This window comes from Polypterus senegalus, chromosome 8, assembly GCF_016835505.1.
Source record: "Polypterus senegalus isolate Bchr_013 chromosome 8, ASM1683550v1, whole genome shotgun sequence".
In the NCBI taxonomy this organism is placed as follows: Eukaryota; Metazoa; Chordata; class Cladistia; order Polypteriformes; family Polypteridae; genus Polypterus; species Polypterus senegalus.
Window position 1 is genome coordinate 159,561,580 of NC_053161.1, and position 72,089 is coordinate 159,633,668.

Consider the following 72,089-nt stretch of genomic DNA (forward strand, 5'->3'; position numbering starts at 1 on the left):
CATATTTTTTGCTGCCTTTTCAATTGTGTAATTCGGTTTTTGTTCAGCGCTCTTTGGAACTGTTGCTTTTAATCTGTGCACTGCGTCAGTTCACGTGAGCCACTCGGTGTACTTGCATCGAAGTTTCCCAGCTGTGCTGGTGCCATCTCGTGCTATGTCCATAGCTTTATTTAATGTTACCTTAGTCCTGGCACTTAAAACTTTCTCTCGCAGTTTCGCTGAGTTTGTGTCAAACACCACCCTGACCATCTCATCTTCCTCTCCATAAGCACAGTCCTTCACCCGTGAATATTTACCCGTGGCAGTTTGCTATTGGATTGCCGCTGACGGACGGGCTTATATGGGCAGGCACTAAATTACAAACGCCAGCGGCAGCCTGTCTATGAACTTAATTTAAAGTGTAGGTTTACATCGTGCTTTGTTTCCGAAGTAGCAGAACTCATGAATATGGTTGTATATGTCACTCGCTCGCTTCTTATTGTTTCGCTGCCTTCTCAATTATATAATGCATGTTTTCTTGAGCGCTTTTTTGAGGTCTTCCTGGTTTTCTATGTACTGCGTGATTACGTGGGAGGCGTGATGATGTCACACGAAACTCCGCCCTCACAGCGTTGAAGCTCATCTCCATTACAGTAAATGGAGAAAAACTGCTTCCAGTTATGACCATTACGCGTAGAATTTCGATATAAAACCTGCCCAACTTTTGTAAGGAAGCTGTAAGGAATGAACCTGCCAAATTTCAGCCTTCCACCCACACGGTAAGTTGGAGAATTAGTGATGAGTCAGTGAGTGAGTCAGTGAGTGAGTCAGTGAGTGAGTGAGGGCTTTGCCTTTTATTAGTATAGATATATATATATATAAAATTTGTGTGTATACTTTTTTTTACAAAAATTGTTCACAGTTATTTCACTTTTGTTATTTTTAAACAAACCATTTATTTGTTCAATAAAAAATGTATGAAAAAGTGTATTGTATTTACTTTTTTAAAAAAAGTTATAAAAATGAGCTGGCTCTGTATCAATATGGGTGAATAAAACCATTCACATGAGATAAGGAGTCTGCACACAAACAACATCGGTATGTTGTTTTGATTAAACTTGTAAGAAAGAATATCACTGCACTCTGTCCATATGGTGTTTATCATAAACTGAACTACTTCATGCTGTTTAAATTCTGCTCAGTTACTGGAGAATATTTTATTTTACAGCTGTTAAATTCAGTTCAGTTTTATAGTCTTAATAGGTAAGTTAGGGTTTTGGGGGGTTTTACAGAGACACCTTGAAACAACATTTAAAACATCACTAAAAACAAACATATTACAAATATGAACTATAGCAGCAAGCAACTTATTGTAAAAAAAAAATCATATAGATTGTTTCAAGTGATAACAGTTCATTCACTTAATTTAAGTCTGTGAATGTAAAGTTAAACTTTTCTGTAAGATTAATAGGTGTTGGAATAAATGAGGATTTGAACTGGTCACTTTATACTCTTGATTTCTTCAGCATCTGACCTGATTGCACAATTGAGAACAATTCAAGAATTTTAAAAAGTGGATAGTCACAGTTAACACTAAGGGGAACAGTCAGCACAATGCCATGGAACACAGTGTTAATTATTTTCTTTAGCTGAAAAAGGACCATTTATTTCTATAAAACTGGTTGGCTACATTAGGTTTTGAAACCTGATTCCTTAAGACAAGTGGTAATTTTATTAAAAACTAGGGGGCTCCGCCCCCTGCTCGCTTCGCTCGCCCACCCCCGTGTTTGGTTTACTAGATATGCAATACAATACAATTTATTTTTTGTATAGCCCAACATCACACAAGAAGTACCACAATGGGCTTTAACAGACCCTGCCTCCTGACAGCCCCCCAGCCTTGACCCTCCAAGAAACCAGAAAAAAACTCCGAAAAAAAAAACCTTTGTAGGGAAAAAATAGAAGAAATCTTGTGAATGGCAGTTCAAAGAGAGACCCATTTCCAGGCAAGTTGGGCGTGCAGTGGGTGTCACAAAGAAGTGGCTCAAATATAACCAAAACAATTGTTCAGCCTTACCTATGAAATGTAATCCCCTGGGATCTGGTTTGGAGCGTACAGCGGTTTGTACAATCCCAAGCTGAACATGCGTGAGGCACTTTTATCCATTTCTTCACTCCACAGCAGTGCCACTCGCAATATGGCGGCGACGTTGACGCACGATGATGCCGGTCATGCGGCGTCTAGTAATTCTACGTTTATGTCGCACACTATACGGTGCTGCCCAATCTGTTTTACGCATGCGTGAACATTTTACGGCATGTTAGGCTTTCAATACGCCTGCGCGCGCGGATCGGACGTGCATGAATATCGATTAGCGACCCGCATAACCAGACAATGCGACTGGCTGTATATCAGAGATGCGGAGTGTTATCGGCAATCGAGTGACTGACTGACGGACGGTGTCCTGCTTTCCGGAGAAGCAATTCCCCAAAAGACAAACGGTAGGCACTTGTATGCTGTAAGCAATCGAAAAGGGCAAAAGTGGTGCCGGAGATATATTTTGTAGTAATCGAATACCAGGTTAACGAGCCCATAATCTCTGTTGTACGCTTTTGTCTCTACATAGAATGGCGTTTGGATGTCCACGGAGTAGGAGCCCATCTGTAGTCAGAGGGTGCAGAAGAGCGAGAGCACCGAGGCGTGTGCTGTTTTTACTAGTCTGTCTTTTTAACGAGTCTAAAGTTCCTCTTTAAATGTTGCCGTATTTTGCGTATGCAATCCGTAGATGGCGTTGTTTATCTATTGTTTAATTTTATTTGGCTGTCTGAGCAGAACGTGACATGGATTTACTTTCCTGTTTTACACTCTCTAACAATTAGGGCACTTCGATATGACAATAAGTGTGTCTTAATGGATATATTCATATATTCTTAATGGATATATTAAGTCAGAAGTCACCTTACTATGGAATTTTAATTGTGGCACTCAGAACACGGCATGTGTGAATCGATTGTCAACCGACAGCAGGTTCTGCTCCGTTATTATGAACTCTTCTATGTTACAGTTTATCAGAATTTTAATGCAGATAATTATGACATGTTCTCATGATGTTGTAGTGTATGATGGTGGAGTGGTACTATCAACTACAAAGTTTCTGGGTACATACATTTTGAGAAGAATTGAATTATTTAGAAGTTTTGCTAGTGAGTCAGTGTCTTGCATCTTTTCCAATGATGGTTAGTGTTTTAGACTTGACTGTCTCTTTTTTTGTTTGGACATTGTGGCTGTCCTGGCTCAATTGCAAAATCAATCTGGCAATGTGCCATGCCACTTTCTGACATGAGCAGCAAATTGAGAGCGTTGTTCCAAAAGTAATTAGGCAAGATACATACAGCAGCAGAAACACAGAAAACAAAAGATAGAGACTTGCAGGAGAAACAATACAATCAAGCAATCAATAAATAAACAATTATTATATATTGTTCTGAAATTGCAAAATTAAATTGGAGTATCTGCATTTAGTTTGGGATGTTTGGAGAAAGCACTGAATTGTCTGATAGCAGCAAGCAGAAAGAATGCTTATTAGTAGTAGTAGAATGAGCCTGTGCCTAGAATTGCTTTCAGAGAGCACTTCCTACAGCCTCTGGAGATGTTTCATCAGGGCTTGCAGTTTTGCCACGGTAGCTTTCAGTATGTCCAGGGAGCGGGCTTTACTGATACGTTTGTACAGGTATAGTGTATCTTTTGAGCTTAAGCTCCTTCCCCAGGACAACACAACATAGAAGAAGATACTGGCTACTACTGACTTATTGAACATTTTCAGAAGCTTGCTACATACATCAAAAGTCAGAAGTCTTTGTAGAAAGTATTGTTTGCCTTCTTGTAACAAGCCTATGTTTTGTCAGACCAACCCAGTTTACTCTTTAGATGAACCCCCAGGTGCTTGTAGCTGTGCACCTATTCCATGTCCACGTCAGAGGCTCTTTAATGCACTGGAAATCCACCACTAGCTCTTTAGTTTTGCTGATTTGGGGTTGTTGGTGGTTTCCCTGCACCTCAAAATGAAGTTCTCCATGAGCCTCCTGTACTCTGACTCCTCTACTATTATTACTGCAGCCTATGATGGAGGAACAATCTGAAAATATTTGTAGGTTGTAAGTGGGAAGTCATTGAACCTCACAAACTGCTGCTTGGTAAAGAAGTCCATTATCCAGGTGATTGTGGGGGCTTTTTCCCTAGTCTGTGAGGTAGAATGGTGTTAAACGAATTTGACAAGTCAAGGATTATTATCCTGACAATGGTGCTGGCCTTCTGGGAGTAGGCTCTGTAGATCATGTAGATCACAGTGTTCTTCCACACCTGTTTGTGTCTGAGTATTTTTAGGACCAGCTTCGTGATTTGTGAAGTAAGAACAACTGGTCTGAAGTGCTTAGGATCACCAGAATGCCCTTTCTTTGGTGCTGGAACCACACAGTTGTGAAGGTTCCCTAGCTCTGGAGGATTTTCACAGCTAGGGAACCTACTAGAAACTCTTGGAAAGGGAGAACAGGTGCAGAAGGACCCCACATATCTGGCTGGCACAAGTTTTCAGCACTCTGCGGTTGATTCCTTCCAGCCCTGAAGCCTTATTAATGCCGAGTTTTTCCAGCCCTCTCCTTACTTGAGCAGCAGAGACATACATATGTGGAAGTGGGCTGGAGACCACAAGTGTTATGTCATTGTAGGGGAAGATCATGCAGGGTACAGATGGCAGTTGGTAATCCAGAACCTCCTGAGCTTGCTCTCAGAGACTAGCAGTTTTGGGGGAGGGTTGGATTGACAAGGTTGAGTCAAACCTGTTGAAGAACTGGTTCACTTAATTAGCTGCTCTTGTTCTAGAAAGTTGATTCAGTTCATCTGGACATAGTTTTTTTCCAGGGAGATACATTACATCACTCATCCAAGTTTGACTGCAGGTTTCTCTAACCTTCTAAACAGTACCTTTGCATAATGACCAAAACTAGCACCATTGACTAACAATGGGCCATGTGATAGTGATATGAAATTGTCCATTGATCAATGGCCATGAGTACCATTCACGGAGAGTTGGGGAATGGCTGCAATCACAGCATTGCAAGATGGTGAAAGATGTACCCTTAGGCCCACTCCTCGGTTCAGAGATGTTTGTTCCTTTTTCATGTAAATGGCCTGCTTGACTCCTCGCTCAAACCAGTGTTCCTCCCTGTCTAGGATGTGTACATCTTCATCACTGAAAGAGTGACCACTGTCCTGTAGATGTAAATAAATAGACTGCGGAGTCCTGGGGGGCATTTTTCATATGTGGATTACTCGTTTAGCCAGATATAATTGTTGATGATTTGGCATGATCCTGGATCTGTCAGTTTTTCAAAACTCTTGCTGGATGTGTTCTCATAGCAGCACATCCAAATCCTCAAACCTGCTCAGAGCAGGTTTGTTTGATGTAAATAATAATTAGCTCACACACTTTATCAGTTTCTGTGCATTTAATTCATCCAGTCATGACTTTGCCATTCATTAATGAGTGACCAATTTATATCGGTGCACAAATTATAAGAAAAGAATTTCATATAGAGAGGGTTTTGCACGATCGCCAAGATCCTTTATTGCTCCCGGAGGAAATTCTTTTCGAAAGATACCGCTTTAGCCGAGGGGGAATATTGTACCTTAAAGATTTATTAGCACCTTATATTCGAAGTCAAACTAGGTGAAGTCGGGCTCTCACAACCACACAGACAGTATGCAATGCTTTGAGTTTTTTTGCAAGCAGCACTTTTTTTATATACTGTAGGCTATGCGGAAAATCTGTCTAAAAGTGCAGTTTGACAGGCAATTCGTAAAGTCTGTTTGTCTCTGAAATATTTCCTTCGGGTTTTCATAGTGTTTCCTGGACACCTGCATGTGCAGACAATAAAAGAAGCGTTTCATGCCATTGCAGGTACACAGGGAAAAACACCCACAGTTCCATAAAGAATCTCACAATCAGCCTAACATTCTCATTACCTTGGATTTCCAAATGTGATTGGGGCATATTGGACTGATCAGAGTGGACTTTGATCAAACGTTATTTGGAAAATGTACCTCTCCTCCTGATGCTTAATCAGACACTGTGTCTTCATCAAATATTTGACCTTTGTCAATATCTCGTTGGTCAGACACAAGTTCTAGGGATATGACATTCCCTGCAACTTACCCAACAAAAAAAAAAAAATGTCCTCAGAAACAGGGCGATGGGCATTTTGCTGGAGAGCCAACTCTTCTGCAGGGGTTAGGTCTGGACCACGTGGACCTCCACCTGTCTTTTGCTTGTCTGACTTCTTATTAGCTTTAAGATTAATGTTTTTTATATTATATATGATTCTTTATGTCAACAATTCTTTAAATAGTTATATATCAATATTTGCCAGTTTGAAGCATATTCTTGTACTTCACTTTAACCTGTTCCCATGTTCTCCTTGTGCTCACGTTTGATCTGGCATTATAACATATTAATTAATAATTAATTTGACACACAAGAAATGAAACGCTGCATTCAATAAGTACAATGCACACTACTTAGCTCTTAATTTTTCGGCCACTTTTTGCCAGCCGTCTTTTCTGGTTTGGGCTGCTTTTGCAGTGTTACCCCTTGTGCATATTAAATCTTGAAATTCTTCATATCCTTCGAATAAAAGGTCCTGCTCCGCTTGTGTGAAGAAAGAAAAGAAAAAAAAAAATCTGTCAAATCTAAATACATTTGAAGTCAGACATTTACATTGAATTGTTTAAAACTCACTTTCTAACCCCTCCACAGATTTTATACTTTCAAACTATAAATGTGGCATTTTGTTTTTGACATCTACTTTTGTGAAGGGCAAAAGTCATTTTTTCCAACAATGTTCACAGACCTCAGAGTGTTTCACTTTTTATTGACCATATCACTGTTCCAGTAGATCACAACTGTTCTGATATTTGGTAGCATTGCCTTAAAATTGTTTAACATGAGCCAAACATTTTGGGTCGCCATCCACAAGCTTCTTACAATAAGTTGCTGGAACCCTAGCCCATTCCTCCAGACAGAGGTGGTGTAACTGGGGCAGGTTCATAGACCTCCTTGCTTGTACACGCTTTTTCAGTTCTGATCACAAATTTCAGGTCAGAGCTTTGTGATGAGCAATTCAGTATCTTGAACTTGTTGACCTTAAGTCATTTTACCAGAACTTTGGAGGTCTGCTTGGAGTTATTGTCTATTTGGAAGGCCCATTTGTGACTGAGCTTCAACTTCCTTGATGAGCTCTTTGAGATGTTACTGCAGTACATCTCCACCATTTTCCTTCCTCATGATGTCACCTATTTTGTGGAGTGCATCATTCCCTCCTGCAGCATAGCACCCCTACAACATGATGCTCCCACCCCCATGACTGATGGTTGAGATGGTGTTCTTTAGCTTGTAGGCCTCCTCTTTTTTTTCCAAACATGACAATGGTCATTATGGCCAAACAGTTTAATCTTGGGTTTATCAGTTCAGAGGACGTTTCTCCAGAAAGTGAGATCTTTGTCCCCATGTACCATTGTAAACTGCAATTTGTCTTTTATGGTGGCTTTGGTTCAGTGGCTTCTTCCTTGCTGAGCAGCCTTTCGGGTTATGTCGAGATAGGACTGTTTTTTACTGTGGACTTGTCTACCCGTTTCCTCCAGCATCTCCACAAGGTGCTGTGCTGCTGTTCTGAGACTGATTTGGACTTTTCATTCCAAAGTACGTTTTTTTCTAGGAGACAGAATACATATCTTTCCTGAGTGGTATGATAGCTGTGTGGTCCCATGGTGTTTATGCTTGCGTATTATTGTTTGTACAGATGAACGTGGAACCTTCAGGCATTTGGAAATTGATCCCAAAGATGAATGAGATTTGTGGATGTCTGCAATTTTTTTTGAGGTCTTGACTGATTTCTGTTGATTTTCCCATTATGTCAAGCTGAGAGGCAGTGAGTCTGATGGTAGGCCTTAACATACACACGTGGACAAAATTGTTGGTACCCTTCAGTCAATGAAAGAAAAACTCAAATTGGTCACAGAAATAACTTTAATCTGACAAAAGTAATAATAAATAAAAATTCTATGAAATTTAACCAATGAAAGTCAGACATTGATGTTCAACCATGCTTCAACAGAATTATTTAAAAAAATAAACTCATGAAACAGGCCTGGACAAAAATGATGGTACCCCTAGAAAAGACTGAAAATAATGTGACCAAAGGGACATGTTAATCCAAGGTGTGTCCACTAATTAGCATCACAGGTGTCTACAATCTTGTAATCAGTCAGTGGACCTATATATAGGGCTCCAGGTAGTCACTGTGTTGTTTGGTGACATGGTGTGTACCACACTCAACATGGACCAGAGGAAGCGAAGGAAAGAGTTGTCTCAGGAGATTAGAAAGAAAATTATAGACAAGCATGTCAAAGGTAAAGGCTATAAGACCATCTCAAAGCAGCTTGATGTTCCTGTGACTACAGTTGCACATATTATTCAGAAATTTAAGATCCATGGGACTGTAGCCAACCTCCCTGGACTTGGCCGCAGGAGGAAAATTGATGACAAATCAAAGAGACGGATAATACGAATGGTAACAAAAGAGCCCAGAAAAACTTCTAAAGAGATCCAAGGTGAACTTCAAGCTCAAGGAACATCAGTGTCAGATCGCACCATCCGTCGTTGTTTGAGCCAAAGTGGACTTCATGGGAGGCGACCAAGGAGGACACCATTGTTGAAAACAAATCATAAAAAGCCAGACTGGAATTTGCCAAACTACATGTGGACAAGCCACAAAGATTCTGGGAGAATGTCCTATGGACAGATGAGACAAAAATTGAACTTTTTGCCAAGGCACATCAGCTCTATGTTCACAGACGGAAAAATAAAGCATATCAAGAAAAGAACACTGTCCCTTCTGTGAAACATGGAGGAAACTCTGTTATGTTCTGGGGCTGCTTTGCTGCATCTGGCACAGGGTGTCTTGAATTTGTGCAGGGTACAATGAAATCTCAAGACTATCAAGGGATTCTAGAGAGAAATGTGCTGGCCAGTGTCAGAAAGCTTGGTCTCAGTCGCAGGTCATGGGTCTTGCAAAAGGCCAATGACCCAAAACACACAGCTAAAAACACCCAAGAATGGCTAAGAGGAAAACATTGGACTATTCTAAAGTGGCCTTCTATGAGCCCTGACCTCAATCCTATTGAGCATCTTTGGAAAGAGCTGAAACATGCCGTCTGGAAAAGGCACCCTTCAAACCTGAGACAACTGGAGCAGTTTGCTCATGAGGAGTGGGCCAAAATACCTGCTGAGAAGTGCAGAAGTCTCATTGACAGTTACAGGAATCGTTTGATTGCAGTGATTGCCTCAAAAGGTTGTGCAACAAAATATTAAGTTAGGGGTACCATCATTTTGTCCAGGCCTGTTTCATGAGTTTATTTTTTGAAATAATTCTGTTGAAGCATGGTTGAAAATCAATGTCTAACTTTCATTGGTTAAATTTCATAGAATTTTTATTTATTATTACTTTTGTCAGATTAAAGTTATTTCTGTGACCATTTTGAGTTTTTCTTTCATTAACTGAAGGATACCAACAATTTTGTCCACGTGTGTACATCCACACATTAATTAATTAGGGTAATTTGCTATCAGAAGCTAATAGTCATTCACTCATGACTCCATTTTCTGTAATGTTTCCAAGCTGTTTTAAAGGCACAAGTGTATGTAAACTTGTGACCCACTGGAATTGTGATATAATCAAAAAAAGTAAAACACTCAGAGGTCTGTGAACGTTACTGGAAAAAATTACTTTTGCCCTACGCAAAGTAGACATCTTAAACAATATGCAAAGTTTTTAGTTTGCTAATATAAAATCTGCGGAGGGGTTATAAAATGAGTGTTAAAGAATTGACCCTAAGTGTATGTAAACTTCTGAATTCAACTGTAACTGTGTTTTCTTCTCTGGAAAATCCCTACTTTTATCAATGTATTGTGCTCCACCATTCTGAAGTATCAAGATTCTGCGAGTTAGAGCAACATTCCAGATGTGCCTGGACAGCCTCATTGTTCTCCTAGTACTGGTCTCACCTCTGATCCTTTATGAATTTCAAAAACTTGCTTCTCTGGCTAACTTGTCTAGGATGTTTCCTACTGAAACCTGTGGGGTTAACATAAGATTAACTTTATGGTATAATGAACGTTTTAAAGTAAAAACCTACACTATACAAGAATATCACTGTCTGGTGTTGCTCAGCTGAAAGTCTTAATCCTACAGCCATAGTACAATGGCATCATAATGTCCATTTTTCATAAAAATTAAGGAAAATTAGATATGCCCTATAAAGAACGGATACTCTGTTTTTTTTCTTTTGTTATTTATCAGTGTTGTCATTAACTAAATGAATGTGCTGTTGCTAGTTTTTTTTTTCCCAGTATCTCATGACATTAAAAAAAAAACCAAGATAATAGTATTAATTGTAATGGAGCAAACCACAGTAATGTCCTGTCACTTTTTGACTACAGTCATGTAAACAATAGTTCTACAGAGTTGACATGCAACTCGAGCTTTATCTTTGATAAAAATGTGTGTTTTCAAATACACACTGCAGTACAATACAAAAACTAATTTAAAATCAAGACAGTTTCCAAATCTGAAGGATACTGAGAAATTAAGTTATCATTTTTTGAACTTAGCTCCCTGCTTTCTGAGATAAGGGGGTCTCATCTCCACTTACTAGATAGTAACCTAGAAAAACAAAAATCGCAACTGTTAGGGCTGTGTTTCAGATCCATTGGACTAGGGCTCGCTGTAATGTCTCTGGCGTAAGCTCCTGGCCCTCCACTTTCATCATAATGAATCCTTTGCCATGATTTCTTCTATCAGGACAAAATCTGTTTGAATTTCTAATGACCCCAAGTAGAGTTGCAATATGTATCATCTACAGTAATATCTTATTGTTTTAATGAAGTGCAAGCTGAAATTATCAAATATGTTACTTACTTTTGTGACTAACTAGGAAAACACCAGCTCCTCATTACCTGACACAACAGGCACAAACACAAGTGCAGCACAACATAAGGCTTTTATTCAGCTGTGGAAAACACTTTTCCTTTGTGTCCCACCATGGCAACACAGTACGATAAGCACTGATAAATGCAGCACACAGCAGTTTCTTTCTTTCTTTCTTTCTTTCTTTCTTTCTTTCTTTCTTTCTTTCTTTCTTTCTCTCTCTCTCTCTCTCTCTCTCTCTCTCTCTCTCTCTCTCTCTCTCTCTCTCTCTCTGTCTCTTGTCTGCCTCCACTCCTCCTCCAGCAAGTTTTGTGAGAATTGTTCAGCAGCAGACAGGACAGTTTTAGGCCTCGGACAGATGCGAGCACTTCAGACACTATGAGGTCCATAAATGAACTCCCCCTTCTGGAGCCATTCTCCTGTTTCACTGGTGAACTGACACCAATATTACACGCTGCTCATGACGATTTCAATTCCCTTTAGTTCCTGCACTCAAATGTGGAATCAGAAGTTTATTAAACCATCAAGTTTTCTCAGTTCTGCATTCAAAGCAGTTGTTTTGGTGTCATATATTAGAAACAGATTGAACAAATAATCTTAACATTTTGTATTTTATAGTAAACATTTTATATCTGCGTTTTCCATGTCTCATTCATGAGACTGCACTTTTTAATACGTTAGTTAAACGCTGCAGTCAATGGAGTAGTGGCACTGTGGCTAAGGCTTTACACTGGTCGACCCCATATTTAATGGAAAATGCTAAAGGAGAAGACACTACATATTCTTATAGACTCCGAATTGAATAAATCATATAATTTGTGTAAACAGTCAAAATATGTAATACTACGGCCAAACGCTTAGGAGCTCTTTAGAGTACTCTCTTTGTGGTCCTCTCTGTGTTATATCATTAGTACTTTATTATTACTGGTGTACAAAATGTAAATATTTGTGTTAACGATGCATTAATCGTTTCGGAGTTTATGCTCCAGAGGAATGTCGCCCTCGCCCTCAGAAGCACAAAGAGATATAAAGTAGTAGTTTGAGTCGCCCAGCTAAGACCTTCTCTGTTAGCCGAGCGGCTTTGTGTGCCCGTTGTGGATGGCTCGCGACCTCGCAGCAAGTACTAAGAGACGCTTATTACATTAGCATGACAGTTAATATTCGTGAAGCTTTTTTATTTATTATATTTTTTTTGCACACACATTCAGTTTATCACCATTTAGCAGAAAAGTGTACCACTAACATGGGGTTGGGGTGTGGAAAGTGGGTGGAGTCAAAAGAGATGCAGCTAATCATGGGCGTCATCTTACGGGCCTCAGAATGTCTCAGGTTGCTGAATCTGTCCGAGGCCTAAAACTGTCCTGAATGCAGCTGGACTCTATTGAGCTTTGTCCTCAACCTCCCAACTCTGGCTCCTTTTTATAGAGCACCCAGAAGTGCTCCAGGTGTCCAGTGATCTCTTAACAGGCTTGCTTCCAGGTTTTGCCGCAGTCCTGCAGTGGAAGGCTCAGTCATTTCCATTGTGCCCATATGCCCCTGCAGGATTATGCTTCCATGCTTCAACCCTGTGGCACCATAACAAGCCAGGGGGACTACCCTGTTTTTGCCCCAAGAGAGAAACTGCCCCATGCAAGCTCAATCTCTCAGTCCTTCCATAACATAGGTGTCCTGGATGAGTGAGAGCTCTGGCTGTCCATCACATTTTGCAAAAACCAATCAAAAACACACCTTGAGAGTCCATGCTTTCACTGTCTCATGTAGACTACCACACATGTAAAGCAAGCGCCTAAAACATACAATGCAAAGTTTACTGGAATCATTCTGCAAAAAGTGCTATACAACAAAAAAATATATTGCTAAAGATATTGTGCTAACTCAAGAAGCTGAGAGGGATGGTTTCAAACAAACTTTCAATGCTTTGGACTCAAGATACGCACTGCCTGGCCAAGTTACTTCAGTTGAACAGCTCTCCCTAAATTGTATGGTTTACAAAACTCTGGCACATAAACCTCAGAAGGTTTCACACTTTGCCACAACAATGGATATATGGTCATGCTGAACATCTGAGCCCAACCCCTCTGTAATAATGCAATTCATCAATGAAACCTGGCAACTGCAAAGCTACTGTTTGCAAGCATCCTACTTCCCAGAAGACCACACAGGTGACATCATTGCACCATGGTCACTGTAAGAAGGCCTAATAGTTTGCTTGACAACAGACAGTGAGGCTAACGAACCAATGTTCTAACATGTCAATGTGCTGCACTGAATCCAATGCTGTTGACAGACTGGTATTTCTTTCAGTTGAATTTTACAGTTGATTTATTTTTTTCTGATATTTGTGCAATATTGGACAAACTCAAAATTATTGATTTCTTTGAAAATGTTATAGACTTGGTATTTTTTGTGTCTTTGTGCAGTATATGACAGAAGTTGTTTACAAATTGTATAGTTTGTTTCCTGTTCAGTATTTGACAGAACTTTGAATTTTTACACTATAGTACAGTATGTTATATTTTTGTTCTTGCTTGTAAACGGCACAGTTCACCTTAGAGCAGAGAAATTTATGCTTCTCCAGTCTTATCTAGTAGTTCAATTATAGTTACATTTTATTCCTTTTGGATTCATATCTTGCTTACATTAAAGGTACTGTAAATGTCTGTTTAAAATGCTCTCATTTTAATAGTTTTGTTGGTCTTTTTGTGCAAATCCTATAGGCCACTTTGAAATGGTTTACTCATACTTGCACTGTTTAATGTTTTTATTTTATTTTACTTTATTTTTAAATAAAGACAACCTTTTTTCTTAACTATTGTTTCCATTAATCTCATTAGTAAGCTACAATTAATTTCCTATTAAGACCAAGCTAGATCAATAAGGCTTTTACAAACACGTTTTTAAAAGATGCAAAATTTTGTCTAATTATCATTATCGTCAATGTACCAGAAAATATCAAGATTAAATTTTTTGCCAGTATCGCACACCTGTAACCCCAAGTCATTAAAGCATAAATTTTGTTAGCTCCACTCTGTACACACACACACACATATATATATATATATATATAACACACACACAGTGCATCTGGAAAGTATTCGCAGCGCATCACTTTTTCCACATTTTGTTATGTTACAGCCTTATTCCAAAATGGATTACATTCATTTTTATCCTTAGAATTCTACACACAACACCCCATAATCACAACATGAAAAAAGTTTACTTAAGGTTTTTGCAGATTTATTAAAAATAAAAAAATTGAGAAATCACATGTACATAAGTATTCACAGCCTTTGCCATGAAGCTCCAAATTGAGCTCAGGTGCATCCCGTTTCCCCTGATCATCCTTGAGATGTTTCTGCAGCTTAATTGGAGTCCACCTGTGGTAAATTCAGTTGATTGGACATGATTTAAAAAGACACACACCTGTCTATATAAGGTCCCACAGTTGACAGTTCATGTCAGAGCACAAACCAAGCATGAAGTCGAAGGAATTGTCTGTAGACTTCCGAGACAGGATTGTCTCGAGGCGCAAATCTGGGGAAGGTTGCAGAAAAATTTCTGCTGCTTTGAAGGTCCCAATGAGCACAGTGGCCTCCATCATCCGTAAGTGGAAGAAGTTCGAAACCACCAGGACTCTTTCTGGAGCTGGCTGGCCATCTAAACTGAGCAATCGGGGAAGAAGGGCCTTAGTCAGGGAGGTGATCAAGAACCCTATGGTCACTGTGTCAAAGCTCCAGAGGTCCTCTGTGGAGAGAGGAGAACCTTCCAGAAGGACAACCATCTGTGCAGCAATCCACCAATCAGGCCTGTATGGTAAACTGCCCAGATGTAAGCCACTCCTTAGTAAAAGGCACATGGCAGCCCGCCTGGAGTTTGCCAAAAGGCACCTGAAGGACTCTCAGACCATGAGAAACAAAATTCTCTGGTCTGATGAGACAAAGATTGGACACTCTGGTGTGAATGCCAGGTGTCACGATTGGAGGAAACCAGGCACCGCTCATCACCAGGCCAATACCATCCCTACAGTGAAGCATGGTGGTGGCAGCATCATGCTGTGGGGATATTTTTCAGCTTTCAGGAACTTGGAGACTCCCTTGGATAAAGGGAAAGATGACTGCAGCAATGTACAGAGACATGCTGAATGAAAACCTGCTCCAGAGCGCTCTTGACCTCAAACTGGGGCGACGGTTCATCTTTCAGCAGGACAACGACCCTAAGCACACAGCCAATATATCAAAGGAGTGGCTTCAGGACAACTCTGTGAACGTCCTTGAGTGGCCCAGCCAGAGCCCAGACTTGAATCCGATTGAACATCTCTGGAGAGATCTTAAAATGGCTGTGCACCGACGCTTCCCATCCATCATGATGGAGCTTGAGAGGTGCTGCAAAGAGGAATGGGCGAAACTGGCCAAGGATAGGTGTGCCAAACTTGTGGCATCATATTCATAAAGACTTGAGGCTGTAATTGCTGCCAAAGGTGCATCGAGAAAGTATTGAGCAAAGGCTGTGAATACTTATGTACATGTGATTTCTCAGTTTTTTTATTTTTAATAAATTTGCAAAAACCTCAAGTAAACTTTTTTTCACATTGTCATTATGGGGTGTTTGTTGTGTGTAGAATTCTAAGTAAAAAAAAATGAATTTAATCCATTTTGGAGTAAGGCTGTAACATAACAAAATGTGAAAAAGTGATGCGCTGTGAATACTTTCCAGATGCACTGTATATATAATATACACACACACACACACACACACACACACACACACATACACACACACACACACACACACACTAGGGTGTTTGCCCCCTGCTTGCTTCACTTGCCAACCCCCGGGCTGGCGCTACACACTAGACACTTTGCAGTTCTGCTTCTCGCATATAGGTATGTGGATGTACAATTTAAACAGATTATTTTCATGGGAATTGCTACATATGCATAAAAGAACTATTTAACGTTACAACGAGTAATTAGCCATATTAAAAATAGTAAAACATAATAAATTGAAAGTAAATTATGTTTCATGTTGCATTAAGAGTTATTCATTGCATTATACGATTTCATTCCGTTTGGCTTTGAAATTAGTAAGACTGCCGGAAGAACAACAACGGCGGTGCTACACAATCGCCTGAAGAGGCTCCTTTAAAAGAGCTGTAACGCTTTCCTTTGTTGTGCAATGAAACAAAATTCATCGTTATCGGACAAGTCATCGTGTCATTGTTGGTGAGTAACCATAATTAATTTTCTATGTACAGTACTTATTACATGTACATACGTTTAGTGTCACTGTACACACATTTTACTGTATACAATTTTTCTTCCATTGTGCGTATTCATTGCTGGTGGCCTGTTTGTCGTAATGGCTGTAATGTATGTGATATCGGAGACGCTCGATATCATTAAAATAATATTTAGTTTTTACTGTATATAAACCGTGTGTTTACATACATAATTTCAACGAATCTTGCCTAATATCTAAGAGAATACAAAGGGTTTATGCTGTATAACTGTGCGGGAAATGTTTATAATAGTGTGGGAGAGTTTATAAGAGCTTAAAATATGTAAAAATAACCATATGAACATATGGTTTTTACTTTGCGGATTTTCACCCTTCGCGGGGAGTTCTGGAACACAACCCCTGCGATCAAGAAGGGATTACTGTAGTCTTGTGTCAGGATTTTTATATATATATATATATATATTGTCACACACGTGCGCATGGGAGGCAGCTAAAGGGCTTGAGTGAAGGCAGTTCTGAGGCATGCCGGGGTGTGGCAGACTCTTTTTCTCACTTCCCTGTAGACCATCCCTGAGAGACTCCACCTGGCTCTTTTGACATCTCTTCCGGGACCGAACCAATGGAAACAGACCTTACCGGCTCCGGCCCCCCTGATGTCACGTCCGGGCCTCATCCAATGAGTGACGAACACATGCCCGATCCTCATGACCTCGCTTCCTGTCTTCCCCTTTAAAAGCCTGCCCTTTTTCCCTTTTCCCTCAGTCTGATCTTGGACTCGTTGTATGCACTTCAGTGCTATATTTCTATGACAAGAATGACTTTGCAGCCAGGTTTCGAGATTATACGGGTGTCTGCCCCAAACCTTTTCTTTGAGTATGTCTCAACTTTGTGACATTATATGTATATATATATGTATGTATTTTATAGAAGGCTCCCATTCAGCTTGGCTGAAAACCTACTACTTCAGCAGACTCTTATTATTAATAACCAGTAATGGTGCACTGCACGATACTGTACACTGAATACACTTGACTTGAGCATTCATAGTTTTCTTCTTTCTCTGTACGTTTAGCATTCGTTTTTTCAGAGGTTGATGCGCTTGCTGCTTCCTGAGCAGTTCTTCTTTTCTCCACTTTAGCGGCCCGCTTTTTCTCTTTATTTGTCAGCTTTTTTTTGCATTAAAACATAAGTCAACATTTATGTTGCAATTACTTTTCCTTAATTTTTCACTTAAGTTCACACATAAGTGTTCAGTCTGCCTCAAGAATAATTTAAAATATGAAGATATAGGGGAAGTGATGGCGAAGATTGGAGAAATGAGAATGACGCCCATACACATGCACCGCATGGCTGCCCTGCTGGCCGCTACAGAGAGTTGATTCTACAATAAAATAAAAAGAGGAATAACCTTAGAGGTCAATCACCACCACGAAAGTGGACAGTAGATGTCTCGTAGTATATGTGTACCAAATTTCAGGTCAATAGGTTAAACAGTTTATGAGCTACAGGTGATTTAAAATCCTGGACAGACAAACGGACAGCCATGGTAGGGTATTATATAAGAAGATATGTTCTGCCCAGATATTATTATATCTGTTCTTATAGCACTCCTTTTTGTTAGTTAATTGTAAAGAAATATAAAATTGACAGTTTTGAACTGTTAATGTCTCTTTTCAATTACTTTTCCCTTCTCTATATCATGATAGATAGATACTTTATTAATGCTTTATTAAAGTGGGAATTCACATACTGCAACAGCAGCATACTGATAAAAACAATATTAATTAAAGAGCAATAAAAACACGGTGCATATAGACAATAATCTTCTATAGTGTTAACATTTACCCTCCCGGGTGGAATTAAATAGTCCTTGGCGCCTTTGCTATACTGTCAAGCTATTTCCTTGCCCGTGGGAAAGACACAAAAAATACTTAGTAGCCTTGGAATACAAGAATGAAAGGAATCAATCTTCTTTGACTTCCCAGTAGCATAGAATGCCCTTGGTTGAGTTGGCGGAAGTCTCCAGAGCTGTGACTGTGTTGGACATTGTTTATAAGTCTGCATTATAGCTGAATAAACTGCCACATGTTTATTTTCAGTAGGCATTCAGCTGACTGGAGTTTTTAGTTTCCTCTCGTCAGTCGAAGTGTCGCATTTCAATACTAATATCAATGCATATGTTGTTAAGATCAATATGTCAAACATCTTGAAATTTCTTTTTTTCATTTTTACTATGTGTTTAACCCAATGTTTTTATTTTTGTGAATCCAATCTGTAAATTGTAAAATGTAAACTTTATCAGTAAAATTGTTGCATTGCTCTGAACCTATTCTCGGTTAAGAGAGCTATTCAAAAATAAGTTGAATTAAAGAGCAATCCGTAACATTTATTGGTGAATGATAAACAGTGCAGGATTGGTTGATAACACAAGGTAAGTGCAATGTTCATTCTGACAGATCTTTGTAGATGGATCAGTTAAAAGATAAGAAAAGGCTTTACAACCCCTCTATAAGATAAAAAAAACAGTAATTTTTACTAGAATGCCTCATATTGTTACTCATCTAAAAGTCATCCCTCTAAAACTAAATGTGGACTATTGTGTGCAGTCTGTGAACTATGAGGAACGGTTAAAAAATGTGATAATGTGATTAAATGTGTTTAGTTCTTTTTGATGCAATCTTCAATTCATTTTACACTCTTCTGTTTACAGAGAAAAAGAGAAGCTTCCATTTCTGGTAAAGTCTATAAAATGAAGGCAATTGTCCATCTATCTAAGATCTTCTAGAGATGGAATAAACTGACTCAGAAGAGACAAGTAATGTGTGATGTACTATTCAGATCAGTGTTGCTATTTCAGAGTGGATCCTTCCAGAATCATTGTGTCCAAGTGAGAACCAAACCACTGGATTCTGACATAAAGGAGACTGAGAAAGCATTATGTTCATTACGTTCTGTAAAAGGAAATATATGAAAATAACTGTAAAACACAGTTTGCTGTGCTGTGTTGCTTCAGAGTTGGTTTTTTGGTTGGGTGCTGCTTTGTCCACTTTTTAAGTTTAACTTTAGTGGCACACGGAAAGAACCAGAAAACTGGGAGCACCTCTCAAAAACTGTAACAATAAGCAATTCAACAGAAGGCTAGTAACCAACTGCATTGGCCAATTGGAGTGAAGGACATGGCTTATGTTTCAGTGTGATTGGTGGGTTTAATTTATATAAGGTAGACTGGCAGAGACCTTTCAACCTGAAGTTCATCCATTGGTAACCTGAAATATTGCTTGCTTCTCTAAGTGTTGTAACTTGAAGAAGATCTTGTAGTTCTCTGAGGGGCAACAGCAAAAAACTTTGAAAGCCAGAATCCTCATCCTGCCACAGCACTAACTGGAAGTGTTGGCTGCTTACTTAATGTACTTAAAGTAATTTTCTTTCTTGGTAGGGGAGTTGGAGTGGGATGCTGAGGGAAGGCCTCCTATAAAGAAAACTGCAACATTTAGGTACAAGCACCCCTTGTACAATACAAGGAAAGGGAGAATCTGTGACTGCACAAGAGTCTCTTTTCTTTGTATGACATGGAAAACAACATGAATGTGCACATTAAGGAAGAAGACTGTGAATGGGAATGCATGCAACATCAGATGAATATGTATAGCATTGAGGAAGATTATAAATTGGGACTAATAAGCGCTAAAAGAGAATCTGAGCCAACATCAGATGCAAGTGACTTGCAGCTAAATACATTTGTAATCCATATCAAGACAGAAGACTTCAAATCAGAGGCTGTCTCTCAACCTGTGTGTCCAGAAGAAGAGCTAACTGGAACAGACTTCACAAAAAGTAGATCTCACTCCTTCCAGAATGATTATGTCCAAGTGAAAACCGAACCTTTGGATTCTGACATAAAGGAGACAGAGAATGCATCATGTTCAACAAATTCTGGAAAAGGTAAGAGATAAAAATGATTGTAAAAAAATCAATTTGAAGCTGAGTGTGATCTCCTTACAGGGGAGTCTTTCTCATAATTTAGAAATATGAGCTTATTTTGATTCACACCAAACTTGTTTTAACTAGATGCCATAGATATGTTTTAAACTGAGCAACTCATTTTTAAAAACTGTAATGTATTATTTTTGAATTCCCTGAAATACTGTGCAATGACCACAGTCCCACAGTTTACCAGGTTTACACCAAGTAAAAGTACAAGCATGAGTGTTATCTGATTCCCAGGATTAACATTACCCTAAGGAGGTTATTGCTGGAGGTATATTGTAATCCTACTCAACCCAATATTACTATTCAGCAACTTGCACAACTAAAAGAAATGTCCCAGAGCTCCAAAAGGAACTTAAATTTGAAGGATGGTTATTCGACCAAGCCTTGATTAACTCCTTTCTTTAACAGCAAATACTACTAGATACTGTAAATGATTTCTGCAACTACCAACAGTTGTGTTAAGTAATGAGAGATCAATCTCAGGAGTAAAGACTATATTCTCCATATAAATGCACAATTAGCAAACTGACTTCTTGTATTGGTGGATAAGTCAATGCTGGAAATGTCTTTATTATTAGCTTTGATATACATGGGCAGTGCTCACGTCTCTGACATGACGCTGGTAAGAGCCTTTTGCTGCCCCTGCCTTGTTACAGATCAAGTACAGAGCAATAATAACCCCTCAACAGAGGTCATGGGCCACTGCCTATGGTAACTTCCCCTGAAAAGTCTACACTTTAGACTACCTTAACTGCTCTCCTTCTGGGGCTTTCCAGATAAACTATCTTTAAAAGGGCCACACACATCTAAAACATTATCAATATGGCCTAAGCTGGCCACCTTGGCTTCAATACTTCAGCATGGGCCAGAGGGACACCTGCATTCTTCGGCTTTTTCATTGTTGCCCCTGAACAGGATCCTCAGTGCTAAGAGATGAAGAAGTATCTTAATGAACATTCATGGTGTACTCCAACAAACGTCAGGAGTTTCTCTGTGTGCTGTTCTGTTTGCTACGTTTGAAAGAGCTTAATAAATAATCACTCCAACAAGCACACAAGGGCAGATGATCTCAATAAACAAGGCAAGTTTCAGTGAGGAAATATTTCACTTTAATCATTCGTTATGTTTATTTGCAGAGAAACCAGTCAGTAAATAGTAGAAGTCAAAATGAGGAGAAAAAAATACAACCTGAACAATTCAAACCAACGTCCTTAAAACAAGCTTTTCTTAAATGTAACTGAGAGAGTCCGAAAGATGTCAGTGTAATTTAAAGAGTTCATACTACTTAATACACCTAAGGTGTTCTTTAGAAGAATGTGCTGCCATGGCTTTGCCTCCCTCTATGTAAAGGTGTTTGTTTCTCAAGCCTACATGCTGCTGTCCTTATACTCTTTTGTGCATCTGGGCCTTCCCCTTCTTTTTCCTGTTTAAATCCAGTTTGCCTTTTTTCTATCATGACAGTAATAGACACTTTTGTATGAAATGTTTGGTTTCTTTGCGATCTGTCACATGAAGTAACCTTTACTCCAAAAACAAAAGGGTAGACTGACATGTTTCTTGAGAAAGCTGTTTCATTTTGTTATTTTGAAACCCAGAACTCAACTTAAGGAACAGAATAACAGGTTTCAGTGATACTAATGCAGTTAGGTTTTTCCAGTAACCAATTACCATTTAAACATGACTAATTAAGGAAACGTTAACGGAGCTGACCATTAGGACACTGGAAGAATGGCTGCAGAAAACAGATGGCGGCTCACTTGCAGAGTTTTCATATGTTGCAGACTGACAATGAATGCAAATGCAGCCATAAATACTGGTCTTTCTTTCTGAATATGGAAGTACTGATGCAATATGTTACTTGGATGTAAATGAGGCACATTTTAGGATGATTTGAGCACAACCACCATATGTTTTGAATCGCATACACACACACTCAAACAATCACACGTATTATATCAAGTACATTTGTTTAATGGAAGATGCATACACAATCAAAAACAACTGCCAGTTTATGTTTGTATTTGCATACTCGTACATCGTCAGGTCTGCCATTTATGTGAAAACATTGCATGTGAGCTGCATTCTCTTGCAGATCACTCCAACCACGATGTGCCATCTTGCGTGTTCTCCTTTTTCCACGTAAAACTGTTATGTTTGCTGGTATGTCTTGACACTTGGCACACGTTGTGCCGAACTGCATCATGTGTTATAAGTAAGAACAGACATACTCTTGGATGAGCAGTTATTGATATAGTGATGCCCTTTCACATGTTTGGTTTGTTTGACCTTCACTAAGTCTGGAATCACATATTTTTTGTTGATGTAATTAATAAATATGCATTATATACTAGACACCTTTGCCTATTTGGAGAAAGATCACACTCGATCAACAGGGAAACGCAGTGTGACTGCTGAAGTGATCTGTTAGCTCTTCAAAAGCAATGTTAGAAAAGTCAGTGGTGACAAATCTATTTACATTACCATTGACAGTGATGGAAGTGGGCATTTCCAACAGTAAGTAATAATATCTGAATCAAGACCCCTTGTGAAAGCACTCCACAGAGAAGCACAATTTAAGCAAAGAAGAATCTCCTTGTTTCTCGTCACCAAGTACTGTATATTATCTTTAGTGCTCCCGCTGTTGAAAAATATCTCCCAACCATTTTGTCTTAGAAATTACAAGATTACAGGATAGCCGCTGTTGTAAACAATTTAATCTTATCAAATATTTTATTGACTAATCTGACAAACATTTTATTTAATGCTTGCTGTATTTGAATGTTTATTCATCTAAGCATTTTTTTTTTTGGTTATGAGAGGGGGAAATGTATGTATAAGGTATATTTAGAATTGCAAGTGAACTTAAAAAAAAAAAAAACAAAACCAAATAATCATGCATTTTTAAAAAAAATAATATTCTTTTAAAAAAATAAGATATTTATAGGGGCTGTCCTTTGTTGGGGCTTGTTTAGTCGATTAAGCAAATATGATTACATTAATTTTTTTGCCGATAAGTCAGTTATACTCAAATAATCATAACACTGCTGCAAGAATAAAAGAAGTTGGTAGGCATTGTGGTGTAGTGGTTAAGACTTTGGACTTCAAACCCTGAGGTTGTGGCTTCAATTCACACTACTGACACTGTGCGACCATGAGCAAGTCACTTGACCAGTCTGTGCTCCAATTGGAAAACCAAAAAGAAATGTAACCAATTGTATCATAAATGTTATACGTCACCTTGGGTAAATGTGTCAGCCAAATAAGTAAATGTAAATGTTGCTCACATATTTTTCATTCCTCCAACAGGAACTTGCACTTGGGGAAACAACTCCATTGATCATTTTTACAGTTTGGAACTGCCACAGATTAATGCCCAATGCTCAGATTGGCTGTAATAGATTACAAATAAGCTAAGGGAGGCTGTGGTGTGTTGGTAAACTAGCCTCTGATTGGCTGGGCTATGCATCCTCTGGTTAGCAACGATGGACAGTTATATTGAACAGACTTTATGATATAACCTGTCTTTTTTTTCCTTTTTTACTTATGTCTGCACATTGCTTAGCCGATGAAAATATTTTGTCAACAAAATCTCCTAAGTTCTCTTCTGGGGTTGCTTCCTGTAGGACAGTGTCTCCCATTTTTTACTTATAATTGATGTTTCTGTTGCCAACACATAGCAGTGTGCACTATATTACAGTAAACTGAATTATCTCTTTGTCTCCTGTTAGTTAACCAAGTTGAGATCCTTTAATCCCTACAGTATCTAGTTTTAGAAATAGTTTTGGGTGTGAGACTTTATCAAAGAATATTTGAATATCTAAGTAAATGTTGTCATATGTTTTGTTTTTGTCAACTATTCCAGTTCCAGTTTCGATGGATCTTCCTCTACCTATGATGGCGCTTATATAGTATATTATTGTGATAATCCTTATTTTATTTTCCTTATTTCTGCAGATTTGCAAGAAAGATGGACCGTCTCTCAACCTTCGTTTTTTGAGGACTCTCTTCACTGTAGACCACAGCAAAATGAAAATGTGAAAAAACTGACAACAGAATCAGAGATTTTGACACCAGCCTCAGTGACACATAGTTCTCTGCGTATTATGAAATTAACAAGGGAAAGCATAATCAACACTCAACAACAGGTGCATGATTCTAAATTTGCAGCTCTGGATGTTTGCCAAAAGCAGACAAGAACATTTAAAGAAAAATCGAGATCCAAACTTCACGGGGGTCACACAAAACAGAAGCCATACTGTTCTGAATGTGGAAAACAATTCTGTAGCAAAAGCAGTCTTGAAACACACAAACGAATACACACTGGAGATAAGCCATATTGCTGTAATGAATGTGGTAAACAATTTAACACCAGTACTCATCTTAAGACTCACACAAGAATTCACACAGGAGAAAAGCCATATTGCTGTTCTGACTGTGGCAAACAATTCTCAAGGAGTAATTCTCTTCAGGTTCATTCAAGAATGCACACTGGAGAGAAACCATATTGCTGTTCTGAGTGTGGTAAGCGATTCTCTACTAATAGCAGTTTCCAGAGACATAAAAGAATTCACAATGGAGAGAGGCCTTATCATTGTTTGGAATGTGGCAAAGAATTTTCTGATATAAGCAATCTTAAGAGCCATGCAAGAATTCACACTGGAGAGATACCATATAACACTTCTGAATGTGGCAAACAAGTTTCAGACGAAAGCAATTTTCATACTAATACATGTATTCACAAAGGTGAAATGCCATATAGCTGTTCAGAGAGTGACAAAGGATTTAGCACAAATGGCAAGCTTCAGGTCCATTTAAAAACACACACTGTACAGACACCATATTGCTGTTCTGACTGTGGAAAACGATTCTCTAGGAGAAGCAGATTTGAAAGACATAAAAGACTTCATATTGCAAAAAGGCCGTATCAGTGTACAGACGGTGGCAAACAGTTCTTTGATACAAGCAATCTTCAAATTCATACAGTAATTCACACAAACGAAATGCCATACTGCTGTTTTGAATGTGGCAAAGGATTTAGCACAAATGGCAAACTACATGCCCATTTAAGAATACACAATGAAGAGAAGCTTTATTGCTGTTCTGACTGTGGCAAAATATTTTCAAGGAGTAGTACTGTTCACGTCCATTCAAGGGTACACACTGGAGAGAAGCCATATTGCTGTTCTGAGTGTGATAAACAATTCTCTACCAGTAGCAGCTTACAGAGACATAAGAGAATTCACAGTGGAGAGAGGCCATATTGCTGTTATGAATGTGGGAAACAATTTAACACCAGTACACATCTTCAAACCCACACAAGAATGCACACAGGAGACAAACCATATTGCTGTTCTGACTGTGGCAAACAATTCACAAGAAGCAGTTCTCTTCAGGTTCATTCAAGAATGCACACTGGAGAGAAACCATATTGCTGTTCTGAGTGTGGTAAGCGGTTCTCTAGTAATAGCAGTTTTCAGAGACATAAAAGAATTCACAATGGATAGAGGCCTTATAATTGTTTGGAATGTGGCAAATAATTTTCTGATATAAGCAATCTTAAGAGTTATGCAAGAATTCACACTGGAGAGATACTATATCGCACCTTTAAATGTGATAAACAAGTTTCAGACAAAAGAAATTTTCATACTAATGCAAGAATTCACAAAGGAGAAATGCCATATAGCTGTTCAGAGTGCAACAAAGGATTTAGCACAAATGGCAAGCTTCAGATCCATTTAAAAACACATACTGGACAGAGGCCATATTGCTGTTCTGACTGTGGAAAATGATTCTCTAGGAGTAGCAGATTTGAAAGACATAAGATTTCATATTGGAGAAAGGCCGTATTGGTGTTCAGACAGTGGCAAACAGTTTTTTGATACAAGCAATCTTCAAATTCATACAATAATTCACACAAGAGAAATGCCATACTGCTGTTTTGAATGTGGAAAAGGATTTAGCACAAATGCCAAGCTTCAACTCCATTTAAGAATACACAATGGAGAGAAGTTTTATTGCTGTTCTGACTGTGGTAAAATATTCTCTGGGAGTGGTACTGTTCAGTTCCATTCAAGGTTACACACTGGAGAGAAGCCATATTGCTGTTCTGAGTGTGGTAAACGATTCTCTACCAGTAGCAGCTTATAGAGACATAAGAGAATTCCCAGTAAAGAGAGGTCATATTGCTGTTCTGACTGCAGCAAATGATTCACTGATAAAAGTAATCTTCAGATTCACACAAGAATTCACAAGTAAAAACGTAAAGTAAATGGAATATGATTTACAGTGGTAAATATGACTGAAAAGTGAGGTTCACTCCTTTGATAGTAAGCATGAAAAGCAGGGTAAGAATTCCATTGAATGTTCTATTTACTGGCCCCTGCGATTAATGATTATATACAGTATGTGAAGTTACTGGGAAAAGTGCTAGTTTGTTATTTGCAAACTGGTACATCCAAATTCACTCACTCTGCTGACAGTGTGCTTTAATCTCTTGTGTATTTTCAACAGTGACCGTTCAAAAGCCCTACTTACCTACTGTACTTTTTTATTAGATACAGAGGCTTTTGACTGGCACAGTTAGTATTATCCAGGGAGAGTCTTGGAATCACAATGTTGACTCCTTTTCCTTGTTTTATTTATTCAAAATGTTTTTTCTTTATCGTGTTTAGGCAGTATAATGTCTTCTGTTAAAAGCATTGTTTCTTCTAATTTTGGCAATGCAACTAAGGATTTTAAGCATTCTATCAGCAAACGAATCAAAATGTCATTATCCCAACTTTAATTTGATATACAGATAATCACCTTAAAACATGGCATACGGACAAACATGGAAATGTGCATATGCACAAAAAAATCCAGATACATAAAACTGTGTGTACACCAAGTTCCATGCACTTCCCGTAACATCTGAGTGTCATACAGAAGTGTATTAGGGTACAGAGAAAAAAAAAATAAGTAGGAATAGTTTGAAATGTAGACTTTAATCTCAAAGTTTATTTTGTCATTGAATTAGAATGTCATAGGTTTCATCACTGTTTAATTTACTAGAGTTTCTCAAATCCCATCATATCTAAAGTGGCATGTTAAATTTTTGTGTTCTATGTGTGTGAATCACTACGTGCTTCTTAAGCGGACTTTCTCTTATGCTGATAGGAGCATGCAGGCACTGATCGCCATACAGAATGCTTTATATTCATGATATTACAGCTCTCTGGACATTTTAGAATACTAAGATGTATTCTTGATACAATTTTCCTGATGAAATGCATTAAAGCATGTATTAAATATGTGGTGCAGTAGTAGCGATTAGCTGGTGCACTGTCCTGTTGCTGCCTCTCACAAGATGCTTGCTGGGACACACGCAACCCAGAATGGAATAATTTATTGCAGCAGTACTGTCTTTGTCAAACGTACCAATCCCCAATTCCCATCCTTCCATTTTCTTTGTCCATGTAGCCTATTGCCACACAATGAGCTCTTTAATAAAAGTGAAACCAGTTGTAAGCTTAGAACGCTGATTCTTCAAAACTTTTATGGAACTTTGAAAAATCTTCATTATAAATTTTTAATTATACCATCTATCCAGGGTCGCAACAGTCCCAGCAAGCATCAAGTGTGAGGCAGGAACATTCACTGGAAGGGGTGCCAGCTCATTGCTACTGCTGCAAAACAATGCCCCTTATGTTTAATTATTAACAGTTTGCATTATTTAAATTTAAATGAAGTTAACGATTTACTTGTAAAATGTAATATACATACTTTAATGGATTTCATCATAAAAATGATAACCAGTATACAGCCTAGTATTTTAACAGCACTTAGCGCCAAGAGGATAGCCAATTATCATCATTTGTAAATACATGCTCTCTTCTATTGAATTGAATTCCTTTATTGTCATTGTATGGTACAATGAGATTCAATATACAAATCCTCCATAAACCTATTTTCCACAAAATGATAAAAATAGCAATAATAATAATATGATAAAAACAGTGAAAAGTATACAATATGAAAGCATATGTACAATAAAATGTACATTTAGTGCAACTGGTTCATAAAGTCGCTCAAGTTGTGCAGTGTTACAATTGTGTTGCAAGTTTACAGTGAGATAATTGTAATTATAAATGCAAACAGTTCTACCAGGAACACTTGATGAAAGGATTTAATATGTTTAGAGCTGCTGAGATGAAACTGTTTCTGAGCCTCAATGTCAGTGCAGGGAAGGTTCTAATGCATTTGTTGGATGGGAGATGTTCAAATAGACTGTGGCATGGCTGAGTGGAATTCATGCAAATGCTGGTAGCTTTTTTGAGGCAGAGTCTGCTATAGATGTCCTCCAGGGCTGGAAGCTGTATCCCGATAATGCTCTGCGCTTTCGACACAACTTGCCATAGAGCCTTCTGAACAGCTTGTGTACAGCAATGATACCACACTCAGATACAATGGGTTCAAATGCTATGAGTGGTGCACTGATGGTAACAACGCTATATTGTTACAGAATGATTACAGTCAAGCGAAATAAATTTGTAAATGATGTGCAATTAATTTTGGTCTTAGATAAAATTTTTTTAGATGAAAACCGTGTCATTGATGTGAATATGAAAAATAAGGGAAATGACACAAAAACAGTAGCACTGCTTTGATGCTTGGTGCCGCCAGTTTGCAATACTGAGCAGATAAGTGCGTATGCATGGTCTGAGGCATGAAAATGTGTGTGGTTCTATGCAAAGTTTAGTTTTTAAACATCTGAAAGTGAGCGTGGGAATGGGTGCACGCAACATTTTTGTGTTTATGCACTGTTTATTCATGAAGCCCATGGTCTTGTATTTCTGGCTTCTTGTGGAGCGCATGCTAGCTTTGCATTAAACAATTTCTTTTGACTTTTTTTAAGAGCAGATGGGAGAGTTACATTACAGAATTTTGAAGGTATCATTGGTTATTTGTTCTGTGTTCAGCTTGTTTTTGGTTCAGCCCACCATTTTCTCCACATAAACCCCCACCCCCGCCATACAGTCGAGGGATATCTGACCCATTCCAAAATCTGCGCGACTTTTCTTTTTAAATCCATGGCTACTACTATATTCTACCCAGTTGTTTCACATGCCATTCAGATATTTCAGAGTGCTGTTAACAAATCTTTGCATTGGTACTCCAACATGCCAGCATAATACAGCACTTCATATTGTAGGTCAACCTATTTTATTTCTACACTGGGCCTCTATGGAAACCCCCACTGGGGGACTTGAGTGATGATTTGGAGCTTCTTACGTTTCTGTTTCTTTGCTCAAATTTTCCATTCCTTGTTCCTCCTTTTATCTGTGGATCAGATCTGTACTCGGAACATGTGAAATGATTCTTTCTGCTCTGTTGGTAGCACACCTTGTGTGCAACTTTCCTGTTTCTACTATGTGTGGCCTTGTGTTTGGTGGTTGCAGAATGCTAGTCCATATAGTAGGAAATTGGGCTTCAGATCTTCCCTCCTCTTATTCCATGTGCTTTTGTAGTTCCTTAAAAAATATTAAGCTTGCATCAAAAAAATCCTACTCACCAACACATACAATACCATTTTGCTCACTGGACTTATGACCTGTTTTATAAATTTTACTCGGTTAACACTTTGGGTCTGTCCTGCTATGGCTGCTCTCTGGTCATCTCTCTCCACTTACGCTTCCACTGATCTCCGTGTTAACAGTTCCCTACTCTCCGCAGTCATCATTGCTTTTAGATTTCTCTGCTTTTTTTCTGTTTTTCATCAGTGAGTTGTTTCTTTATGTTCAGTTGCCACTGAAATCTTGTTGGTCCCTAGGAGGAAGAATCTAGCTAGTACAACTTTAAATGCTTTTCTGTTTTCATTTTTAAACTAATTATGCTAAGTAGTCTTTTTACCAAGATAGTTTCATATTTTCAAATAGGAAAGATAGTGATTTGCTTTTCAAACACTACAGTAGTGTGGGACGTTTTCTGTTAAATATATGTAACTTTGCTTTTCTTTGCTAGTCTGTCCTTCAGTCTCTCTCCCTCCACCAACCAAAGACCCCATAATTCCCTCTCATCTGGGCAATTATATTTTTGCTCCAGTTATAGGGATGAGGGAAGGAGTTGAAGTTGGCATGGAAGGAATGGAGATGGAAGATCAGTGTCTTATTTGGTGTTACTTTTCTTACACCCTTTAACACATTCAAAGTATTAATTTCAATTTCAGTAAAAAAATGTATAAAAGAAAATTTGTCTTGGTAAAAAAAAATGTGTAATAAGAACACTGGATAAAGAAGAAACATATAAATATTACAGTAGACAATAAAGAATGAATTGGTAGTGTGCATCTCAGTCTTTCTGTAAATTATGAGGATTTTTCCAATATTGTGAATTTTTGCCATTTCTGGTAGAACAATACCAACTACACAGATTTTGATACAGAATGACCCCTCGCTATTGAACATAGACACAGCATTTGTAACACCATCAAGTAAAAGTAACAATATAAAAGTTACATTAAATGAAATTCAAGTACGGTGACTCACTACAGAATACAGATGCTGTTTTTGTTTTCAAATTTCAAATGCAGTAATATGTTTATTGTAGTTTGCATTCAAAATTAGTTTGAAGTTTTCACATGTTTGCATCTGATACCACATTACACCAGGCACACTGTGAAACAGTTCCTATAAACCAAACCCAGAAAGGATAAGTCTCAAAAAAATGAAAGCTAGACTTGCACTCCACCAAAGATCTGAGGGAAAAGTGTATGCCTCATGACTTCAAGAAGTGCAGTTCCAAACTAAAGGTGCAGGCTTATGGCCTACACAGGATCAATAGTGGGCATTGGCTTTCGAATAAAGATAAAAATGTCTTAAAACAGAGTTTTAACATTTAAATTCAAAAAGTATACAAAGAATAGGACTTGATGGTGAACATGCAGAGACAGGATTCCAATAACACTGTCATATCAGCTAGAGGTCTAAAGCCTGGGAATTAAATATCAAAATACCAAACACAAAACCAAGGAACAGGAGAACAAGCTAAAGCAGGCTGTGCACTTGCTGTTGCTTCTTAAATAAAACTGGAGTTGTTCCCCAGCTGTAGTGTCAGCTACATGACTAATCAACAAAATATTTACAAATATTTTTATATGAAAAGGAAAGCAATATTTACAAAATCTTTATGAATCTCTATCTGGGTGTCCACTAATGGTGGGGCCTATGAAAATAATAAATGCAATCTTTTTAGAACTGTTGCTACAGGCCTGTTTTTACCTTTAACATTGTGAACATTTTGTTTGCCCACTCTATAACACCAAGACTTGACTTCCATTTGATATGATGTGTTGAATCTTTCTTGGTAACTGAAAATAAATTGTGTCAATATGAATGGGAGAGCAAACCGAAAAATTACTGTAAACTCTACACAGAGTGCATAAGGGAGTCAAAAATTAAAACCCATAAATCTGGACCAGTGAGGCAATAGAGCCAACCACATGCCAGAGATGTGCAGTTTGGATTGATGAGTGACTCTGAATTGGCTCCTTGTGAGTGTTTGTCTTAGGTGATGGACTGGTGCTCAGTTTGGGGTCTGATCTTACTTCATTAAATTTTCTACATTACACACACACACTCACTGTTTGGACATAATTAGCTTCAGAAAATTAAAAAATGTTCTTGATCATTATGTTCATCACATATACATTGTAAGAGCCAATCTTAGAAAGTTAAAGTTTTGAATTAAACTTATATTAGTGTTTGCTTAATTTGAATAGAATATAAATTTCTTCCATAGTCATAGACAATGGTATAGTCTTTTCCTCCTATAAGTTAGTAAGAGATCGAACATTCTTGCTATAACTGAGATACAGTGTGATAATAAAGTCAGTTGTTGTTTAGGGACTGGTCCCAGTAAACAGGAACTTGAAAGACCGATTTTCAGCTTAGAAATGGGGTGGCATACAGTTTTCTGACCGTTTAGAAATGGTTCAGAAATGGTTCAGAAACGTTTGAAGTGATTTGTAACGATTTGAAATGTAACAAGACTTCAGTTTTGAACAGAACTTTTCTTAACAAGAATTTTTCTTTTTTGTAGTATTTAATTTTCTTTTTTGTGTGAACTGTTTTACTTTGAATTATAACTAAAACTTTTTAAAACAAACATATTTTGTATGTGGAATCATTTCGTCGTCAACTTTTGTTGAATCCCATTTTTTAAGTTGGAGCTACCAAACTTTGGTAATTTTGGAAAAACACAGCTAAATTTTCGTCAGAAAACTTTCCATCTGAAGGCGTCGAACTTGAACTGGAAACTACCATCTGAAGAGAGAGGATGCTTGTGCTCCAGAACTCGTCAGCAAAAGAAAAAGAACTGAGCTATCCCGAGGTACAGTGCTCTTATCTTCTATCTCTGCATGATCATAAATGAAAGCAAAGTCATTGTACCTGAACTTGAGATGATTTAAGAAACTGTGATATTATAAAAGACATTGTGCATAATCACTTGTGCTTTTTGCCTGAATCATGGAAGCCTCACTGTATGGAAGTAATCTGTTTTGTTGGAATGTCCCAATTGTGACGAAGTTGCTCTCGGGAAACGCGTTACCAGTTACTCAAGCTGCTGTCATGGCAATGTCTAAGCATAGCTCAAGTGAAGTCGGGAGTGATCTGAGTACGGACTCAAAGCCAGAGAATGTAATTGGAGATCTTAAAGATCACATAAGTAGAAGGAAAGATCCGCTTTCTGAGCTTATGGCTGAAATCGAAAGCCTTAAAGACACTCCAGGAAATCACATAGAAGTAGCGCAAAAGCCTGGAATTTTTCGTGAGACGCACTGTCAAATTGAGGAGCTGAAATAAAGACTACTATCAGCACTAAGTAAAGAAGGCGCGATTAAGAAACAGAAAACGACATTTGCAGAAAGCTCTAAGAAGTGGAACAAATTTATTAAAGCTACAGCGACATCGCTGAAAGATACAAATAGCCTCTTAACACGAACAGCTAGCTAATCAATTCGAAGAGATGCAATTGCAAGAACAGGATCGCACAAAGTCAAAAGTACGACAAGCTTCCCCTCAGTTAAAACATGCCCTCAAAAAGAAATGCGGCTTATCAGCACAGCAAACCGCCGCAGCATCAACATCTTCTTCGGCAGTGTTGGTTGGACAATTGACTCTCGATCGAATCCTACAAAGGTTGGATAAATTTGAGTCCGATTGGCAGGTATGATCAATAACTACCGCAGGGACCCGTTTTGCAGTCTTATGGACACAAACTTATTGACATGTTATTTCAGAATCCATCCGAATATCAAAAAAATCAAGTCGAATGTCAGAAAGCAATCACTGAAATGGCTAAATCGCTAACCAAACAAAAGATAGCACCTCCTGCATGGTGTGGTGAAGTACCATATAGACAGGTCCCTTTATTTTCAGGTAACCCACTGGCTTATGCAAACTTCATCAGAGCCTTTGATCACGCTGTAGGTGACATATTAGTAGACCCACAAGATAAATTAGATTACCTGATTCAATATACAAGAGATCCAGCTCAAGAAATGATTAATGGTTGTGCATAAGACCAAAGCAAGAAATCGAGCGGCATTTAATAGCAATGAAAATATCCGTACTATACTCTCAAAGCCTCCCATATTCTTTACAAAATATGTGGGGAAACTTAGCTTATGAAATTGAAGAAAGAGAAAATAGAGAGACTGACTTTCGCGATTTATCTACCTTTTTACATAAACAGGCTAAGATATTTATGCATCCTATTTATGGAAAAGCTTCAAGAGGCAGCACAGACAAAAAGGAAAAGACCGACAAGGGTAGGTCTCTGCTTAAGTATGGACAGAGATCAGGAGGTATTTTCGCTACAAGTATTTCTGATGCTGCTGAAAAAGGGACTCGAGAAACCTCGGTCAAAAAGACTGTTAACGATACATGTGCATTTAAAAAGCCTTGTGTATTCTGCAATGGCCAGCATACCCTTGCTGAATGTAGTAAAATCAAATAATTGCCACATAAAGAAAGGATTGACTTTTTAAAAACTAAAGGTTTATGCTTTTGCTGTCTCAAACAGGGCAACCTAGGTCAGAATTGTAAAGAAAGAATGAAGTGTCAGACATGTTCTTTTCAGCACCCAGATATCCTACACATCAAAAATGGGAGTGGAGCAACATCTAAAGCTACAGCGAGAGAGGCAACATCTACTGAGAAGGAAACCAAGTCTGGAACTTGTGCCTTTACTGCAGCCAGTGAAGAGTGTGCACTGCAAGTGGTTCTTGTTAAGGTAAAATTTAAGAAGAGTGAAAGGTATGTAGAAACGTACGCTTTACGTACGCTAGATCTTGACAGTACAGTAACAATCTGCACTGAAAGGCTCCAGAGACAATTAAACCTTCAAGGGAGAAGAACACAAGTATTCCTCGTAACTATAATGATGATTCAAAGATGCTAACCCAATGTTCTGTCTTATCAGATTTACAAGTCTGTGGTCTCAATGATGTTGAATATATTGATTTGCCAAAGATCTTTACACAGGTCTCCATTCCAGTGAACAGAGGAAGTATTCCACTACAAGAAGATATCGATAAGTGGGCATATCTTAGAGGTAACGTCTATCTCATATTGACTATGAAGTTGATCTTTTATTAGGAATCAACTACCCAGAAATCTTTAAGCAGTCACAAATCATACCTAGCAAGGAGGTGGACCTCATGCTATGAAGACTGAACTTGGATGGGTGGTTGGTGGACCATGCAAAGAGATAATAGATAACCTCGCAAAACAAATTGGTAAGCTGCCCAAACATTCAATCAATTGTGTGTCAATAACAGAGATTGAAGAAATGTTGCTGCAACAGTATAACACAGACTTTCCAGAGCGCAGCTGTGAAGAAAAAGAGATGTCACAGGACAACATCAAGTTCATGCGCATAGCCTCAGAATCTGCGAGACTGGTAGGTGGCCACTATTGTTTAAATTTGCCTTTGAAGGAAGAAACACTTAAAATTCCTGACAATCGTTGTATTGCTGAACAGCGTGCTATTGAGCTCAAGAGAAAACTGAGCAAAAATTCAGGTTTCCACGAAGACTTTAAATCTTTCATGAAAGACATTATTGGCAAGGATTACGCTATCAAGGTACGCAAAGAAAGTATGGATTGCAAAGAAGGCAGGGTGTGGTACATCCCACATCACGGTGTGTATTATCCAAAGAAAAATAAGATTCGAGTGGTCTTTAATTGTACTGCCACCTACCAGGGAACTTCACTTAATGAACAATTACTTAAAGGCCCTGACCTAACTAATACCCTCATTGGCGTCCTTACATGATTCAGAAAGGAGCCAGTAGCACTAATGGCAGACATAATGTAAATGTTCTACCAAGTTAAAGTACCAGATAAAGACACTGATCTTTTACGCTTTTTATGGTGGCCTGAAGGTAATCTAAGTAAAGCTCTGGAAGAATTCAAAATGACAGTACATCTCTTTGGAGCTACTTCTTCACCCAGTTGTGCTTCTTATGCTTTGCGTGGAACAACCGAAGATGCCAGAGATACATTTCTTGAGGAAGCATCTTCTCAATAACTTCTATGTGGATGACTGCTTAAAGTCGGTGGAAACAGAAGAATAAGCAATAAAGCTAGCAAAGGACCTCCAAGCCCCATGCCTCAAAGGTGGATTTCATTTGACTAAGTGGGTGAGTAGCAACAGAAATGAAATGAAAGAAAAACATTTCAACTAGAAGTCAGTCAATCTAAAAGTAGTCCAGAAACACAAAAATCACTCATCACAGAGCACATGAAAAGGTATAAACTGACTTTAAAACCAAGTTCAATTTCTCTAGAAGACTTAGTTAAAGCTGAAGCAGAGCTTATCCACCTCAGTCAACAGCAAGAATTTCCAGAAGAATTAAAGGCTTTAAAGAAAAAGGATTGTGTAAATAAGAACAGTCACATCTATAAACTTGACCCAATTATACAAGATGGAATACTGAGAGTAGGAGGAAGACTCAGCAAAGCTGCAATGCCCAAAGAAGCTGAACATCCTGCAATTCTTCACAAGCATTCACATGTTGCTTCTCTCATATTGCAGCACATTCACAAAGAAATCAGACATTGTGGGCACAATTATGTGCTTGCACGATTACGCCAGAAATACTGGATACCTCAAGCAAACTCAGCATCAGAAAAATCATTTCAAAGTGCACAACGTGCAGAAGATACAATGCAAAAGCAGGTGAGCAAAAAATGGCAGATTTGCCAGAAGATCGCCTAGCATCAAACTAACCACCATTCACTAATGGTGGAGTCGATTTATTTTGGTCCATTTCAGGTCAAAAGTCTGGTCAAGAAGTACAGAGTAATCTTTACTTGTTTAATGACCAGAGCTGTGCACCTAGAGATTGTACATAGCTTAGACACTGATTCTTGTATCCAAGCCATATGCCGATTTATGTGCAGAAGAGGACCAGTTAAAATCATGCGCTCAGACAATGGAACAAATTTTGTTGGAGCAGAAAGAGAGCTACGAGAAGCTAGTAAAAAATTTGGAATACGGAAAAATTGGCAATGCCATGATGCAGAAAGAAATCAAATGGATTTTCAATCCACCATCAGCCTCTCATCAAGGTGGAGTGTGTGAAAGTCAAATCAGAAGCATAAGAAAGATCTTAAATTCAACACTAAACCATCAAACACTCAATGATCAAAGTCTTCATATAATGATGTGCGAAGTGGAATCAATAATCAATTACTGACCCCTTACAAAGACATCAGATGACCCCATTGATTTAGAACCACTCACACCCAATCACTTGCTGTTAATGAAGACACAACCTGAACCACCTACCACCTGAACTCCTTTCTAAAAACGAACAATACTCTCGAAAACGCTGGAAGCAAGTTCTATACATGGCAGATTTGTTTTGGAAAAGATGGACTAAAGAGTATTTGCCAATACTTCAAGAATGTCAAAAATGGCTTGCACCAAGAAGAAATTTTGAACCACAGGACATTGTCTTAATTGTAGATAAAAAATACGCCCCACAATTCCTGGGTAATGGGTCGAGTCATCAAGACAATGCCAGATGCTAAAGGTGCAGTCAGAAGAGTTTGTGTGCAGACCAAAACCAGCACACTGGACAGACCCGTGAATAAACTGTGCCTGCTTCAAGAAACTGCCAATGTTTGAAATAAGACATTTTTAAGTGTTTGTTTAAAGTGTTATTGCTAGTGATTTGAAAACAATAGTTAATGTAAAAGTAAATTAATTGGCTCATATTAAAGTATAGTAATTGTCTCCGCTCCTGCATAGCCAATCTTAGAAAGTTAAAGTTTTGAATTAAACTTATATTAGTGTTTGCTTAATTTGAATAGAATATAAATTTCTTCCATAGTCATAGACAATGGTATAGTCTTTCCCCCTATAAGTTAGTAAGAGATCAAACCTTCTTGCTATAACTGAGATACAGTGTGATAATTAAGTCAGATTTTGTTTAGAACAGGTCCCAGTAAACGGGACTTGAAAGACCCATTTTCAACTTAGAAATGGGGTAGGCATACATTTTTGTGACCATTTAGAAATGGTTTTAAAACGTCGTCACTTAGAAATGGTTCAGAAACGTTGTTTATAAATGGCTTAGAAACATTTGAAGTGATTTGTAACTATTTGAAATGTAACAAGACTTAAGCTTTGAACAGAACTTTTCTTAACAATTTTACTTTTTTTTTACTATTTTAATTTTCTTTTTTGTGTGAACTGTTTTACTTTGAATTTTAACTAAAACGTTTTAAACGAAGCTTTTGTTGAATCCCATTTTTTAAGTTGGAGCTCATGAACTTTGGTAATTTTGGAAAAACACAGCTACATACATTATTATGGCCAATGGGCACATGAGAGTCCACAGGAATGTTTCCGGGGGAGAGGATTTTTAGCCAAATTTTCTTTGTTATAACAAGTAATGGATGAATTCCAAGATTATAAGATTGAATAAACAAGACTAAAATACACAGTTATATCACTTGCTTGAACAGCAGGTGTGCCTGGCATTCAGTTTTGTCTGAACTTGTTAATAACTTTGTCACTTAGTTCATTTTTGTGCTCAGTAATCTCAGTTCAGTAAAAACTAATCCTGTATAGGCTAGGTATCCATGCATTTGATATACTTGTCCAAAGCCAGGTTTTCACATTTTTCTTTGTGCTAACTGACTTTTCAGTTCTTTTTACATATAATGTTAGAGCAATAAAAATAACTTATCGAAAACCAAGAAAAAACTCAATACTTTACAGTCCACAGTCTGACATTTACATTCCAGATCATTGATTTAGGTAACCCTAAGATGTGACCAATGTCTCTAATGGGTTTTATTCTAATTTTTCAGCCTCAGAGTGGCTTCTTTGACTTTCATTACCACAGCTCTTGTCCTCAAGTTGAACAATGGCAACTACAGACTCCAAAGGGTAGAAGCAAGCTGAGGTAGCTTACGAAGCAATGAAACTCACCTGAGGAATCACAAACACCTTTGACACCAATGGTCCCAAACATTATGGTGTCTTGAAATGGTGGCGACCCTGTAGAAACTGTCATTTCTACATGTTATGACTGAAATGTACACAAATACCCTGAAATGAAAGTCTGTAATGTGCAGTTTAATCATATCTGAATTTTTTGATTTGTAATTTTAAATTGTGAAGTAGAGGGATAAATCAAGAAAAAATGTGTCTTTGTCCCAAACATTATGGAGGTCACAGGAGTTCAGTACCTCAATATCAATTGGATGCTATGTACATTCTATGTTCTAGCTGATTGGTGGTGAGCATCATTCCCATTGTATGTTGCATCCAGCTTCAACGTATGTATTCATGTAGAGAGAGCTCTGTACAAGTGAATGCATTATACATGTGTGTACACTGAAGTGAATGTCCATGTAGAGAAATTGATGAAGGAAATCATTTGTTACTGGCAAGCAACACAACTGACAGCACTCCATCAGTACAGTGGAACCTCTGTTCACGACCATAATTCATTCCAAAACTCGTAAACCGATTTGGTCGTAAACCAAAGCAATTTCCACCATAGGATTGTATGTAAATACAATAAATCTGTTCAGACCGTACGAACTGTATGTAAATATATATTTTTTTAGTTTTTAATCACAACAATAGTTAATTATACCATAGAATGCACAGCGTAATAGTAAACTAAATGTAAAAACACTGAATAACACTGAGAAAACCTTGAACAACAGAGAAAACTAACACTGCAATAGTTTGCGCTATAGTGCTAGGAACAGCTCGCTAAAAACACTTTTTTTTTTAATGAGTTTTAAGCACAGGGAAAAAATGAACATTTGAAAATTCCGTAATTTAATAAACCGGTAGAAAGAAAGCCAAGAAAAGTACATTGTAACACAATGTAAAAGTAACATTGCCACAATGCACGCTATGAACCGATCGCTGTAAACAGAACTGAAAATAAAAACAAGCCTTTTCTACCTTATGCGTCCAGCCTTCCCTCTCTCACTTTCTTGCTCGCTCGCTCGCTCACTCACTCGCTCACTCGCTCACTCTTGCTTTCTCTTTCGTGTGTGCGTGTGTCTCTTTCGCAAGCCTGGAGTGCCTGTGTGTGTGTGTGTGTGTGCCTCTGTCTTGCACGCCTGTGTGTGTGTGTGTGTGCGCCTCTGTCTCTCTCTCTCTCTCGCGTGTGTGTGTGTGTGTGTCGCGCTCTCTCTCTTTATTGCTCGCTCGCTTGCTGCACAGGAAATGCACAGGGAGAGACTAAACATGTACAAACCTAAAGGGAAACTGGTTTGTTCATATACTGAGTGTGTGGTCGTGAACCGAGGCAAAAGTTTGGCGAACTTTTTGGTCGTAAACCACGATGTTTGTGAACCGAGATTCCACTCTAGTCATTTGTAATCACACAATAACGATAAATTCTGGAAGAAGAGATACATTTTCCAAAATAACACATTCACACGATCCCTGCCCTGGGTAATTGTTTGAAATATCTGACACCTCTACAATATATGACTTTGGAATCAACACGTTTTATGCCTGCTATGGAGTTAACCAGTTAAATAGTTACCAGGCGGCACTTGAAAATTTAGCCTGCAGGTCATGGAGATCACACTGACATGATCTTTGTGATACACCTATTAGTTGTGACCATTTCTGTGTTAACTTCAGAGGATTTCTCTCGATGTAATCTACAATGTTGGGGTGCAGAAGGGTTTCTTGGCTTCAGTGCATTGTTCGCTGAGTCAGTAGTACGGCACGTTTTCATCAGTTGCTGAATTGTTTGTTCTGCAGGAGCGCTCACAACAGGACTTTCTTCCTCAAATCCCTTATGAGAGTTGTATGAATGTGCAGCTCCATAACTGAAATATGCTCTTGCTATGGCACGCCGGACCTCCAGCAAGCACACAGAAGCTATAACAGAACTAACAAAACCAATAAAAACAAGAATGGTTGTTGTAGCCGCCTTTGTATAAGGCGAAGTCAGGCACGGGTAAGACGCGTGTCAAAGAAATCTCTCAGTCCAAAAGTTCGTTTTAAAAATATTTAGTGAAAGTTAAAGGCAAACAATCCATACAAGAATAAAAAGAAAAATAGTTACACACAAAGAATAAAGGCAAAAAAGGAAAAATGTATCTTCTATAAACTTAGTTTTTCTTATGAAGCTTTGGTTATTTCTATACTTAAAGGTTATTTATTTCTTCTTCTGTATGCTTCAAACATACGGTTCAAAACTCTTTTATTTTATGAGTTACTTCACACTCAAAAGGCCCTTAGGTCGTTGGCACATAGACATGTGCCCAGGCACGGTCGCGTGCATAAGAGCTCAAACAAGAACACGTACAAGGACACGGTTAAAAAAACGTATGCCTCTGTACCTTACACAAGGCAAGGCTAAACACTTACTAAAGAACATTGTTTACTCATAACTGTTAAGAAATGACAGGAAAATACCAACTCAATTCTATTCACGGGGGTTTTAGGAACCTCCCATATTTTATGCATTATCATCTAATAAATATTCATACATTTTATAGAACTAGGAGAATGGCTCTTACAGTTGTTACAAATGTAAAAATCTTATAATGTCATTCCATTATTAATTATAATATTATGAATATTGTTTGAGGAGTCGTCAAGCAATAATTTGATCCCAAGTTGAGGGTTGGCACAGTTCTCTAAAGTTTCTCCTCCTCTCTCCTCAACATATCTGATGACCGGCAGTACCAGTGATATCACGCTCCTCTGACCCTGCCTCCTCTGTTTTGGCCTCCTTGTAAAGGGCACCACCACCATCTTGGGTCAGTCTACTTTTTGACTGGAGTCTGAAAAGGCATTGCTTGTTCATTTTTTAGATTTTTTGTTATTTTGTCATCAGTTATACAGGTTTCACTTTCAATGGTTCCCAACTCTTTATATTCTCTCGTGTTTTTCTTACATACCAAATAATGCTAGTTAGGAAAGGGATTTCCTAGTCAGTGTTAGGCCCTGTTTTTCTCTCTTTTGGACAAAAAGATTTTGTTTCATGCCTTGGTTTTGGTAGCTATTACATTTGTCCTTGTTTAACTCTGTCCCCCACCATTTTTTTACCTTTTCAATTTCTTCATGATTCAAATACACTTTTGGTTTAATTTCTGATCAATGCAACCCAGGCCACAAAAATGAGGCTTTCACCTTCTTCACCCGTATGCATTTCCTGCCACTAAAACCAGCAGGGGACTCCTTTCAGTAAGTCATTTTCTATGTTTACAAAATATATTTATACCATTTATAATCTTACCAAACATTTAATGGCAGGTAGGTAATGCAATACCTTCACCAAGTCTTATGATCTTGATGATTTTGCAAGGAGCAACATACAAGAACCTTACACTTTTCCAAATAAGTAATTTATTTTTTAAATGTAAGCTTGTCACTTTCAGTGTATTCAGTCCTGCTTAAGGACACAGTCACCCTTCTCACATATTGAAGGAAACTGCACAATCACTGGAACTTTAATTGAGTTCTGTAAGAGAACTAATGATGAAGAGTTGGGGCACCACCCTGGTGACTCCATATAACTGGAATGTAGCAATACAAAAGAGAGCACAAGTTCTGAAATGAACTCTTTCAAGATGGAAGATCTTTCAGTCTTAAGTCCTTCCAACTGGAAGAGTCGGGTCCAGGCTGACGGACACTGGGAGTGATGTCAGAGGTGTTTCAGCTGTCAATCATCTAGTCTGCAGAGAGAGGAAGAAAAAAGACATTCGGACACAGTGCCAACCCCTTGAGAAGCAGGAAATTACAATCATCAGAGCTCTTAACGCTGTTGCCTATACACACACACGTGTGACAGTAACTTTTTTGGAATGATGCAAAATCAGCAGTCCCCCACATTATGACAACTTTCATTTACTTCCATTAACAACCTGACAGAATCAAATTGACCTAAGAAAATACAGTGGAAAAGACTGCCATGCTAGTAGGAATTTCTGCAGACAGGCATTTTTGCATGCAAGTACCAGTAGATGACTGTGAAACAAAACTCAGACATCAAACAGACTAGGTGTAAAAGAATATATTTTAAGAATGTAAGAATAGAATTCAAATTGTTCTGAAAAGGTTTCATAACTAGTGTGCAGTTAATACTATACACACACATAAGCAAATTCAAATCAAAAATAATAAATAAATCAAAAGTAATTTATTCTTGTTAAGCACATTCTTCTTATGGGTCTGGCATGATCACTTTTTGTAGGATGAAAAATGAAATCTGTACATGTAAAATGCAAAGTTAGCTGACTCACCCACTCACTGACTGAATGACTTACTCATTCAGAAAAACTCTTATTTCTCATTTAATTTAAAAAGTGAAATCTGGCCTCTTTAGGAACAAACAGCTTTTGCTGAGAATTTTTGAACATTCAAGTGGTGTTGACGGACCAATAAAGGAAGTCGTAGATCTGGACAGTCAGCATCCAGAAAGTGCTAACCATCTGGACAGGAGAGCCGTTGGTGTAGAGTAGAGTGTCACCGCCTTTGTTATTTCTAAAAAGTCAACAATAATCTCCTTTGTTGAGTCGACATTCAGGGAGAGGTTGTTTTTATGGCACCATACAGTTCGGTCTTTTACGTCCCTCTTGTAGAAAGCCTTCTCTTTATCACTGATGAGGCCAATCACAGTGTGTCATCCACAAAATCAATGATGCTGTTGCGTTTATGCTTTGCTACACAGCCATAGGTGAATAGACTAGTTCAGCCAACCTGTTTAATTTGCATGTAAAAAATTTTGGAATTATAGCATTGTAGGTGGAATCTAACTTTAGTATAAGAAGACTTGAGATGTTTAAGAATGTGATGGGGCACTAATGACTGCATCTTCAGCTGAAACTTTAAGGAGATCAAGGAATAGACCAGTAGTAGACTTTGGGAAGGGTCATCATCAAAGGTTCAGAGATTTGCATAGTTTCTGAGGTCAGAGCAACTGGCCAATAATCATTAAGTCCCCTTATTAGAACATTAGAACAATCTAGATGAGAACAGGCCATTCAGCCCAACAAAGCTCACCAGTCCTATCCACTTAATTCTTCCTAAATAACACTGAGCCTTGAAAGTCCCTAAAGTCTTACTGTCTACCACATTACTTGGTAGCTTATTCCAGGTGTCTGTGGTTCTCTATGTAAAGTAAAACTTCCTAATATTTGTGTGAAATTCACCCTTAACAAGTTTCCAGCTGTGCCCCTGTGTTCTTGATCAACTCATTTTAAAATAACAGTCTCAATTATCTGTACTGATTCCCTACTTGTTTTATCCTTCTTCGGTACTGGGACAATAATAACAGCTTTACTACAAACTGGAATCCTGCATAATTATTGTGAGGTAATGGAATATCTTAGCAAATACAGCAAATCAGCACAGAATTTCCAAGTTTCAGATGACACACCATCCTGGTATGTTGCTTTCTTAAAAATTAGCTTCCTTAACTGTTGATGCAATGAGACATCAAGCAAAGTGACACCTTGTATTGGCTAACTAAAAAGACTACAACATGCAAGCTTTCGAGGCAACTCAGGTGCCTTCTTCAAGTAAGATATAATTGTCTGAAGAAAGGGCCTGAGTTGCCTCAAAAGCTTGCATGTTGTAATCTTTTTAGTTAGCCAATAAAAAGAGCCATTTTACTTAAGTTCTCACTACATCCATAATGGCTAACATGATACAACATCCTTTTACTAATGCAAAGATGTAAGTACTTTTGTCTCACAGAAAAATAAAGATGGGTATGATGGATAGGCTTATGGATGAGAGCAGTCGGTAGCACCACCACTTCACAGGTCTCATTGTCCTGGGATTCAAATACTTCAGCTGGTTGTTGTATGTTTAGACTTTGCACTTTCTTGCTATGACGGCATGAGTTTTGTTTCCTTTCATATTCCCCACATTGAGCTGGTTAAATGAACTGTGGACTCAAAATTTGCTCTGGGTATACATCTGTGAGTGGGCTATGAAGTCAACTGGGACCCTCTCTGAGGCTAAATTCCTGCTTTATGCACAGTGCTGCCAGCAAAGACAAACGTTATACTGAACTAGATGAAGTCAATTGACAATGTTGTAATATATTGTTTGATCAACAATGTAAAGTGCTGACTAACATTACACCGTGAAGGGCGTAAGAATTTTAACTACTTAAAATGTGTCAATTTTCCACTTTCCTGTGTAGAATCATATGCACGCTCAAAAAGTGTGAGAGTATACATCTGTGGTGTTGATTTTCATGAATTGATGTACAGGTTTACATTTTTAATGTGCATTAATCTGAGTTATAAATAGACAATAAGGTTTAACAACAATATGTGACTTATTATATTTTCTCTATTTTTTTTTCAAGCAAACAAGACTCGCATCCCTTTTTATAGTTGTAGAAAAGAAATAACCAAATGCTAAGTATTGCTGCATGTGAATAAACAATCCACTGGAAAAACACAGAAGGACAAGACTTTAATGAAATGATATTTAATAATGGGTTTGTGTGAAGGTTCCTTCTTGTGTTATACTGTGCCTTTTATATAATACAGCATCACATTCCCTGTCAGAACACACAAATGAATCTTTCCTTCATTTAAGTTGATAAAGTATCAATTGTCTTTATGTAACAATGTTTTCATCCTCATATCTATGTACAGCTTATAAATGACACTTTAGATTTCAAGAATTTGAATCTTGCATGTAAATTCCCAAGCAGACCATAGCATAAAGCTGTGCAACATCCAGTAATGAATGCAGTGAATAAGTAGTGTCACACACGTGTGCCCATGGGAGGCAGCTAATGGGCTCAAAAAAGCATAATTCCACTCCGGACCAGAGGGTGGCAGAGTGCACTGAGCCTTTCTCGTTTTCCTTTCCAGATCAAACACGAGAAATTCCACCAGGGCTCAATGACATCACTTCCGTTTCCAGGCCCAATAACATCACTTCTGGTCTCTCCTCAGATGATGTCACTTCCAGTTTCTGCCCGGCTTTAAAACCTCCATGTTTTGTCTGCCTGCCAGTTCTGTCTTTGACTTATGTTTGTAAAGACCTGTGAAATCAAACCTTCTCTTTTGAGAGTCAATTTCAAGTATACGGATGGCTACCCCCAAACTTTTTTGCTGTGAGATCTGAGTCCTTTCACAGTAGATAGTAATAAACACACACCAGAAACTCCAATTTGGACAACTTGTGCAAAGAATTTACATTTTAAGGCTATTGCAGATGGATGTGTTTATGTACTGTGTTACTACATTCATTTTTGTTTCACATTTTTGCAAACAAGCCTGTGTGCCATTTCTTACATCTTCATCATTTAAGGCTGTAAAGCAACATAAGTGGGAATATATTGAAGTAGGGGATTCTTTTCTATACCCACTGTATGTATTTTTGGTATCTGTTTATCATTGACAGTTTTTATACATGGCCAAGTATTTGTCCTTGGTTTACAGCAACCATGAAAGCAATAGTTAAAATAAACATTCTTGATGCAGAAAAGTAAGGTAAAATAAAATGTTTACTCAAAATATTGTGTATAAGGAAGCATTTGCTACTTAAATATGTTATTTAATTTAATAAAGAATTATGTAAGCTGTAGCGTGTGTCCGGGGCTCTTGCCTGGCTGGGACACCTCCATGCTGGGAGGACCAGGGGAGCAAGTGTGGCCACAGCGTTACCTCCCCTGGGATGCTAGATGGCAACTTCCCTGGGTTGCAGCGGTGTCTTGGACTCCCGCAGGGCTTCATGGGGGTTGGAGTGTGGTGCAGCCCTGTTGGGTATCCGCAGGTGTCACCAGGGGCTGCTGCAGCAGGAGTTGCTGAGCCCTTATGGGCAGTTTTTAAGCCACACCCGGAAGTGCTGTTGGAAACGAGTAATCAAGCACCTTGAGCACATCTGGGGAGCCAGAAGCCACTACTCGGGGAGCCAGAGTCGGGAGGAGGAGCAATGAAGCTTGACTTGAGGAGTGAAGGAGGAGAAAGATAAAGAGAAGGAAGAGACTTATGGTATTGTGCTGTGCTTGTGCCGGGACTGTGTTGTACTTGTGGGCAATGGGGAAGGCGTTTCCCACAAGGGAAGAAAAAATAAAAGTTCTGTGCCGTGAACTTGTGTCCCATGCGTGTCTGTGTCGAGTTCAGCTGGCGGTGCCAGCCTGGTGGGCCACAAAGCATACAAATATACATTAAAAAAGCATTTAAGCCAGATGGGAGCATCATCAGTTCTGGAGGGCTACAGTGGCTGCAGGTTTTTGTTTTTACCCGGTTGATTAATGAGATGTCAGCTATTACTGTTCAATCACTCATTGCTCAAGCAACATATTTCTGCTTCATTGTGCCCAGTCCTGGATTTGTTCCTGCCTTGCTCTCTATGCTAGCTGGGAGAAGCTCCAACAGACACCCACAACCCTGTTCAAGGGGAAAGCAGATTTGACTATGACTGATTGATATTATTTGTCTCGCATGTTAAGATTTCTCACCCTTAATTGCTTATTTAGTCTTAAACTGCAGCATTCACTAATTTCATTTGCTCCTTAAGTAAAAAAGTAAAGTAAAAAAGTAAAACAAAAGGGGTGGCATGGTGGCGCAGTGGGTAGCAATGCTGCCTCGCAGTTAGGAGACCCGGGTTTGCTTCCCGGGTCCTCCCTGCATGGAGTTTGCATGTTCTCCCCGTGTCTGCATGGGTTTCCTCCTACAGTCCAAAGACATGCAGGGTTAGGTGCATTGGCAATTCTAAATTGTCCCTAGTGTGTGCTTGGTGTGTGTGTGCCCTGCGGTGGGCTGGCACCCTGCCTGGGTTTTGTTTCCTGCCTTGCGCACTGTGTTGACTGAAATTGGCTCCAGCAGACCACCGTGACACTGTAGTTGGGATATAGAGGGTTGGATAATGGATGGATGGAAGTAAAAAGTGAAGGACTGAGAATTTGTGATCATCCATTTATTCAGACAATTTAAACGTGGCGTTTAGAATGGCTATATATAGATTATCATATCCAGTTAAATAGTTATAGAAGTAAAGGTTTCTTATCTATTATTTTAGTGCTCCAGCGAAGGAGGACTCTGTCACACTGTTCTTTGGTGTCCGCTGTGTGAGTTGTCCCACTGACTTAAAAGCCTACAAGTCAAAGGGCTTCTGTGGGCTTGAAAAGACTCTACACTGAGGCTCTTGACCGATGCCGCTATGTTATCTTCTGCAGCACTTTCAGATTGCAGTGGCCTGACAGCAAAGCACAAGCCCAAAGCCACAGCAGGAAGGAAAGATCAGAGTGCTGAGTTTAGGAGGCTGTCGGAACAGAGATTATGCATGTAAAGAAATTAAGAACAGAGTGAAGTAGGTGAAATGTCACCATGTAACTCACCTGCATAAATGAGTGAGCAGTCAGCACAACGTGGTTGAAAACATGTATGCGTGGGGAAAGGTGGAGGTTTAAAATAGGGGGACTGCACCTAATGAGTGGAGGACATAGGGTGCGTGACTCGACACCACTTGCTATTGGGGAACCCTGGAAGATATAAGTAACGATTGGCTAGGCAAAAGGGCCAGCGATATAAAACTGAAGTCCAGGCCACCAAGGGTTGTCTTCTTTACTAGTGATTTAGTGGTGCAGAGAGACAAACGTTTAAGTTTTCAACTATTAGGCAGGATAGTTTTCTTCTGATTTGTGTATATATTTGGGTGGAAGTAATCTGTGTTTGTGGGTGCTCATTTTTTCATTAAACATTGGATGACCTCACGCTGACCAATAGCATTACACATGGAGACATTTCCTTCATGCTGCCCAGGGACTTTGACAATGGCACAGTTGCTAATGATGTTACGCCCCTTACCTCATCAATGAGGATATATTCATAGAGAACAGCATTGGCCTCTCTGAAAAAGGTAGAATGAGCATATCAGACAAAAGGCACACATACAGGATTTCTCGAGTACATAGTGTGGTAGAAATCAATATCTTTAATTAAAGAAAGAAACTTATTCTCTAGTAAGACAAGTCTGATAAAACTTGTTTGAGTCAGAAACCAGGCAGGAGGGAAATTATTAATTGCATCATTTATTACTATTCAGCAAATGCTTGAACAGGGAGCATTCTTTATAGCAGTTAGTTACAGCATGATAAGAAGGATCAAATTATTATGGGTATAGGTCTACTTTATAAGCAATTGAATTTACATAACTCTCAATGCATATACTTACTGTGAATGGTTTGTCATCTTACATCCAAATTACTTGTTTAAAATAAAAGTTCAATTTATTATATTCGTATTGTTCTTATGTCCTGTCAATTGAGCTACCACCCTTGAAATTTCTGTGTATGAAACATCTGACCATTCAGGTTGTTCACAGGACATCTGCTGACTTCTTAGTCATCTTTCAGTACATTTTGTGTATTACACTTGTCCATCTCAGTAGCTTTCCACAAGCAATTCTTATATATTTAATGTACACAGCAAGCCAAAATGTTTAGCTCTTTTTACCTCTAAATTATTCTTTCACAATAGTAATATGTCGAGTACTGAGAGTATGCTGTACCCGCAATTACATGCTGGTATTGTTTCTCCTTCACTCAGTCAGTATTGCACTCAGATGGAACACGATATGACTGCTTCATCCTCAGCTGGTGTCAATTCAAGACACAGTCGATTGTGGACAAGCTGACCTGGTCAATCTTCCAGGTCTGTGTATCTGATTTCAGTCATGGTAACAGTATTATTTTCCAAAACCATGTTGATTATGGGGGCCTCTTGCTCGTCTGTGAATTTCTGGCCTCTGCCACCTTTTGCTGGCCATCTTTCTGTTCTGTGAAAAGTATATACACAAATTATAGGGTACACATGTAACTGTATAGCTACATAAATGTAAGACAAAACATTACACTTTAGGGTACATTTCTGTAAGCACTGTTGATATCCATATAAACCATAAGGTTATGGTATACTGTAATTACTGTATGGAGTACTGTAAACCTCTCAAGTGGTTACTTACCTGTTCTTTCCTCTAAAGACCCTGATAACTGAGGCTACAGTGAAGCAGCTCAAATTCGGCTGGACTCAGTGCCCAGCTTCAGACTGATTACATGGACCACCAAAGTTGCATGTATTTCGTTAGAAATATTGGCTCACCTTTGCCTCCTTCTTTCTCCTCCTCCTCCTCCTCATTTCATTCTCATCCTCATCCTCATCCTCATTCTCATCCTCATCCTCATCCTGGATGGCCTCTGCTGCCTGCTAGTATTCTTACTGCTCCATCTCCATGCCTAACACCTCTATAAGTCACTTGATGCCCCTTTAATACTCTGACACATGATTGTTCTTTCAATTGAGTTGGCCGAGGTGCAACATGAGCGAGACTAACTGGTAATCTTGGTGAAGGCCAGTGTTTCTAGGTGAACAAAGTGTGCTAAATTGTTCTTAGAGTTTAGCAGTTTGGAGCTCTGTTGTTGATACATGAGCTTCATGTTTTTAGAATTGTGTGCATAGTTCCATTTTTTGTGTGTATTAAATTGGGAAAAACTGTAAAACACTAACAAACCATGAAATTAAATAAGACATTGACAAAAATTGGTTTCTAATTGAGCAACTAAGGTGGAACAGAACCCTACAGCCATTAGTGGCCTTCCAGGATTGACGTTGCTTACTCCTGATCAAGCATACAGTAGAAGTTGAATGATGTCACGCCTGTGCACCTAGGGGACAGTTTAGAGGCTCTGGTGATGCTGTTTCTCTGCTTCTCCAGGGGTTGGCTCTGTGTGATAATGCCTTCTCTTTTCCTTCTTCTGACTGGAAGACTGATGGCTTTTCCAACCCCAACCTCAGTTCCAGTGTGTGCCCACCTGGACCCATCTCTTCCTGCTGGAAATCAACATAACCAGAGACTCACCATCTTTTGGAAATTTAATATCGGACTCCTGTCTGAAATGATGTTACTTTAATGCTTTTGAATCACTTTTGTTTCTTTTTGAAAATCAGTTATACAGGGATTGCCCACAGGTGGCCCAAAACCTTCTTATTGTGTCTTTTGTTTTTACAATGCATACATATAAACATGTAAGCATACAAATAATTTTTTTATTTACTCATCTTTTGCACTTACAGCTGGAAGCACTGTGCAGTCCTCCAATATTATAGTCTCCTTTCCAGGGATAGCAGGACATGTGGTTATGACTAGCTGTTAATAAGAAATGAACAAACATGTCTGCTAGTGATGGAGCGGCATCTCATGAAGAATTGGTGGCCCATTTGCATCAGCTGAATTGAGTTCTATTTTCCAATTATAAATTGTGATTAAAAGCCAGAAAAGGCTGAGTGTCATCCATTAACTCTTCATCTTCACAGGAAGGATTAAATCTCCATCATGGTTGACTAACTTTGCGAAACTCAGATTGCAAAATATGAGATGCCCATATGGTGCTACAGACTTCTCATTGGCTATTAACACCTGCGGATGCAAGAATCCGTGACTAGTAACTCCATTTAAGAAAATCAAAGCAGTTTGATTTTGTCATATCAAGTCACAGAGCATTACCAGTGAGTGACTAGAGGTGCCACACAACACACCCAGAGGTCATGGATGTACGCTGCAACTGCTTACAACTCACTGTGATTTTCATGGTGAAAATGCAGGTTGCAATGTAAAATCATAGGAAAGGCTGCTGGCTTAAAGAGTTGGACTCTTAACAAGCAAGTTAGCTAAAATAAAGCACAAAAATGTTGCTTGAGCAAGAATTTCTTTACCATTAATAATTGCTTCTAAATTAAAAAGTCAATTGAAACAGAAATCTACCATTACTACAGAACTCCAAGACCACACTTAATTGCTTTAGGTATAAAGAAAATGGTCTAAAATTCTCAAGTACACAAAGCTTATCTTGACCATATCAGTAAGTCATACAGGGCCTTTCTGCTTTTCATGACAAGGTGCTTTATTTAAAATGGTGTGAGCTAGCACACAGCTCATTCCCATGACTCCTCAATGCATGCTATACCTTTATACTGCAAATAGCACTTTATAAAAAAGGTGCTGCCTTTCTTCTGAATTGTCTTCTGATGTGGTGTTTTAATGTACACAGCTATACAAATGAGACAGGTTCTGGTATTTCCTTGACAGAAAGAGGCTGAGGGGCCTTACACACCAATGGCTAGATCCTTATGTGACAATATCAACAGGAAGTGTCATTGTCAGTCAAAGCTTTACTTCTGTTTTCTCGATGAGTTAGCTGGCTATAGCTGACACCTAAGTAATTTCTAGTTGCATCTGCAGAAAACCGACCATTTTATTTTATTCCAGTGTTTAAATATTTTTGACTGATTTGATATGCAATAAAGGTGGCTCAGTGGTGCAGTTTTAACACTGCTGCCTCACAACAAGAAGGCCAGGTTTCACATCCTGGGTCCTCCCTTTGTGGAGTTTACATTCTCCCCAAGATCCATATGGATTTCCACCAGGTGCTACAGTTTCCTCCCACATCCCAAAGACATACAGCCTATTGGGATTGGCTATGGTAAATTGGCCATGGTGTGTGTGTGTGTGTGCATGTGTATACCTGTCTGTGTTCACCCTGCGATGGGCTGGTGCCCTTTTAGAGGGACTGTTCCTGCTTTGTGCCGTATGCTTGCTTGGTTATGCTCTATCTTCTACCTGCTCAATATAAAGCAGTTTTGGAAGATGGATAGATATGTGTTAAATTTTTATCAGCTATCATACATATCTGTGTATAAGGTTCACCTTACAGGTTCATCAGAGGTAAGTACTACCACTCTGGGGCATGAGGGGGCACTATCGTTGACGATATCATCTCATTTTTCTCCAACACCCATGAGAAACTGTACACAGAGGGAAATGGACTCCACCTCTTCATCTCCCTCTATTCTAAAACTGAGGTATTCCCGGCATGGCTTGTCTCATTCCAGAGAGAGCAGACCAGTGAGCGGAGCTGAAGGAGCTCAGATCCTCTAGTTTATTCTTTAAGTTCACACTGCTTTTGATTAACCTTTATTTGATATGCCTGTTTATTTTTGGATCTTGTAAATATTAAAAGGGGCGATTACACAAAGCGTTAAAAAATTAGAGTACAAGAGAAAGTCATTAAGCTGTAGTCACATTGGCCTTTTTCCTGTGCTTTATGAAACACATCACCTCTTAATGGTCGAGATACAATAGCTGTGGTATACTGCACATCAGCCCTTTTTAGTTGGCAGAAACAATTGTAATTAAATACATGAAAATCCATCCATCCATTATCCAACCTGCTACATCCTAACTACAGGGTCACGGGGGTCTGCTGGAGCCAATCCCAGCAAACACAGGGTGCAAGGCAGGAAACAAACCCCGGGCAGGGTGCCAGCCCACAGCAGAGCACGCACACACACGCACACTAGGGACAGCTTAGAATCGCCAATGCACCTAACCTGCATGTATTCGGACCGTGGGAGGAAACCGGAGCACCAAGGGGGAAACCCACGCAGACACGGGAAAAACATGCAAACTCCACACAGGGAGGACCTGGGAAGCGAACCCAGGCCACTTCACTGCGAGGTAGCAGCGCTACCCACTTTGCCACCGTGCCACCCCTAAATGAAAATATTTCAGATATTAAAGAAGATTAAATCACATCTAAAAGTGCAGCTATTTAAGCTCAAGTGCTATTGTGATAACACACACTGGCCCAGCAGATACAACATTTGTCACCTGCCACATCAAATTATGAGAATATCGTGCCGGGAGATCACTCCTTCCTGATATCTAAGTATAGCAACTCAGAAGGCTTCATTGTAAAACAATTAAGGCTGAAGAAACAAGACTGAAGATCAAGGCCTAGAGAGTTGCATGGTCTGGAGTAACTCATCCAGTATAGTGATCCCCAATTAGTACAATACATATATAAAATAAAAGTACTAACAAATACATAAGTTTTAGCTTCATTTTCAATTGGAGTAACACTTCTCCAGTAGACATGATGGAAGATTGTCATTGTTATCTCCACAGCCTTGTCACGGTGTAGTGTTTTGTATTGTTTTTGCATACATTAGTTAATCCCATGTATTTTTTGAAAGGGGAGATATTATGTCATGTAAAGAGTTTTTGCCTGCATGCTGATCATTGCATGTCTCCATTTTGGCAATATAACATTAGGGACAAGGATGGAGCTTTCATTATCTACACCGTCTGCATTCCTGGATAAGCCTCCAGTGCTGTAGAATTGCTGGATTTAATCTTTGGAGACATATTTTTAACAGCTGTTGGTCTGGACAAGGTAACTGATGCTCATAAACAGCCATATTTATACACTGACTAGGCACCGAAGGCCAACGCGTCTTTAAAAGCACCTGGATATTCCGCAATGGTAAGCCTCCTGGAATCTCTATCTTGTAGGCCTCAAAGTGTGTGTCCAACTAATCCTCTTCCATCAGCCATTGGGTTGAGTCGGTTCCTCAGATCGTGTCTGACTTGTAAGGTTTAGCTAGCTTTGGCAAGTTCAGTGAGATACATGACACTTTTTTAGGGACCAATTTGCAGAATATGCCTGTAACTCTAAAGTTTGTGAAAGATTAACATTAGGAACATGCAGAGAATCACAGACATGTGAAATAAGCAACCAAGTAATGTGGTAGACAGTAGGACTTTAGGAACTTTCAGAACTAAACTTGATGCTATTTTAAAGAATTAAGTGGATAGGACTGTTCTAATGCTTTTTTATAACTCACTGGAGAGACACAGCAGCAACAGAAAATGTCCATAGAAGAGCAACTAATCTGATTCCATGACTAAGAGGTATGAGCTATGAGGAGAGATTGATGAAGTGGAACCTTTTTAGTTTAAGTTTAGAGGGGGACATGAATACTTTTTTTTTTTTTAATCATAAAACAAATTACTTCAGTGGATTCAGGTTATTAATTTAAAACGAGTTAATCAAGAACACAGGACACAGTTTGATATTTGTTAAAATGATTAATTTCCTTCTTCACACAGAGAACCATAGACATGGAATGAATGGCCAACTAGTGTGGTAAACGGTAGGACATTAGAGAACTTGATGTTATGTTGTAGGAATTAGGTGCATAAGACTGGTGAGCTTTGTTGGGATGAATGGCCAGTTTGTTATCAAAATTTTTCTAAAGTTATGATGTTCGAATTAAATGTAGTGGCCCTGATGCTCTCATTAACCCAAAATACATTTCACATTCATCCCACCACATTCACACAAACCCCTCAGAAGTAGCACTTTATGATGAAGTGTTGCTGCCTTTCTCACGAGGTGTCCCCTGATGTGGTGGTTGTAATGCACACATATATACCGGTGAAACAGGCTATGGGATTTTTTTTACAGAGGATGGGGTCTCAAGGGTCTTACACACCAAGACTAGATTTCAGGGTCATGTGCCAGCAGGAAATGGCGAGGACAGATAAAACCTCACTGGTTTGGTTTTCTCAGCCAAAGCTAACACCTTAAATACTTTCCAGTTGCATTTAGATGACCAGCTGCTTTAGCCGATTCCTGTTTGGCTAATTTGATGTCTAATGTTACAGCAAAGAGATATTATTAAGATTTTTCCCCATTGGCTTTTTCCCTGTGCATTACAAAACACATCACCCCTAATGGTTCAGAAACAATTTCTGTGTTGCACTACACATCTGACTTTTTATCAACATGTGCAAATGTTAAGTAAATACTTGAAATATTAAAGAAAATTAAACTACATACAAAAGGGTAGATACATCAAAATATACGTCCTTGTATTGATGGGTAAACTGACAGCACTGACGGAGAAGATACAGCATGTGTCGTATGGAATTAGGAGATTATCCTGCCATGGGTATTTCATATTGATGTCAAAGTAAATTTAAAAAGGTCCAAAATAACAGCACAGTGGGCTTTGATGTGAATCTGTGAAGCTGATAAGCAAGGATGTCTGCAGGAGGGGTGCAGGGTCTAGGATGATTTAAATATATACTGTAGCACTGTGAATAAGTTTTAGTAACATGCAATAAATCTGTAAAAGAATTTGCCTTCAAAATGATTTAAGTTTACAGATATAAAAAAATACTATAAATAGCAGTAAACAGTAAAACAAAATTAAATGAAATCAATATTTTCTGTGACGACCCTTTGGTTTTAGTACTACATAAATTGCTGAACTTGCCCCAGTTCATCTCTACACTTTGACCAGCGTGTCACTGGCCTCTGTTTCTCAAAGTAATCTCAAACAGCCTCAATGACACTGGGATGTTGGCTCTGTGAGGCAATACAATCTGGAGCAGATTTCCATGTTCTTCTTTTGAGCTGAAGATACTTCTAAATAACGTTGTTAATGTTATTGGGGTCATTGAAGTTGGGACTGATCAGATGTCTCCCTGATGGCATTGCATTTTGGATGACAAACTATGTCTGCTTCACAGGACTCAGGATTTAATTAGTTTTGACAGAGTTGCCAACTATTTCTGCAGAAATGCACCCCGACCTGTATGCTTCACTGTTAGCAGCAGACATTCATCTATGTAGTGTTGTCTAGTTCTTCTACAGGGAAATGGCTTCCTATTTAAGCCACAAATTTCAACTTTTGTAGGTTATCACCATTTCTAATTACAATACACACATATAGGAGAGGAGGATGCTCTGATCTACATGCTCCACAGAGCCTACTCCCACTTGGACAAAGCTGGCACCACAGTCAGGATCGTGTTCTTTGATTTTTTCCAGTGCCTTTGACAACCATTCTAGCTCATTGACTGGGGAAAACCCCCACAATCCCCTGAATCATGGACTACCTGACCAATAGACAGCATTTTGTGAGACTGAAGGACTGTGCATCAGAAGTGGTGGTGTGTAATACTGGAAACCCACAAGAAACTGTCCAGTCTCCCTTCCTGTTTACTCTCTACACAACAGACTTCCAGCACAGTACCAGCACAGTACCAGCACTTATAACCTACAGATATTTTCAGATAACCCGTTCGTCATAATCTGCATCAATAATGAGAATGAGTCAGAATACAGGAAGGTTGTGGAGGACTTTGTCTTGTGTGCAGGGACAACAACCTGCGATTCAACATGAGCAAGACAAAAGAGCTGGTGGGGGACATGGAAGTAGTGCAATACATGGAGGTTCACATGAACATCAAACTGGTCTGACAATACAGTGGCACTTTAAAAGAAGAGACAAAGCAGACTGGGCTTGTTAATGAAACTCATTAGAGTTACATGTGTGTTACATGATGTGTGCAGCAGGCTGATGGAAATGTTCTACCAGTTCATAGTAGCCTGTGTGGTATTCTACGCTGTGGTCTCCTGGAGAAGCAACCTGAGCTCAAAAGAAGCACAATGGCTGAACAACCTTATCAAGAAAGCTTGCTCTGTCACAAGGGTAACCCTGGACACAGTGGAAGCCGTTGTGGAGAAGAGGATGATGGCAAAATTGGATGGCATCATAAAAAATTCCCTCCATGAGGTGCTCTCTTGGAGCACTTTTTGTTACAGGTGCATTCCTCCACAGTGTGCTAAGAAGTACCTCTGGGGGTCTTTTCTGCCCACTGCTGTCAGGCAATTCAATGTTTCCATCCAATATGCTTGTTAAGTTTATTTTTAATTATTTATTTACTTATTGATCGATTGCTTTTTTATGTTTCTGATACTGTATGCATCTGAATTTCCCCATGGGATTAATAACGTTTATCTAATCTAATCCTGTCTTTTTAGGGGTTGTCACAGCAGATCATCTTTTTTCATATCTTCCTGTCTTGCTCTTTTTGGAAATGTGTCATTGTATTATGTGTTGTTTATAGGTCGCACCAAAAAAAAAAAAGTCTCTCCACTACAGAACCGATTGCCCATTTCTGCTGGGATAGACTCTGGCCCCCTTCACCGAGAATTGGCTTAAATGGGTTTAAGAATGACTATGACTGTGTGGCAAACCACAGATTTTTGAGGAGCTGGGAGGTAAAAAACAAATCTGAGTATCAATTGTAACTGTACTTTTTACAAATGAGGAGCAGATGTTAGGCAAAACACTAAACTCTTATGATATTTTTTAGTGCTATTACCCATTTAAAATGATACCCAAGCTAGAAAATGTCAAAATATGAACATACAGTGTTACGAAAGTGCCAAAAATATGTACAACTATTTACAAACACTAGAAACAAATAAGACAAGTTGTAAATAAAGTTTATATGTTTAATATGTCACTGTGCTCTGTACAAAAAATATTTTACAAATCTGCTTCTTCTCACATGTACAGCTAACACAAGGCCAGATTTGCCACACAGGGGCTCATCATTTAGAGCTGCTAGGCAAGCATTAGAAGACAAGAAAGGGATAACCACGAAATGGGCATTGAACTGTTTCTGTGTGTCAGAGTCAGCATGACATTGGATCCTCGCTTTGCCTTGTTTGGAATGGCATGATTTACCTAAGTGGAGGCCTGCACATGGAGAAAGAGTATAAAGCCTTGGAACATTGCCCAGCACACATTTGAAGCCGACGGACAGATGGGAGATACCGTCATCTGATCCTGAAAATCATTCTAGTGCAGTGACGAACATAGCAGACTCTACACATGGGCTTGTCATTGGCTTCCTCAGTTTGTTATGCTGCGTGCCGGTCCCGGGACAATTAAGCATTTTAAAAACGTTACAGTGATGTGTGCATGCCCATCTGCCATGCATCTCGACACCCTACCCATCAAATGAAACTTCAAAGTCTCGTCTTTCCGATGATATAAACCATTTTGACACACAACAACCACAGCACTGACACTAAAGCCTTTTTTACATACTACATACATACTTTTAAGAGTTGACTGTGCCTACCTTTGAAGACCCCCTGCAAGTCAAACATCAATATTTCCGAGCAGTATTGATCCCATTGTGTCCGTAAGGCTCCAGCGAATATAATCCAGTAAAACGATTTAGGTCCAAAACACACGATATATTCTCAAAGGGACAAAAACTCCAGAAAACGTTTCATAACTTGGGACCACCTACGTAATTTTTTTTCATTTATATTGTTCATATTAGACGTAATTTGTTTCTGTCAGCGATAACCATGCTACCGCATGAAACACGGAAGTGTTAGCTTCTGATCGACACCTAAGTTGGCCAATTACGACGGGTCTGGGGTTGACTGGCACCTCGTATAGCCAACCAGTGTCACAGAAAGCTTGGAGGATGACGTATAGCTCTAAACTCTGGTAGAATCTACCAGTTTGATTGGACACTGTGACTGACACTCAAAACTTACAGCCAATGAGCAGCCGAGCATTTTGATATGTAACTTGCCATACTAACTTGTAAACAAAACGATCGGAGCTGCATGAAGGTGGCATTTGTGCCAGTCTGCAGAGTTGGTGCGTGGTTGTTTATTGTGATTTCGCCAAGTTTTTTCGCATTTTAAATATGAATAAAAGTAGAAGTTTAAACGTAAATAAACGCTCGATTAAATAATAGATGCATGTACGCGTTGCGAAAGTATTCAACCGGCACAGGAGACGTCTAATGGCAGAGAGCGACGTGCCACGCCCTTGTGCTTTCTGCTTGCTAGTGATTGCTGCCATCAAGTGGCACATGGAAAAACGCTGAGCTGTGTTGTAACAGTTTGTAAAAGAAATATATATAGTTTGTGTGCATTTTATAAAAAAAAAAAGTAAAAAATAAAAAATATAAATATATTTTTGGCCCATAAGACTTGTATTGTCTATTTTTACATAGAAATGTGTATTTTTTATTGTTTTTATTATTTTTATAACTAATAGAGTGACACTGTGTGTAGATGTAGATTCCTTTAGGTGTAAGCTTTCAGTAGAGCCCTTATTGATATATGTGGGTTGAAGCATTCAAAAGTTATTACACTTTTTCCATACGTTCCAAAATGTGGATAATTGTCCCTCTAAAAAGCCCCTGGACATGCCCACATAAAAACTGGTGTAAAAATGTCATTTTTACAGGTATTCTTTTCAAATTTGAAATGTGAGTAGTCAACAAGTTATTCTGTTGGTACATAGTGTGTTTCTGTCCCCACCTACCTACTGCAGCTTTATTTTCCTTTATTTTCATAAAAAAACTTAGGCGAGAACAAAAAATTTGTTTTTTGTGAGTTCTAATGTGCATAACTTTTGATCAGTCACACCTACAGTGATTCTGACTACTAAGGGTGAAACTAGAGAATGTTACCTTTACAAAGAGACCAAACATGTGTTTATACTCCAGATAGTTCAATAACAGCAATGATTCTAATTTGGAGAGGTCGAATTACAAGCGATTTAGCAAAAATGACCCCGCTTGATAAGAAAGCTGTTATTTCTCTTATGTGATTTCTTACCGCCGTATCACTAAGGGAGAGGTATCACCTTTTTACATTATATCTATATAGTTTTGGGTTATGTAACATGCCGCAATTACAAAACGAATGTATTTCCAGGGAGCTAGCGCCGCCTAGTGGAAAACACAAGTGCACCCACAAAATCATCCCCTCATACAATATATAGTATAAACAGTCCAGAATATCCTTGCTGTATATCTAAACGTGAAATAAACTGTGTTTCCACTGTTAAATATGTAATTGATTCTCCCCTTTTGAAAACTCCTTCCTGATAAAGAGATTAGCAAAATAGTTCTATCCACAGTGTTCAGAGGTATGGCCAAAAAGCTGTCTACTACTGTTATATATGGCAGCAGGAGATCAATTCAATTCAATTCAGTTTATTTTTAAATAGCATTCTATACTGAGTGCAGCCGTAGAGCACTGTGAGAAGTTTTGTTGGTGATTATTTGTCGAAAGTATTGAAATGTCCTGTCTTTAAGACAGAGATGACTGCAGGACTTGCTATGTTATAGAGATAATTCAAATCATGTTAAATTGATTTAAACTTACTATGAAATGCAATTCTCTATTAGCATAAAGACATGTCAACCTCATCATATCATAGACTTGAATAAGCTTCTACTGCCAAGAAACGATAAAAGTTGTAAATTAGTATTGCTGATGTAAATTTGCCGCCTGGAATTATTTATTTATTTTTTTCCTCTACCATAATTTCAACAATAGCGGCTTAGCCATAATGCATAATCATTTTATTTAGACATGGCTTATTCTCACAACAAGGTGTCCCAGCAAACAAACTGATATTTGGCAAGTGTAGGCCACAAACAATAGCCCTATTTTGGCAGGAAACCTTGACCCAATTGGGATTTGCACATTAGGGCAACATTGGCCTCAAACCACTCGCCCAGTGTGGGCAAACAGAGGGGGCGCCTAAATTTGGTCATGAAAATGAACAGAGTCTATACCTTACTAGTCCACCCATCCATTTTCTATACTTGATTATCAAGGAAGCAAGCAATGGGTTAAGACAGGAACAACTCCCTCAACAGGGGACCAGCCCACCCATCACTGGGTGAACACACACAGCACACACATCATACGGCCAATTTAGCACCACCAGTCTGGCTAACCTGCAGGATTTTGGGCTGTAGGATGAAACCAGAGCACACAGAGTAAATCAGCATGGACATGGGAAATACATGCAAATTGCACACAGTGAGGATAAGGGATGTAAATCCCACTCTCTTTACTGTTAGGCAGCAGCATTACCACTGCACTAACCCTTACTGATTCTTTCCTTAACCCCTTTTATTTTAGTGTTTAGTTGTTTTTTGATCAATAAGTTATGTGTACTTATGAATATTTACAATTTATTAATTAATAAGAAAAGGAACAGAAATCAAATTACTAATGTGGCTTTAAACAATTTATCCATCCATTATCCAACCCGCTATATCCTAACACATGGTCACGGGGGTCTGCTGGAGCCAATCCCAGCCAGCAAGGCAGGGACAAATCCCAGGCAAGGCGTCAGCCCACCGCAGGGCACACACACACCAAGCACACACTTGGGACAATTTAGGATCGCCAGTGCACTCAACCTGCATGTCTTTGGACTGCAGGAGGAAACCCACGCAGACACAGGGAGAACATGCAAACTCCACATAGGGAGGACCCGGGAAGCGAACCCAGGTCTCCTTACTGGGAGGCAGCTACTACTGCGCCAATGTGCCAAGCTTTAAACAAATTATTTTTACAAAATACCAAATGCTTTTACATTTATTAGTACTAGTTCAGCTTTTCTCTTTTTTCTGTTTTTAATTTTTTTGTGGTGTTACAACTCTGAAAATGAAAATATTACCAATTTTCACACAATTGTCCAGTTCAATCATGTTAGTCCCAAAGCTTGTCAGGAGTTGGTGCTTTTGTAATGACTTCCTCAATCAGGTCTCTCATTTTGATGCCTATCTCATGCCAGGAGTGGATGAACTCCTGGAGCGTGTAGGTAACGCCCAGCAACTGTCCAACTTCGACATGACGAAAGACTATTGGCAAATCCCCCGATAAACACGGAAAAGGAAAAGTGTTGTGTTTTATGTTTTGTGCTAAATGGGGCCCCAGCAACCTTCCAACATCAGGTGGACAGATTGCTACAGCAGAATAATGCCTATAGTGCTACCTATTTGAATGATGTGGTCATCTGCTCCAGCACCTCGGTGGAACACCTACACCATGTTTCCTACGTCCTCCAAGTAATCCACAATGCCAACCTTCTGATCAACCTCCAAAAACGCTATTTCAGGCTGACCAAGATAAGTACCATGGCTACGTGGTGGGTGGCAGACATATCAAACCCCAGTGTTCCAAAGTTGCCTAAATGCATGACTAGCCATGGCCATGAACCAAGAGACAGGGACAGGCCTTCCTTGGATTAGTGGGCTACTAGAGATGGTTTGTTCCCTGCTTCTTGAAGAGGGCCATGACTCTCACACAACTGAGGATGAAGAAGGCACCCACCACGGTGTCATGGGCCCCAATGGCAGAAGCCGCATTTTATAAACTAAAGAGAGCCCTTATGTCGGCTCCAGTATTGCTTTCCCCAAACTTCCCTCTGCCTTTCCTTCTCTAGACCAACACCTTGGAAACTGGTTTTGGTGCCATACTGAGCCAGGATATTAACAACGCTGAATACCCCATCATGTATCTCATCCGAAAAATGCTGGACTGGGAAATAAGTTATGTGGTTATTGAATGGGAGGCACTTGCCATTAAGTGGGTGATCACACAGCTCTGGTACTACATCACAGACAATGCACCCCTGCAGTGGCTCTGTTACCATCATGACTAGAATCCCAGGATCACTTGGTGGTTCCAGAGCCTGCAAGCCTATAAACATAAGGTACTCCACTAATTGGGATCCCTCCACACCAGTGTCAATTCCAATGTCCTCTCTTGGGCCCATGAACTCTTGGCTGGTTTCGCTTGTCCCCCTAGGGCACAGATTTGTGTCAGGCCAATCCACATTGGAGGACCACTTCATGGGCTCATTAGAGGTATGTGATAACTCACACGGGTGAGAGGGGCACTGCCATAAATGTGCTCTTCTCCTTCTCTCCCTTCAGCTCTGAGAAACTACCCACTGAGGGCACTTAGCCCTGCCCCTTCTGGTGTAGGCACTATAAAGAAACTTGTCAGCCTGGAATGAGGTGTCATTCTCTCCTTTTGTTTTGTGCCTGAGTGGCCCTTTTTTTATCACCTTAAGATACATTTTGTGTTGGACTCTAAACGGGATGACTCTGTTTGTGACCTGACTTTTCACTGTTGGCTGACTTGTCATTCCTGCATCTGGCCACACAATAATATATATATAAAAAAAATTGTGCAATTTTCACTAATATAGAAAAGATACTTTTTGAAGTTGTTATTTATACTTCTACAATCAAAATCTAAATTCAACAGTGTGACTCTTATCCATAGGTTATGTAAAATAAAACCTCAAATGGTGTATTAGGCTTAAGTGGGCTCAGGCATGAGTTAGGGTATAGGGTATTTTGCTAGTACCCTATTTGAACACTGACACCATGCATTCTTGCATTCCTTAATACTTTGCATTGCTTTTGTTTTGTTTTTTTTTAGCAATTCAGTTACCTGTGAGTGTTTAGAGTATGGAGCTTAAATGAGTTCCCAGATCAAGTGAAAGGGAGCTTGCAGGTTAGGTGAACTGGTATTATTACACCAGCCCTGATGTGTGTTCACCATGCAATGGACCAGCGTCCTGTCCAGGTGTTGTTCCTGACTTACAGCAATAACTGCAGGTGTCAGCTCCAGTAGCCCTATGACCCTACCCAGATAAGCAAGTTAATAAAATCAATGGAGGTTTTTTGCTTTCAGGTGCCATCCGGAATTCAAGGATTTTATATTTTTGTGAAGTCTTGGAACTTAATTTCTATGAAGAGTTAGGGATGGCTGTATATGCAGATAATAATGAGCAATGCTATGTAAGGGATATCAAAAACTGTTAATTCTTCCACTCATGCTGATAGCACTGTATTCAATGAATTATTAAAAGTTTTGGAATTACATATATTTCTGCCAGTATTGTATTAAAATTATGCATTAAATAACATTATTCCTTACTACCACCTTCTTTGATGAAAAGGTCTTTATGCAGCTCATTACAGTATTATATTTAATAAATAATTGTCATTATATATACACACACACACAGCTATGTGTGGTTTAGAGGGTAGCTGCTCATTGGCACAGATATGTTTCACTATTATGTTATGCAGGCAGTGCCACGGGGGACAGCTAGTATATATCTATATATTATTATATAATAATAATATATTAGAAATTAGAGAGTATTTGATGGAATTAGACCATTTTATCTGTGAACTGTCCCAACGTTCCCTCGATCTAAATCGTTTAGAGCGCATATCTAGATGTGCCGAGGAACATCTTCGCATCATTCTTGCATTTATCTTGGCCATTAATATATTCCGACACTGACTTTATATATTCAAGTTTTGACTTTATATATTCCGACGCTGACTTTATATACTCCGGTTTTGACTTTATATATTCAAGGTTTAACTTTATATATTCGGGAATGACTTTATATATTCTAGTGCTGACTTTATATATTTCAGCGCTTACTTTATATATTCAGAAACAAGTTTTGACTTTATATATTCTGACGCTGACTTTATATATTCATAAAACCTCGGTATACGTCTGCTTTGGAATAAGTCCAACTTGGTATACGTCCTGTTTGGACACGAAAACTTTTGCTTGGTATACAACCTTTGTTTGGAATACGACTTGCGTGTGTAAAAAACATGTTATTGAAGATATCTGCAATTCTGCATTTCATCAGTTTGAGTTTTGACTAAAAGGACTTTTTCAATTCAAATTAAGACTCCATAGAGACCAATGGTAAGAAGTCCCCCAGTTTTGAGCCCCTCTAAGCACATTGCCAATTTCTGTAATTCGCATTCTGAATACACAGAAAATTCTCAGAATTAAGAATTGCTATCTCTAGTTCGATCTACAATATGTCAGCATTATATTTTGTTTTTTCTAAAAGATCTATACTTGACACATTCATCTGAAGCTCCGCTTCTTCCGTTCTCACACCTTTGGCAGTGGACTCCCCCAGAGCGCTGCACAGGCTTTATAAAGCACCCTCGACTGTCTCAGGACCACTTGCGCTAACCCGATCACACTTTGGTGAGTTATTTGTTTTTTTGCTTTCTTTTAAATAAATTTAAATATGGAGTTGTTGAAGTGGTAAGATGAAGGTGAATTAAATTAGATACATACTCAGCTGGGTACCTAAGTGGAGTTTAACTAGTCTGGGGAAGATAAAGTAACTCAATGTGATTTGACCATTTGCGTTGTTGATTTAATGTAATAGTCAATATTAGACATTACATACAGGGATGCACCAAGTTAGCCAGTGCATTTAACTAGTGCGCCTGTGCAGATCCAGGCAAAATAAATGTGCATTTTAACAAAGGTATCTGACTTGTTCTAAAGCTGTGAAAATGAATATTAACGTTATTCTTCACTGCGTCTGTAAAACATCACAGGCAATCCAATGCTGTGCGTTGAGGATGCGATGTGAGTAATCTGTGTGTTGTAAAAGATCTGGGGTGGGAGTTTCACTTTCATCCTTTCTGGAAATCTTGCGAGAAGGTCTGAGACAAGGGAGAACCTCTCACCCGTGACAGGATACCACAGCCGACAAAACTTCCCTTTAAGAGGCGTGGACGTGGTTTAAAATATGGATGCGATATGTAGTAATGAAAATAAAATAATGAATTCATGAGAACACGTGAAACCTCAGTTTAGCGGCAACTTTAAAAGAAGAACATATGAAATTCACTGCAAAATAGCAGCAGACGCAAATCTGTTCGGTTTAACAAAAAAAGAAAAAAAAAACTGCAGTGATGAAATTGATGGCACTTGCAACAGACTGCACTGTTAAAACGTGTATACATAAATCAAGGTGGGGGAGAGGAAGCATATTAGGGCCACGGTGAAAAAAAAAAAATACGGACACAGTGAAGAAAAAAAAATCTAAATGTCGAGATTAAAGTCGACATTTACATCCATCCATTTTCTAACCCGCTGAATCCGAATACAGGGTCACGGGAGTCTGCTGGAGCCAATCCCAGCCAACACAGGGCAGGAACCAATCCTGGGCAGGGTGCCAACCCACCGCAGGACACACACAAACACACACCAAGCACACACTAGGGCCAATTTAGAATCGCCAATCCACCTAACCTGCATGTCTTTGGATTGTGGGAGGAAACCGGAGCGCCCGGAGGAAACCCATGCAGACACGGGGAGAACATGCAAACTCCACGCAGGGAGGACCCGGGAAGCGAACCTGGGTCTCCTAACTGCGAGGCAGCAGCGCTGCCACCGTACCGACCTCGACATTTACACTTAATTCTAAATGCTTAAAATGAATGTTTAATTTACTAGATTTTCTCAAACCCCGTCATTAATGAATGTAGCACATTAAATGCTTTATTTTAAGTGTTCCTCGACCCAGTTTTTAATCTCTATGCGCTTCTTAAACTGACTTCCTCTTGCACTGAGAGGCGCCGGCAGCGATCGCTGCAGATTGACTTCATGATATTCCCGCTCTAAGAACATTCAGAATACTAAAATAAATACTTAATCTTCTTCACGATGAAATGCATTAAAGCATGTATTAAACATGGGTGGCGAGGGGCACGGTGGCGTGGCTGTAGAGCTGCTCCCTTGCATACATTTTTGAATACATTTTAAGTTCTGAAAACTCTGAGGTCTAAGTTTATAACTTGTTTTAATTTCACAAAGACGTTTATCGTGTGATGATTAGTTATGTGCAGAAAGAAAAAGCAAGGATAGAAACTGGAGGTTTAGTACGTCAGATAGAGACAGCACTCATGCAATAAAGAAAGCCCGCTCAGAAGAACATCCATTAAATTCTGCGTTCGTGTCTCCGACCTCCACATCACGAACTCAACATTTACACGATATTCCAGTTAAACCAGTGTGATACCCATTCATATATCCAGTTTTTTGGATCCTTGTCACACTAAAGTTCACTACACTGAACATACACCTGGGGACCCCTTAATGTAAGGGAGCAGCTCTACAGCCACGCCACCGTGCCCCCCGCCACCCATGTTTAATACATGCTTTAATGCATTTCATCGTGAAGAAGATATCATGCACTGTATGTTAGTATTCTGAATGTTCATAGAGCAGGAATATCATGAATTCAATGTGCGGCGATCGCTGTCTGCGCCTCTCAGTGCAATGGGAAGTCTGTTGAAGAAGCGCATAGAGATTAAAAAATGGGACGGTGAACACTTAATATAAAACATTTAATGTGCTACATTAATTAATGACGGGGTTTGATAAAATCTAGTAAATTAAACATTCATTTTAAGATGAAGTTTAGTTTACGACATTCTACTGACAAAATAAACTATTAGAATAAAGTGTAAATGTCGACTTTAATCTCGACATAAATGTCGAGAATAAAGTGGAAATGTCGAGAATAAAGTCAACATGTCGACCGATTAGCTGAAATCACGCAATGATTGATTATACAGTGCAATCAAACTGCAGGGCACCGCCAGACGGCTGCAAAACTGCGACCGATCTTGTTTGATTCAGGGTTACACCTCGGCAACGTTACTATAACCTTGCTGTTTTTTTATTTGCTCATCGAAAGATATCTTTTTCAACAAACGTACATTTATACCAATCATACTGAATTTGTAAAACAACTGTTACGAAGATATCGGCTATGGGTTACCATTACTAACGGGCAGGACGGAGTTTGCACCGGACAGGCTTAGAATTAAAAGAAGAAACCGCACTCAAAAGCATGAAGGGTTCAGAGCCAATCACGCCTACTGTTCCAGAACGAAATAAAAGCGGACACTGATACCTTCACAACAGGGTAACTAGTGTAGGGATGTGGCGACATTATGATATTATAATCTTGATTTCAACATTTTTTCTTCTGTAGTATTGGGTTAATCTTGACGTTCTGCGCGTTCTGGGTGCGGCAAGAGTCTTCAAACCCACAAACGAAAACACCCAATCCCATTCCCGTATCCGCGTGATAGTTAAATAGTTAAACGTAAAATCAAATCTCTCTAGTCATTAAGCCATCCAGGAGTGTGTGGGGTCTTATTCCGGCCAAATTAAAATAATTGTCAAATATGGGTTCGTCTGCTGCGCTACCGAAGTCACTTAAGAGCCGGACGCCGGACACTGGTGGGTGAAAGAAAGTAGTGGACTCCATTCACCGGCTCTTACAGCATCGCAACCAGAATTTACAGCTTTTACAATGGGATTTAATAATCACGTTTGTTGATTATTAAGATATTTTACAGTGCCTTAGGTCTTAAAAAGTTTTTGAGGAAAATAAAAAATTTCTCTAAGGTTTATTTTCCTAAGGCGAACCCGTTAACTAACTAGATTCATGTGCTGCATGATTTAATCATTTTTCACGTAGTTTGAATCTTGAAATAATATGATTTAAGCATTTTTATGTCTAAAAAACAATATCCACTCATACAGGTAAAGAAAATAAATAGTTTCTAGTCAAATTTAAACATGGCCACCACTATCGTATATCATAATACCTATTATTCTGTTACTTCAGCACCTCTGCTATTGTGGCATATACACTCTTACAATTCTTGGCTCTTTAACGGCAGTTTATGGTGCTTTATACTTGGTTCTGTGGTTCTTCTTAGAATTAGTTCTTTACCAGGTACCATTTCATTAAAGGGTTCTCTGCAAGTGAAGTTGGTTCTTTGTGATTTAAAACTTCCTAATATGTAGAAAAAGCAGACTACAAAAACCAGGACATAGCCTGTGTTATTAATAGCAGCGAGAGTCCCTTTAAAATCAGGACCCAATGGGATTTCACAAATTGGTTACCATATATTCATGGCTATTTACTATAGTACTGTATATGGAGACTTACAGATCTAAATAAATGAAAGGGTCTTTCCGAAACCTTCTCTTTCCCCCCAAAAAAAAGGCTCTCGTATTGCATCGCTCTGAAGAACCACTCTGGCACCTTTATTTTTAAGAGTGTGCCGTGCCTGTAAGAAGTATTCATTTCCTTTGGAATTTTGTCACATTTTATTGTTATTCAGCATTGAATCAAAGTGGATTTCATTTGGCTTTTTTGACACTGATCAGCAAAAAAAGGCACTTTAATGTCAAAGTCAAAATAGACTTCTGCAAAGTGATCTAAATTAATGAATTACAAGTACATGACACAATATATACATTTTGTACTCACTATATATCCTTACACACAAAATGAGAAGTGCAGTTTCCAATCATTTTTACTGAGATCTGCAGCATGTTTAGGACATGAGCGCACCGGTTTCTATCAGCCAAGGGTAATGGCTAAAGTCAAGCATTTTCTTTCTGCAAATGATTTTCAAAAAGTAATTCATGCTTCTGTCTCTTCTCAGCTTAACTACTGCAACTCATTATACACTAACAGGCATCCTTTGTTCGTCTTTATCTAGTTCAGAATGCTGTGGCCAGGAGCATGAAAACAGAACCACATCACACCAGTCTTATCTTCTCATCACTGGCTTCCTGTTTGCTACAGGACTGAGTTTAGAATTCACTGTTTGATTTTAGGTCTCTGTAGTACTAGGGTGTTGTCCACCTTTTATTGACACCTGACACCTTTCACTGGCTTAAAGATTACAGTATAAAAGCTTTCATAGTAACTCAGGCCCCTTCTTCAGGCACTTTTTAGGTTTCTGAATGGTTTAGTCCCCTCTTATCTTACAATACAATACAATACAAAACAATTTATTTTTGTATAGCCCAAAATCACAGAAGGAGTGTCGAAATGGGCTTTAACAGGCCCTGCCTCTTGACAGTGCCCCAGCCTTGACACTCTGAGAATAACTCCTGTCCTTGCCAGGTGTTGCTCAATCTTTTTTTTTTTTAATTTTATTGATTTTATTGTAATCATTCCATACAAATAGATCAATTTTTACAAAAAAAAGACAAGAAAAAACTTCCAAAAAAGCCCTAGTAGGGAAAAAGTGGAAGAAACCTTGGGAAAGGCAGTTCAAAGAGAGATCCCTTTATAGGTAGGTTGGGTGTGTAGTGGGTGTCAAAAAGAAGGGGGTCAATACAATACAATGCACAGAACAGAACACAAGTAATCCTCAATACAGTATAAAAATAAATTTAAAAAAAATTACAAGTATGGGGCAGCATTTAACAGTAGACGATATCACAATATGATTTGGATTTGTTCCTGCTGACCTCTTACACCATTACTCTCCCTCACAATCACTACTAGTCATGCTGAGGTCTCAACTTAACCTCACAGGGGATTGTGCTTTTGCAGTAGCTTCCTCTATAAGCTTTGGAATGGTCTACCACATTATATTAGCACAGCACCAACTTTGGGTACTTTTAAAGCCAGTCTGAAAACCTGTCTTTTTGCCTTAGCTTAATTTTAGATATATTGGTGTATTTATTTACTGTACAACACTTTAGTCAACTTCTGTTGTTTAAAATGTGCAACATTTACAGAAGCCAGAGATAACCAATCTCTTCCACAAACCTTTCGCCAAGCACTAATCACTGTCTTCCCAAAACAAAATAAGGACTTATTACAATGTGCATCATACAGACCAATTTCACTTCTGAATAACGACGTTAAAATACTCTCTAAAATCATAGCTAAAAGGATGGAGAAAGTGCTCCCCTCAGTAATATCACAAGACCAAACTGGATTTATTAGGGGCCGACACTTGTCTTCAAATCTTCGACGCCTGTTTAATGTAATATACTCACCAACTAAATCAAACACCCCAGAAATATTATTATCATTGGATGCAGAAAAGCATTCGACATGATTGAATGGAAATACCTTTTACTATTTTGGAGAAGTTTGGGTTTGGCCCGAACATTTGTGCATGGATTAAATTACTGTATACTAACCCAGAAGCTTCAGTTTGCATCAATAACATTTGCTCAGACTACTTTAAACTAGAACGTGGCACAAGACAAGGATGCCCTTTGTCACCACTGCTGTTTGCAATTGCCATTGAACCACTGGCAATACATTGTCGAAATACTGATCAGATAAAGGGGATTAGCAGAGAAGGACTGGAACAGAAAATCTCATTATATGCAGATGACATGGTACTGTATATATCGGACCCAGAAAATTCTGTGCCTGCAGTCTTAGCAGCACTCACAGAATTTCAAAAGCTCTCTGGTCTCAGAATTAATCTGAATAAAAGTGTACTCTTTCCGTGAATTCTCAAGCATATAATATTAGATTAGACACCCTTCCTTTTATCATTGCAGAACAGTTTAAATACCTAGGGGTAAACATCACAAGTAAACATAAAGCTCTTTATCAACAAAATTTCGTGCCTGCATGGAAAAAATTAAACAAGACTTGCATAGATGGTCAACCCTTCATCTCACACTAGCTGGAAGAATTAACACTGTTAAGATGAATATTCTTCCTAAGCTCCTTTTTATTTCAAAACATACCAATATACATTAATAAATCGTTTTTAAGCAATTAGATTCAACAATAACCTCATTTATTTGGAATTCTAAACATCCACGCATCAAAAGAGCGACTCTACAAAGACAAAAGGTAGAAGGCGGCATGGCTCTACCTAACTTCCAGTTTTATTACTGGGTGGCAAATATACAGTCGATAAGAACCTGGACACAAATAGAAGAACATACACAGGCATGGACCGCAATAGAAGTAAAATCCTGCAGTACTTCTTTGTATTCCTTGCTTTGTGCACCAATAAACACACGCTATCGGCAATACACTAATAACCCAATTGTGCTCCACTCACTTAGAATCTGGAACCAATGTAGAAAGCATTTTAAGACGGAGAAGCTTCTTTCTGTGGCACCCTGCAAAAGAACCACCTCTTTCAACCCTCACAAACATATGCAGTTTTAATATCTGGAAAAAATTTGG

General features: G+C 38.8%; 1 protein-coding gene across 1 annotated transcript; it reads left to right on the forward strand.

Annotated features, from left to right (window-relative positions):
- Positions 1-2,330: 2,330 nt before the first annotated feature.
- LOC120534431 (zinc finger protein 345-like) lies at positions 2,331-27,126 on the forward strand. The gene is made up of 3 exons (XM_039762003.1): positions 2,331-2,481; positions 18,968-20,199; positions 24,202-27,126. Exons 2-3 carry the CDS (start codon positions 19,827-19,829, stop codon positions 25,749-25,751), a joined length of 1,923 nt encoding a protein of 640 aa, XP_039617937.1. The 5' UTR covers positions 2,331-2,481; positions 18,968-19,826; the 3' UTR covers positions 25,752-27,126.
- The last annotated feature ends 44,963 nt before the right edge of the window (positions 27,127-72,089 follow it).

Excerpts from the sequence above, each read along its gene's own strand:
- LOC120534431 (XM_039762003.1), top strand. The coding sequence starts at position 19,827 with ATGGAAAACAACATGAATGTGCACATTAAGGAAGAAGACTGTGAATGG. Across the intron at positions 20,200-24,201 it reads TTCAACAAATTCTGGAAAAG|ATTTGCAAGAAAGATGGACC; the intron begins GTAAGAGATAAA and ends TTATTTCTGCAG.